Raw genomic sequence first — 72,089 nt, 5'->3', positions numbered from 1 at the left:
AGGATTCCATCTGGCAGTATTCCACCAGCTGTCCGGATTCCAGCGTCGGTCTACTGTACGCCGGGATCCCGACAGCCGGAATTTTGACTGCATCTCGTTTTGGGCATATAGGCAGACTTGCAGATTATTCGGAGATACTTCTGATTTGCACCAAGGATAAGGCTGGTGCATATGAGCACTGATAGTGATGGTGGCTACTTTCATAAGCGGATGTACAGGGGTGGTGCAGTGCATAGGTGCAGCCAACTGTGAATAAAGGTGGACATCTGCATCTGTTTCTGAGCATGTTATGTGGCCACCTTGCAGCCAAATCTGAATCAGCCCCTGCATCAGCCCCTTACTGTCTATTGCACCTCACACTTGTTTGTGCTATGTTTTGCAACATATTGTTGATTTTTCTAGATCTTTTAATTGTTAAAGAATAAAATACGAAATTACTTTGTTTTTTAATGTTCCATGTAGCATCATTATTTATAGTTACATTGTTTCCTTCCCATTTCCCCCACAATGAATGCATTCTGTACAGGAGTCATTGTATTACTAGCACAACACAGTTATAACAGTGAAGTATTGTTTGGGGTGTGTTTTTAACAATGAACTTGAAAGGGTTATAAGAAGATAGACATTTAAATTATTCCATACAATTTTTTTTAATCTGTTTATTATTTTAGACAAGGTAAAGGTGTGTACACATGGTGAGATCCTTGCTATGGCTGATTTTTACTATGCTTTTTCCCTTGAACTCTCCGGAGCCCAGCACCACCGATTTTGACTAACTTTTCTTGAGATATGGACTATGTGTGCTTAAGATTTTGGCTTATGTGAGATGTAATTGCCATGTGAGATGAACTAGATCGTACACTGATCTAGCAAGGATTGATTTGCCTGCACAGTCTATCTTTTCTTGTGATGCCGACCTGGCGGGACCGCGCATCGGCATCGAATCGGGATCGCAAGGTGACTTTCACCTTGCGATCTGCACTAACTTTTCTTGAGATTTTGACTATATAGTCAAAAGCGGAAGAAAATATCTCACCGTGTGTACACACCTTAATACAGATTACAGTAATACATAAGATAAATTGTGATATGGCTGAATCTAGAGAAACAATGCAAGAAAGGAACACTTGACATGTGAACGGTGACAGCAGATAAAAGGATGAGAACAATAAAATAGATTCACAAATGTCAATGCAGCGGAACACAGAAATAATTGTGAGCAGGTGAGTAAAACAGAGCAAAAAAAGAGATTCGGACACACCTAGAACAGCAGTTATCAGTATACTGTAATGTGAAACAATCCAAGATATACTAAGAACAGTACTGAAAAAGGGGGGGAGGGTCAGGGAGGGGGGATATGGGGAAGTGAAACTAAAGAGCACTCAATCATTCCTGTAATGTGGTGAGACCAGTCCAGTCACTCAAGGTGTGATTTGTCCTTGTCAAGGTAGCCCAGAACATTAAGTCATGCCGACTCCACTGAAGTCCACTGAATGCCCAAGCCAGAAACATCAGACCCTCATTCCTGTCACAGTTCTATATCAGTACTAGGAGGTGGGTTCGAATACTTTCAATATTTTGAACTGTGCATCAGAATCAAGCGCTTCTACGTAGGCACCCCATTTTCTATAAAAGGAGACTACTCCTTTTTCTAATGCTGACATAATAGCCTGCCAATCAGAATATTAAGTAGTAAGCAGCAATGTTTTTACTGCACCCAAGAATGGAGGAGCAGAGACAGTCCAGTTACACAATATTACTTTCTTAGCTATGGTCACAATAATGGTTAAAAGGGGGATAGTTTCCTATCAGGACCAAGCGCCCAATCTTTAAGATTCACACATAAGAGAGCCAAAGGGTTACACGTAAGACGTAAATGAAAAATGTCATTAATAAATACTACCATCTTTCCCCAAATCCTGCGTATTTTCGGGCAGGACCAAAAGTTGTGGAAAAAAGTTGCATGAGGGCATTTGCACTTATGGCAATTGCCGGACTCCCCCGACACCATATGTCTGCTAAAGGCTTCAGAGATGTAAACTCTGTTAATTGTTTTAAAATAGACTTCCTGTAACCAAGAACAGCGAAGAAATTTCAAAGTGGAGTCATAATGTGCGAGCAGATCGTCTGCATTATATATTGTTGGAATATCTACTCTCCAAGAGACTAGAGTCTGCAGTATATAATCTATTCTAGACAAAGTGACGTGAGCAGCGACAAGCACATAAATTCCCTTTCAGTGGGAGCAAAACCCTCCAAACATCCAGCAGCTGGAGGACAGAGGCCATCCGATGTATACCTAAAGAAGGGGGGTATAATGGCGAGAAGGCGGGTGTTGTCTATCCATGTAATCTGAGGACACCATATTGAAGTCTCTCCCAAACATAATGGATGAGTCCAAATTTATAGACAGCTTAGCCAGTAGCAATTGAAAAAATGCTTAGAATAAACATTCGGGGCATAGAGACAGGGCTGCCATCAGAAATTCTGGGGCCCGGGGAAATAAGCAGGGCCCCCGCCCCGCAAACCCCCCCCCCCCCCCGCAAAAAAAAATAAGAAAAATATTTCTTTAATAACTGTCTCCACTGAGGCGGTGGCCATTTTTGGAGGGACGTTTACAATAGAAGCTTGCAGGCAGCATCCTCTCCCTCTCATGTGAAAGACGGAACTCGATCATGAAAAGTGGACGGAGCATCGTGGCGGGCAGACGGCTGCATGAGTGGCAGGGCCCTCTCCTCTCTGTTAAAGAGGCAGGGCCCGGGACAGCTGTGCCTGCAGCACCCCCCTGATGACGGGCCTGCATAGAGATTACAGAAAACAAATTTGTCCCCAAAATATTCACCTCAGATATAGTATAACAACCAGAAGGGTCTGAATAATTGGAAATAACTTGGGGAAAGTTATTTACTAATCAGGGTAACGACACCTCTCTTCTTGGAAGAATAAGGAGCTGAAAACAGGACATTATAACCCTTGCAGTTGAGCTTGAGGACTTCGGGAAGTAGCAAATGTGTTTACTGTAGCATAACAATATCTACATGTAATTTAAGTATATATGGTAATATCTTTTTACGCCAGGGAAGTTAATCCCACCTACATTCTACAAGCTTATCTTTAAGGGGGCCATAGCAGAGAAGGCACGAATATATATACGTCAAGAGGTACAATCATTAATGCAATAAACAGTGAAACAGTAAAGGGCAAAAAGGTATTATGAGCAAACTTGCAGGACACATTCAACTGACAGTGATCAGGTCTCGGTGAGACATCACAATGATTGAGACGGGATGAACAAAACAGGGCAAAAAAACAAAGGGAAGACTACAAAAGGAAAAATAGGGAGTAATGGAAGGGGAGTAGCAAGATAATAGTGGTCCTGCAGGCCATCAGGCCAAAAACTAGGACTTCCAAGCAATATGAATTGTAAACTTTGTTAGAAACATAAAGCATATAACGGAGGAAAGGGCTCTAAGGAGCTGCAGCTAATAATTACAGACCAGTAGACCCTGAGTAAACAAGTAATAGAACAATAAAAAATTAGAACATGGTGGAGGGGGTGCGTATATTCGTTGACAGAATAGTCACCACCACAAGCGACGCTAACTTAATACTGTAGTAGTATGAGAGCAAAACAACAAGGCACAGAAATTAACTTCAATCTTCAACACAACTAACATATGAAAATGTAAAGTAGGCAGAAGAATACCAGGCTCATGGGGGAACTCAGAGGCAGACGTACCAACAGCAGGCGGATATAGGAAATCCTAAGTAGCACAGTCCCTCCTAAGGGTACATATGGGAAGGAGAAGAGTCTGGTAACAGATTCAGCCGCTTCCTGTAGATGCGCAGCGGCATCCTCCGGGGTGGAAAATTCCAGAAAGGAGTCTTCAGTGAACATATAGAGTCGTGCCGGGAATAATAAAGCAACAGCGCACAGCATCTATTCACCAGAGACTGAGGAACTGGGGGCATGGCCAGCAGCTCACAGAGCGCTGGCCATGCCCCCACAGTCACAAAAATGGGAGGCATGGCTTGTGGTTGCGATATTGCCACAAGGCCACAACCCTTTTGCTTAGACCATGGCCCCCTTTTTGGGAAGGCGAGGCTTCATACGCCATGAGTCTTTCCTTACAGATCCTTGATGTTGGGAGGTATGAGCACAGCATCATGAGGCCATTCCCTTCCGTGAGATCATGCCCCTTCCACGAGGCCATGCTCCTTTTTCATGTGCTCCCACAAGGGGTGGCACTAGACAAAATCTTGCCTAGGGCACCAAAATGGTAAGGGCCAGCTTTGAATCTATGCAACCAGGCAGCTACAGTATGTGCCAGTAATAAAGAATTGGATAATTAAACAAGCGACTTCAGAAACCAACATTTTTTGGAAAATAATCATTTATACAAAGATAAAAAAAAAAAATTGTACAAATAGTGTTCAAGTAATGCACTTATGCAAACTAGAATTATATACTGTAATGCTCCTGTTCTACAATACATTAGCATTGGTGTGCAAGATTGTTCCATGTTAGCCTTTTGCTTGCAAGCCGGCAAAGAACAACTGCTGTATAAAACAGGTCACTGCACGGTCAAGTGATCCCTACAGTAAATATCAAGAAAATGCAGGCCCAACATGTCTGTATGATGCTCACTTACATGTATTTAGCTTTTGGGCTGCACAGACAAGTATAAATTGCACTACGACCTATAAATCGCTGCATCTGCCTGTTACACTAAATAACATACCATGTAATGCTAATTATAATGAAAGATAATTTTAAAGACCCCTTATGCATGTTTTATGGATTATAAAACAAACCACAAAACACTGCCCCGTATAATATACATCTACCACCAATCACATGCAACCAGTGACAGCTGCTGTGCCTGGGACGACCAAAGACTACAGGAGGAGCCGGCCAGCACATATACACATACATGTCAAGTTGTATGTAACATATGTGCTGGCTTCCTTACCCGGGGATCAGCAGCTGCCACTGCATGCAACTAACACACATTAGGAATCAGAGAGGTGGGTGTCAGGGGTGGTTCCAGTTCAAATTTTTACCAAATCCCTAAGGCCTTTTACTACGTGGAGCTGTTATGAATAGTCACATCAATCACACGTCTATCATCTTTTGCTGGGGCCATACAGTATCTTGTGACTTACTTATAAATAGGGCTTACCAGACAGTCTTAAAGCTGGAACACACATGCTTCACTGTTTAATATAAGTCATTCAGACATGCATGCATTAATAAGTTGAACTAAATACATGGATGCCAAGAACTCCTCATTTCCAATGTTTCAAAGATTTGTCCATATTTTTTATTTAATATTGTGCAATTGCATAACAAAACTTATATGGAACCCCAAGGGTTCTGCAGCACCATAAATATAGTCAAAACATATAACAAACTTCATAAGTATAAAATAGTACAGACAAGAACATAACTTACAACAAATAACAATAACAGCAGCTCCATGTTTCTAGCTATTTGATGTATCCTGAGAGCTGCCCCCATGCTGCCCCCATGCCTATCTATGAATCTCCATTTGTGGGAGGCACCAGACTGAGTACCAACTTCACTGGAGTCCCTCTTACAAGAGATTACAATCTCTGGATTTGATTCAGGGCGAGCAGGCGAAGTGCCACTAATGCATAATTACATCATATTGCCTCCATCTCACCGCATACTCACAGATCTGTGTATTCAGCTAATAAAAATCTGTAAGTCTGGGACTACAGTAAGTGCGGCATATGGCTGACTCACAGCTAATTGAATTGACTGCTATGCTGGGAAGTATGTATGTAATTGTTTTTCTGCTTCCATGTGAGCCAACTAGTTTGAAAATAGCCTACTGTATGTTGTTATGACCTATAGTTCCACAAAAGCTAAAGCCACAGTTTGCCTAAGCAAGTATGTTATCAATATCCTTTAATACGTTTTTTTCTAAAAACAAAACAAAACAACAACTACTGTATATATACACAAGATAAGATTAAAATCTTAGCTAACAAGCCTATTCTGCCGTTACAAACAATATTTGGGTGACCTGAAAGACAGGGACCGGGTCACAGTTGGAATCTGTGTGTGCACAGCAGGGGCCTGTGAATGTGGGTTGGAGTGGTTGTTATTTGACTGCAAGGGGCCGAATCAGTTGCTGTTTGGGTGCCCACCAAAATTCAATTGTGCTGCTATAGGGCATGCATTCTGCCGGTGGCTGACATTACTGAGCCGGCGGGCAGAAATGTGCGGAAAGTGTCCCGTTTGGGCGCCCAAATGGCACTTTTTGTGGCCCGGCCAGAACTTTAGTCAGGATTAGCCACTTTGTGCAGCTAAACCCGATGCTTGTGGGGGCGTCAACAGTAATGGACGCTCGATCAGAGCAACAATTGAATTGCTCTGATGGGCACCTAAAAAATTTTTTTTAACCTCCCCCCAAATGTATAAGTGTCTGTTTCAAAATAAATACGCTTATGGTAAGATAATTGTTGTCTCTTACCATGAAAACCGGATACAGATTTCTTTCTTGGCAAGGAAGGCATGGGGATCGATAGACCTCTGGAACTCTAACTCTCTGGCACTAGAAGCCCCAAACAGAATTTACGGCCCTTATTCCGAGTTGATCGCACAGTAGCTGGTTTTAGCTGTCATGCAATCAGATAAGTTGCTGCCTATGGGGGAGTGTATTTTTGCATAGCAAGGCTGCGTTCGCTATGAAAAAACATTTTGTGCAGTTTAGGAGTAGGTCTGGACATAGTTACCCACTGCGATCACTTCAGCCTGTCAGGTCCCGGAATTGACGTCAGACATCCGCCCTCCAAATACCTCGACACGCCTGCGTTGGACTCACCACTCCCCGAAAACAGTCAGTTGACGCCCAGAACCGCCTTCTGCCTGTCAATCTTCTTGCGTTCGCCGCTGTGAAGTCTTTCTTCGTAGTTCCTGTTGCTGCCCAGCCGGGTAACAACGCACCTGCGCATTGTGGCCGCAGCGCATGCTGTGAAAAAGTGCAGCATGCGATTGGGTCGGAATGCCCCCCTATGTCAGCAGCATGTCTGTGGATGCTGTAGGACATGCACTACGTTCCACAGCTCTGTGCGTCATACCACCTCTCTCTCCACTTCCCTTTTCTTCAATCAGCTCTTCTCAGTCTCAGCAGTGTCGCCATGCTCAGCTCTGGGTCTCACTGACAGGACTCAATTTATATATCAGTTTGAACACACCCCACCTAAATCTAAAGCTCTTTGCACATGTTACATCTGCCCATACTTGCTTACTTTGCTGTTGTATGCTCCATGAGAGGAGATGCAGGTGGGCAGCGATGGGGGGGGGGCAGGCTATAGCATCATTAAGCCCTGCCCCCTCACGGGAAATTGTCATGATTAGCATACATTTGCATAGGCGCGGGACTAACATGATACATTTACATGTGTCACTAGACCCCGTCCCCTTTTCCGAGGTCCCCAAGATTTTTTGCATTAACCACTAAACTGACGATTTATTTAGCCAAAAACCGCCCGAAATTGACGTTTTTTAAATTTATTTTTATTTATTAGTGAATTAGGTGAAGAACATGAATTTAACCCTATCCAAAATTACTTTTTTATTTTTGACATTTTTTTCTTCATTTCTTTTCAAACATTGAAACATCTGTCAGCAACATCGCGACCATCGAAAACATCATGCCCATTGCGGCATTTTGAAAGCCGGGACAGCCTCCAGGTATACAGGGGGTGTCTGGGGGTGGCTTGGGAGGGTTCATTTACACTCCCCAGCGGCTGCCATTGTTTGCAGCTGCTGGAAAGGGGGGGGGTCCTGCCATGCTGACTGATCAGCAGTGATCGGCAGCACGGCAATCAGTAGAGGAGAGTGCAGGGAGGCAGTGGGACCTTCCGGTCCCTCTGACAGCAGCAGCAGAGGGAAGTTTCCCTTCCCTGCCGCTGCTAACACAGTTTATCTGACTGGTCGCATCCTGTGATCATGCCAGGCAAGTGGTAAATCTACCCATTCTTCCAACTTCACTAGGAAGTGGGCAGGATGCGGGAGGGCTGCCCACTCTTCCGAGGCTGCAGGTGACTACCCAAAAATTAGGTGTCTCCCACAGGATCCAGGAGAGTAGGTAAGTATGCACCTGTCCCAACTTTAGTGCAACATGTTTTTGCCCATTTGCCTTTTTTTTTGCTTTACTTACAAACATGAATCAGGCCTAATATGTCAATATAAACTAGATATATGCATGTTTACTTAATTCATTTTATGGTGTGTTGTAAATTTATGTGGAAAATACACAAAAACAATAAATACCATTACTATTTTTTAATTGAAAGGCATTTAAATACAAAATATTTGACCTAAACAAAATACTAAAGCTTGTTAAGTGCCCCTACCCTCTCCCTAGCTAAAACAATTGCCCACTACTCTAAAGGGATGAGGTCCACACCCCTAAGTGGAGGGGTTGGAGTAATGGTGGAAAAAATAGGATTTTAATACCTACCGGTAAATCCTTTTCTCTTAGTCCGTAGAGGATGCTGGGGTCACATTTAGAACTATGGGGTATAGACGGGATCCGCAGGAGACATGGGCACTTTAAGACTTTCAAAGGGTGTGAACTGGCTCCTCCCTCTATGCCCCTCCTCCAGACTTCAGTTATAGGAACTGTGCCCAGGGAGACGGACATTTCGAGGAAAGGATTTATTGTTAAACCAAGGTGAGCATCTTACCAGCTCACACCTTAAGCATGCCGCAGATCGTGGCATTCAACAGAACACAAGCCAACGGCATGAACAATTGCAGCAACATGCTGACAAGAACCGCAACAAAACATGTGTGTAACCACAATTAATGCTGCAGATACAGTACGCACCGGGACGGGCGCCCAGCATCCTCTACGGACTAAGAGAAAAGGATTTACCGGTAGGTATTAAAATCCTATTTTCTCATACGTCCTAGAGTATGCTGGGGTCACATTTAGAACCATGGGGTTATACCAAAGCTCTAGAACGGGCGGGAGAGTGCGGACGACTCTGATCCAGCACGCAATGGTCTGCTTGGAAGCAGGACACCCAAATTGTTGGAAGCATACAGAGCAACAGAGTCTCTGTTTTCCCAATCGGAGCCGTTCAGGCGACATAAAACTTCAAAGTTCTGACCACATCCAGAAACTTTGACTCAACATAGGCGTCAGTGGCCACTGGAGGCACAATGGAGGTTGGATGGGCAACACGCCTTCCATGAAAGTCTGAACTTCTGGAATGGAGGCCAATTGTTTCTGAAAGAAAACTGCTAAGGCTGAAACTGTACCTTAATTGAGCCCAATTTTAGACCCGCATCCACACCTGCTTGTAGAAAAATGGAGAAAACGTCCCAGCTGAAAACCTTCCGTAGGAGCCTTCATGGATCCACATCAAGAAACATATTTTCTCCAAATACGGTGGTAATGTTTAGACGTTACCCTTTTTCCGTCCAGAAAAAATGTGGGATTGACTTCACTGGAAATACCCTTACGGCTAGGATTAGGCGTTCAACCGCCATGCCGTCAAACGTATCCGCGGTAAGGATTGATATACGTACGGCCTCTGCTGTAACAGGTCCTCACGCAGGGGAATAGGCCAGGGAACACCTATGAGTGCTTCCTGAAGATCTGGATATAAAGCCCTCCTTGGCCAGTCTGGGACAACGAGGGTCACTCGAATCTTTGTTCTTCTTATGATCTTTAGAACTTTTGGAATGAAAGGGAATGGAGGGAATACATATACCGACCGAAACCCCATGGTGTCACCAGTGCATCTACTGCTATTGCATGAAGGTCCCTCGACCTGGAACAATATCCCCGAAACTTCTTGCTGAGACAAGATGCCATCATGTCTACTTGAGGAACTCCTCAACGACTTGTCACCTCTGTGAAGACTTCATGGTGGAGGTCCCGCTCTCCTGGATGGAGATCATGTTTGCTGAGGAAATCTGCTTCCCAGATGTCTACTCCTGAAATGAAGATCGCTGACAGAGCGCCTGTATGCTTATCCTCGCAGCAGAGAATCTGTGTGGCTTCTGCCACCGCCGCTCTGCGATTCGTTCTGTCCTGACAGTTTCTACACGCAACTGCTGTTACATCGTCTGACTGGATCAGTACGGGTAGATCTTGAAGAAGATGTTCCGTTTGTAGAAGGCCATTGTAAATGGCTCTTTACTCCAGAATGTTTATGTGGAGACAAGTTTCCTGACTTGACCATTCCTTGGAAGCTTTTTCCCCCCGTGTGTCTGCTCTCCAGCCTCGGTGGCTTGCATCCGTGGTCACCAGGGTTCAGTCCTGGATCCCGAACCTGCGCCTCACTAGGAGGGGAGAGTTGCGCAGCCACCACAGGAGTGAGATTCTGGTCTTGGAAGACAGGATTATCCTTCGGATCATCTGTAGGTGGGATCCGGACTCTAACAGGTCCCACTGGAATACTCTGGCCTGTAACCTGCCAAACTGTATGACCTCGTAGGCCACAACCATCATCCCCAGCAACCGTATGCATTGATGGATAGACACACTTGCTGGTTTCCGAATTTATTTGACTAGTCTCTGGATCTCCAGAGCCCTTTCCACTGGAAGAAAAACTCTGTAGTTCTGTGTCTAGTATCATTTCCAGATATGACAATCTTGTCGTCGGTATCAAGTATGATTTTGGGAAGTTCATGACCCAATCCTGTTGTTGAAGAACTATCAGGGATAGTGCAATGTTCTGCCTTGAAACACTCCTTTATTAGGAGATCTTCCAAGTACGGGATACTAGTGACTCCTTGCTTGCGAAGGAGAACCATCATTTTTGCCATTACCTTGGTGAGAATCCTTGGAGCCGTGGATAGACCAAACGGCAACGTCTGAAATTGGTAATGACAATCCTGAATTGTAAATCTCAGGCAATCCTGACGTGGAGGATAAATGGGAACATGTAAGTAGGCATCCATTATGTCTACTAAACCATGAAATCTCCTTCCTCCAGACTGGAGATTACTGCCCTGAGAGATTCCATCCTGAATATGAATTACTTCAGGTAGAATTTGAAATATTACTGATTTAGGATCGGTTTGACTGAGCCGTCCGGCTTTGGAGCCACAAAGAGGCTTTAATTAAAAAAAACCCTCCCTGTTGGAACAGGGGAATCAGGGTAATGACCTGATCCTGACCCAATTTTGAATGGCTGTGCTCACTACCTCCCTGTCAGGGAGAGAACTGGTAAGGCCGATTTGAAATCGGTGTGGGGAACCGCCTTGAACTAAAGTTCGCATCCGTGGGAAACTATTTATAAAACCCACGGGTCCAGGCCAGAATGAACCCAGAACTGACTGAAAAGTGTCAGGCACGCCCCCACTGGGGCGGACTCTCGCAAGGGAGTCCCAGCGTCATGTAGTAGATTTGGCAGAAGCAGGAGATGATTTCTGCTCCTGTGATTCCGAAGAGGCGGACCTCTTTATCTTCCCCTATCTCTATATGCAAAGAAAGGTAAACTTCTTTTTTTTGTTTTTTTTGTTCGTACCTCATGGGCCGAAAGGACCGAAACTTGGAGCGATGCGACTTTTTTGTCTGTGGAGGGACACACGGCAGAAAAATGACTTACCTGCCGTAGCTGCCCACCAAATCATCCAGGTCACTACCAAACAAGGTCTCCCCTTGATTACGGGAGAGACTCCATAATCTATTTTGAAAGCAGGATGCGCCTTTCAGTGGTGAATTCTCTGTCACGGCTCCACACATGGATGCCGTAGCATACTGTATATGATCTAACGTCAGGAGAATCTCATCCATAGCTAGTGTCAATACTTGATGATAAAATTATCAGACCACTCTTCAACAGCACCACTCATCCACGCACATGCAATTGAGTAATGTCTCATGGGTTGTATAATTAAATATTAACGTGCGGTCTGCCGGCTCCTTAAGGACAGATGTCCCAGATGCAGGCAGAGCTACTTCTTTGTTAACCATGAGAGGGCGCTTCTTATAATGGGGGGTGACTCCCCCTGTCAACTGCCGGGAATGGCTAGGTAACCTGAATTCCCTTGGGAATCACGAGAGGAAGGAAAAAGTTTCCTTCTTTTCTTTCTTTATATAGGTAAACCTTCTTCTGTTGGTACAGAAAGGTACTCCGTAATGTCTAAGACAACCCTTATAGCAACAACCATGTACTGAATATTCCTAGTTAATTTCGGAATCATTCTGGAAAACTAGTGTCGTCACAGGATTCAGAGTCTGTATCGGTAACAGCGTGCATTACATAGAGAATGTTAGGAGACCCCGAGGGGCCTGGTGAGGATGAAAACACAGAACTTTTGAAAAACACCTCTTCCACCGACTGTCTCCAGGGCTGTGCCTGGGACTCAGACATATGCTTATATTATCATGCAATTTTTTTAAACATTTTTTTTACCCATACACGTTTTTAGTGGTGCCGGAAGGACCACCACATCACATATATATACATATCTGTGCCCCTACTAAAATTTCCTCAGGGGAAGACCACCCTGTCAGACATGCTACATACTTGTACAAACACCCTACAGACACTCCGGAGTTTATAGGGGACAGATCCATCTGTAAAATCTGTCAAGGGACACAGAGAGGATTTTGTCAGCTCACAACCCAGCGTCAGCAGCAGAAACTGTGCAACAAGTTTGCCCACAGACCTGCAGCGCCCTTTTATTCATATATCAGTATATATATAAATATACACAGCACTAATTTAATTTCGCACCCCCTATTTTGCACCCTGATACAGTGGTAAAGGAAGGATTAGCGTCCTTGCATGGAAGGAGGGAAAAATGGCGCAGAGTAGTGTGCTGGCTGACTGAGGAAGAAGTCCCGCCCCCGCAATGGCGCGCTTCTCAGTGCGGATTACTAAATATTTATACTGGCTGGGGTTAGGACAGTGCCACCGCACTATATGCCCTTATGAGCCAATGTTAAAAGAGGATTTTATGCTGCCCAGGGCGCCCTTCGCGCCCTGCACCCTGCAGTGCCTGTTATGTGTGTGGGAGCATGGCGTGCAGCGTTCCTTTCGCTGCGCGGTACCTCAGAAAGCCGTCACTGGAGAAGAAGTCTTCTGTTCTTCTGCTACTCACCTGTCTTCTGGCTCTGTAAGGGGGTGACGGCAGGCTGCAGGAGTGAGAATCTAGGCGTACCCAGCGATCAGCACCCTCAGGAGCTAATGGTGTCCTGTCAGCTAGAAGCAGAGCCATTGAACTCACTAGAAGTTGGTCATACTTCTCTCCCCTAAGTCCCACGAAGCAGGGAGACTGTTGCCAGCAGCCTCCCTGAAAATAAAAAACCTAACATAAGTCTTTTCAGAGAAACCCAGTAGAGCTCCCCTGTAGTGCATCCAGTCTCACTGGGCACAATTCCAAAACTGGAATCTGGAGGAGGGGCATAGAGGGAGGAGCCAGTTCACACCCTTTGAAAGTCTTAAAGTGCCCATGTCTCCTGCGGATCCCATCTATACCCCATGGTTCTAAATGTGACCCCAGCATCCTCTAGGACGTATGAGAAATAAATTTAAAATGAAATAAAAAAAATTTCCATGAAAACTACAGGTCCAGGTATGTCCAGGTCACTTTTAAATAGTTGGGTATGCTGTCGTACTACAAGCTCCAGCATACTGGTGGCTGTTGGGCATACCGGCACGTGCAGAGCCACAAGTGGCAGCACGACCCGGCATACAGGGTACACTTGGACCTGTAGTGCACTCCAGTGAATTGTTTGTCTAAATTCAGTAGTCCTGGGGATGTTCTCTTCCATCCTAAGGGCGTATTAATGATTCAGGGGCAAGCACATCAATGTATAACAGTGGGATATTCACACAGTCTGAGTCAGACCATGAGGAATCCCCAATGTAGCTCTTACAGATAGGGTACAGGTAGGCACACTACACACTGGGGGTAATTATGAGTTGATCGCAGCAGGAACTTTGTTAGCAGTTGGGCAAAACCATGTGCACTGCAAGTGGGGCAGATGTAACATGTGCAGAGAGAGTAAGATTTGGGTGGGGTGCATTCAAACTGAAATCTAAAATGCAGTGTAAAAATAAAGCAGCCAGTATTTACCCTGCACAGAAACAAAATAACTCACCCAAATCTAACTCTCTCTGCATATGTTATATCTGCCTCCCCTGCAGTGCACATGGTTTTGCCCAACTGCTAACAAACTTGCTGCTGCGATCAACTCAGAATTACCTCCACTATACAAACATGAACACTGTGTACCTAGACTAATATACAAACCACAGTATATCCTCACACTGTTAGGGTAGCTGATGTAAATTGCAAACCTCACACAACTTGCATAAAGCACATAAAATATACCTCTTTTACCTAGAGATGTGCGTCGGGCACTTTTCGTGTTTGGTTCTGGTTCCATGCTCGTGTTTTGGCTCTGGATTGGTTTTGCCAAAACCACCCTTTCGTGTTTTGGTTTTGGATCTGGATGATTTTTGATAAAAACATAAAATCAGCTATAATCAAAGAATTTGGGGGTAATTTTGATCCTACGGTATTATTAACCTCAATAACATTCATTTCCACTCATTTCCAGTCTATTCTAAACACCTCACAATATTGTTTTTGGGCCAAAAGGTTGCACCGAGGTGGCTGGATGACTAAGCTAAGCGACACAAGTGGGTGGCACAAACACCTGGCCCATCTAGGAGTGGCACTGCAATGGCAGACAGGATGGCACTTAAAAAAAAATAGGCCCCAAACAGCACATGATGCAAAGAAGAAAAAGAGGTGCAATGAGGTGGCTGGATGACTAAGTTAAGCGACACAAGTGTGCGGCACAAACAACATGGGACGTGCTGGAATTTGCCCTGATGTAATACACGCACAATATTGGTGGCATAGGAGAGCGTACCCCTAAACCACACACACACACACACACACACGGCAAAGCCTGTAAAATTACTTTGGATAATACTAACCCTTTTATTTGGAGCTATTATAATAATATGCAGCAAAGGCGAGCGTTGGATAATAATATAAGTAATGTATATAAGCCTTTTATTTGGAGTAAATAATATACAGCACAAGACACCACCACTGGACTGATGCAGCACAAGACAGCACCACTGGACTGGACTTATACGGCAGTGTAATAGTACCCCTGTGTGGGAGTGGAATCGTACCTGCTTTCTCCAGACGACACTTGCGGCTTTCAGACCTCTGACGACTTCTTCCTCAGGAGCCTGTGGCAGAAGAATAGTCACCCCAAGGAGGACCCCATGGATAAAGGAAATGCAAATGGATGGCGACAGCACGTTTATTAAATCAGGGAAAAGAAAAGTCACCGTTAAGGCATTCAGGAGTCAGCTAGTAAGCAGATTCTACCTCAGAGGGCACATTGCGGAACATCACATATCATTTGCATAATCAGCATAAGTGTGCTCTCATATCAATTGCATAATGGTCATAAGTGTTACCACATATCATTTGCATATTAGGCATGTGTTGTCACAACCTTAACATGAATGTTTTACAGAACACAGAAGAAAAAACTAATACCATTTAGCAGGGTTGGTTCAAGATTGTACAAACCGTATACTAATGAGTCACTAGGTGGCGGTATGAACTCAAATAAAGAAAATATTTAACTTTACACACAACCCGGAGAAGTCTCAGTGTCAATTCAAATGAATCACAAAAGTCTCTTGGTATGAGAGAACCAGTGATAAATAACTGAAGCAACAATGGGCACAGACCACTGTATTTATGGCTTATGAAGAGGTATTAAGTCATAGGAGATATCCTCCCTCCAGGTGAGGTATTAGTTGCTGAGTGCCCTGATGATAGACAGGAAAGTCTTTGCAAGAGAGTCTAACTCATATAATAAATCCTGCACACTGTGGGGTTCGGGGAGGTAAACACAACCTTGGGGCTTCTAGAAATGAGGAAAGCCACACTGGGGAGTATAAGTGGTCTGGTGGCTTTAGAGCAGCAGAATGGTGCAATTGCTTGTACCTCTAACTTTTAGGTTGATCACAAAAGGGAGTGTCTCTCTAGCGCCTTTCACCCTTACAATAATGGCTCCGGTAGAGGGTAAAACCTATACCCCAAGTAGAGCTAGTGGGTAGAGGACATAGGGGTAAATGTCTCAGTAACTCGCCAGGGCCCTTGTGGTCCAGTCAGAGTCAGTGGTTGTGCAGTGTAGGGATAATCCTCTTACCCCAATCACAGTCAGGCCAGCGGCTCCGGGCTCCCTCCCTCAGCAGCTGACAGGCAGGGGAGTGATCAGCGGGTCCTGTCTCCTGGCACTGCGGCGGCTGGCAGCTCCCTCTTGAGTGGCTGTCAGGTGGGGAAGTGATCAGCGTGTCCCGGCTCTTACACAGCCTGCCTCTCGGGTCCAAGGGTCACGGCCGCGGCTCTCCCCCTCACAGCGCGGCTCTCTCACCGCACTCCGCTCTCCACGCGGCTCCGGTAAGGCTCGGCCGCGGCTCGGCCGCGGCTTTCATCCTGTGAGTGGCAGTGGTCAGCGGTAGTCTCGGCTCTCCCGGGTACAGCGCTGGTCAGCTTCCCACAATGCAGTATGCTGTCCTCTCCCATGCAGCGGTCACCAGCCATCATTCTCCTCTCTCTAGCGCGCCAACTCCTCTCCCTTTTTGTTATGGACCTCCTCCTGTTCTCCCGCACCACATGCAGCCAAGCACACGGGATTCCAGGGCTTCCCGCTTTCTGGCATCCGGCGGGCGGCCCTGGATCCCAGTGCCCCAGCTGTTACAGGCACCAGATAAGGGGTTTTAACCCTAAAGGTGCCTACCACGCAAACGTCTCTCAGGCAGCACTGGCTGCCATTATGGCTGCAGCGATATGCATCAAGGGTACCCAAACATGGGTATCACAGCAGTATCACTGGACTTATCGGCAGTACCCCTGTACTTGTACGGCAGTGTCAGACAGGATGGCACTTTAAAAAACTAGTCCCCAAACAGCACATGATGCAAAAAAGAAAAGCGGTGCAAGATGGAATTGTCCTTGGGCCCTCCCACCCACCCTTATGTTGTATAAACAGGACATGCACACTTTAACAAACCAATCATTTTAGCAACAGGGTCTGCCACACGACTGTGGCTGAAATTACTGGTTTGTTTGGGCCCCCACCAAAAAAGAAGCAATCAATCTCTCCTTGCACAAACTGGCTCTACAGAGGCAAGATGTCGACCTCCTCCTCATCCTCCGATTCCTCACCCCTTTCAGTGTGTACATACTCCTCCTCACAGAGTATTAATTCATCCCCACTGGATTCCACCATCACAGGTCCCTGTGTACTTTCTGGAGGCAATTGCTGGTAAAGGTCTTCCCGGAGAAATGTATAATTCATTTTGATGAACATCATCTTCTCCACATTTTGTGGAAGCAACTTCCTACGCCGATTTCTGACAAGGTTACCAGCTGTACTAAACACTCTTTCGGAGTGCACACTGGAGGGAGGGGGAGCAACTTAGGTAAAATAAAGCCAGTTTGTGCAAGGGCATCCAAATTGCCTATTTTTCCTGCCAGTATACGTACAGACTGTCTGACATGCCTACTTGGATGCTGTCACTCATATGATCGTCCTCCATTCTTTCAATGGTGACAGAATCATATGCAGTGACAGTAGACATGTCCTTAATCGTTGGCAGGTCCTTCAGTCCGGACCAGATGTCAGCACTCTCTCCTGTCTGCCCTACATCACCGCGAGCGAGTGGGCTAGGAAATCTTATCCTTTGCCTCGCAGTTCCAGTTGCGGGAGAAAATGAAGGAGGAGCTGTTGACGGGTCACGTTCCGCTTGAGTTGACAATTTTCTCACCAGCAGGTTTTTGAACCTTTGCAGACTTGTGTCTGCCGGAAAGAGAGATATAACATACGCTTTAAACCTAGGATCGAGCACGGTGGACAAAATGTAGCGCTCTGATTTCAACAGGTTGACCACACTTGAATCCTGGCAAAGCGAATGAAGGGCTCCATCCACAAGTCCCACATACTTAGCGGAATCGATCCATCTTAGCTCCTCCTTCAATTTATCCAGCTGCTTCTGCAAAAGCCTGATGAGGGGAATGACCTGCTCAAGCTGACAGTGTCTGAACTGACTTCACGTGTGGCAAGTTCGAAGGGTTGGAGAACCTTGAACAAGACGGAAATCATTCTCCACTGCACTTGAGTCAGGTGCATTCCCCCTCCTTTGCCTATATCGTAGGTGGATGTATAGGCTTGAATGGCCTTTTGCTGCTCCTCCATCCTCTGAAGCATATAGAGTGTTGAATTCCACCTCGTTACCACCTCTTGCTTCAGATGATGATAGGGCAGGTTCAGGAGTGTTTGCTGGCGCTCCAGTCTCCGGCACGCGGTGGCTGAATGTCGAAAGTGGCCCGCAATTTTTCGGGTCACCGACAGCATCTCCTGCACGCCCCTGTCATTTTTCAAAAAAATCTGCACCACCAAGTTAATTGCATGTGCAAAACATGGGATGTGCTGGAATTTGCCCAGATGTAATGCACGCACAATATTGGTGGCGTTGTCCAATATCACAAATCCCCAGGAGAGTCTTAGTGGGATAAGCCATTGTGCGATGATGTCCCTCAGTTTCCATAAAAGGTTTTCAGTGTTGTGCCTCTTACGGAAAGCGGTGATACATAGCGTAGCCTGCCTAGGAATGAGTTGTCATTTGCGAGATGCTGCTACTGGTGCCGCTGCTGTAGTTGCTGCAGGGGCAATACATCTACCAGTGGGCTGTCACAGTCATATAGTCCTTAGTCTGCCCTGTTCCACTTATCCACATGTTTGTGGTTAAGTAGACAGTGGGTACAACTGCATTTTATAGGACACTGGGGACACTTTTCTGACTTCTCTGTACATTCTTGGTATCGCCTGCCTAGTAAAGTGGAACCTAGATGGGATTTGATACCAGGGACACACTACCTCAAACAATTCTCTAAGTCCCACTGAACTAATGGCGGATACCGGACGCACGTCTAACACCAACATAGCTGTCAAGGCCTCAGTTATCCGCTTTGCAACAGGATGACTGCTGTCATATTTCATCTTCCTCACAAAGGACTGTTGGACAGTCAATTGCTTAGTTGAAATAGTACAAGTGGTCTTCCGACTTCCCCTCTGGGATGACAATCGACTCCCAGCAGCAACAACAGCAGTGGCAGCAACAGCAGCAGTAGGCGTACCACTGAAGGATCTTTCAGAGGAATCCCGGCTAGGACTCCTCAGTCTTGCCAGTGACATGGCCTGCAGGACTACTGATGTTCCTGACTGAGAAGGAAGTTGACGTTGAGGGAGTTGGTGGTGTGGCTGGCAGGAGTTTGGGTACAAGAGGAAAAAGGGATTTAGGTGTCAGTGGACTGATTACGCTCTTCCCAAAGTTTCACAGCTTGACATTGACTTCTGATGAATGCGCAGCAGGTGATGTATAAGGGAGGATGTTCCTAGGTGGTTAACATCCTTACCCCTACTTATAATGGATTGACAGAGGCAACACACGGCTTGACACCTGTTATCCGGATTTGTGGAGAAATAATTCCACACCGAAGAGGTGGCTTTTTTGGTATTTTTCCCAGGCATCACAATGGGCTTCTTCATCCCACGGACAACAGGTGTCTCCCCCAGTGCCTGATTTAAACAAACCACATCACCATCAGAATGCTCATTGTCAACTTCCTCCTCAGCGCCAGCAACACCCATATCCTCATCCTGGTGTACTTCAACAGTGACATCAGAGGGCGTGCAAATGGTGAAAGGAGCCACCTCTTCCCGTCCAGTGTTGGGAAGGTCAGTCATCGCAACCGCCAACACACTTGGACTCTCCTTGGGGATTTGTGATACCATCTTAGAACGCACAGTTCTTGCTGTGCTTTTGCCAGCTTAACTCTTATAATTTTTCTAGTGGGAGGATGAGGACTTCGATCGTCATGTGAAGCTGAACCACAAGTCATGAACATAGGCCAGGGCCTAGGCTGTTTCTTGCCACTCTGTGTCAAAAATGGCATATTGGCAAGTTTACGTTTCTCCTCAGGCCATTTAAATTTATTTTTTTGAGTCTTTTTACTGAACTTTGGCTTTTTGGATTTTACATGCCCTCTACTATCACATTGGGCATCAGCCTTGGCAGACGACGTTAATGGCATTTCATTGTCTATGTCATGACTAGTGGCAACAGTTTCAGCACTAGGAGGAAGTGGTTGTTGATCTTTCCCTATTTTATCCTCAAATTTTTGTTCTCCATTATTTTTCTGCCGTTATATAACAATGGCCCTCATTCCGAGTTGATCGGTCGCAAGGCGAATTTAGCAGAGTTACACACGCTAAGCCGCCGCCTACTGGGAGTGAATCTTAGCTTCTTAAAATTGCGACCGATGTATTCGCAATAATGCGATTACTAACTACTTAGCAGTTTCAGAGTAGCTCCAGACTTACTCTGCCTGTGCGATCATTTCAGTGCTTGTCGTTCCTGGTTGACGTCACAAACACACCCAGCATTCGCCCAGGCACTCCCACCGTTTCCCCGGCCACTCCTGCGTTTTTTCCGGAAACGGTAGCGTTTTCAGCCACACGCCCCTGAAACGCCGTGTTTCCGCCCAGTAACACCCATTTCCTGTCAATCACATTACGATCGCCGGAGCGAAGAAAAAGCAGTGAGTAAAAATACTTTCTTCATAGTAAAGTTACTTGGCGCAGTCGCAGTGCGAACATTGCGCATGCGTACTAAGCGGATTTTCACTGCGATGCGATGAAAAATACAGAGCGAACAACTCGGAATGAGGGCCAATATGCGGTACAGGAGAGCGTACCTCTACACCACACAGGGCAAACCCTGTGAAAATTATTTGGATTAAATATTAAAATCCCCTTTATTTGGAGTAAATAATATACAGCACAGGACAGCACCACTGAACTTATATGGCAGCACCACTGGACTGGACTTTTACGGCAGTACCACTGGAATTATACGGCAGTATCTCTGGACTTATACGGCAGTACCCCTGGACTTATACGGCAGTATCACTGGATTTATACGGCAGTACCACTGGACTTATACGGCAGTACCACTGGACTTATACGGCAGTACCACTGGACTTATACGGCAGTACCACTGGACTTATACGGCAGTACCACTGGACTTATACGGCAGTACCACTGGATTTATATGGCAGTACCACTGGAATTATACGGCAGTACCACTGGATTGGATTTACACGGCAGTATCACTGGATTTATATGCCAGTACCACTTGAATTATACGGCAGTATCACTGGATTTATATGGCAGTACCACTGGACATATATGGCAATATCACTGGACTGGATTTATATGCCAGTACCACTGGATTTATACGGCAGTACCACTGGATATGTACGGCAGTATCACTGGATTTATACGGCAGTACAACTGGACTGGATTTATATGCCAGTACCACTGGATTTATACGGCAGTAGCACTGGATTTATACGGCAGTACCAGTGGACATATATGGCAGTATCATTGGACATATACAGCAGTATTGCTGGATTTATATGGCAGTACAGCTGGACATATATGGCAGTATCATTGGACATATATGGCAGTATCACTGGACTGGATTTACACGCCAGCACCACTGGACATATACGGCAGTATCATGGCAGGACCACTGGACATATACAGCGGTATCACTGGACTGGATTTATACACCAGCACCACTGGAATTATACGGCAGTACCATTGGACATATACGGTAGTATCACTGGACTGGACTTATATGCCAAACCACTGGATTTATACGGAATTACCACTGGACATATATACGGCAATATCACTGGAATTATATTGCAGTACTACTGCACATATACGGCAGTATCACTGGACTGGATTTATGCACCAGTACCACTGGAATTATATGGCAATATCACTGGAAATGTACGGCAGTATCACTGGACTGGATTTTTACACCAGTACCGCAGGAATTATACGCCAGTACCACTCGAATTATACGGCAGTATCACTGGAATTATATGGCAGTACCACTGGAATTATATGGCAGTACCACTGGAATTATACAGCAGTACCTCTGGACTGGATTTATGCACTAGTACCACTGGAATTATACGCCAGTACCACTGGAATTATACAGCAGTACCACTGAACTTATACGGCAGTATCACTGGACTGTATTTATGCGCCAGTACCACTGGAATTATACGGCAGTATCATTGGAATTATACGGCAGTATCACTGGACTGGATTTATACGACAGTACCACTGGATTTATACGGCAGTACCACTGGACATATATACGGCAGTATCACTGGATTCATACAGCAGTACCACTGGACATATACGGCAGTATCACTGGACTGGATTTATACACCAGCACCACTGGAATTATACGGCAGTATCACTGGATTTATATGGCAGTACCACTGGAATTATACGGTAGTACCACTGGACATATATGGCAGTATCACTGGACTGAATTTATATGCCAGTACCACTGGAATTATACGACAGTACCACTGGAATTATACGGCAGTACCACTGGACATATACAGCAGTATTACTGGACATATATGGCAGTATTACTGGACTGGAGTTATACACCAGTACCACTGGAATTATATGGCAGTAACACTGGACATATACGGCAGTATCACTGGATTTATATGGCAGTACTGCTGGACATATATGGCAGTATAGCGAGAAAAACACAATACTGCCTAATAGCGCCTGAGTAGAATAGAAAGATGGTATTACACTTCCCCTGTCCCCCTTTTTGTATACGGCAGTATCACTGGACATATACGGCAGTATCACTGGACATATACGGCAGTACCACTGGACATATACGGCAGAACCACTGGACATATACGGCAGCACAGGGACACCACCACTGGACTGATGCAGGATAACACAGCACCACTGCAATGGACTGGATTTATACAGCAGCACTGGACATATGGCAGCAGAGGACACCACCACTGTGACCAGACTGATGCAGCACAAGACACCACCACTGGACTGATGCAGCACAACACAGCACCACTGGACTGGACTTATACAGCAGCACTGGACATATGGCAGCAGAGGACACCACCACTGTGACTGGACTGATGCAGCACAAGACACCACCACTGGATTGATGCAGCACAACACAGCACCACTGTACTGGACTTATACAGCAGCACTGGACATATGGCAGCAGAGGACACAACCACTGTGACTGGACTGATGCAGCACAAGACACTACCACTGAACTGATGCCGGACACTGAGGACGGAGACATGTCCTCTCTCTACCCTCTCCAATTCCGGAGTGAAAATGGCGACGACGCGCAGCTCCTTATATGGAATCCAAACCCCGCGAGAATCCAACAGCGGGATGATGACGTTTTAGCTCGTTCTGGTTTCCGAGTCAGGCGGGAAAACCCGAGCCTGATTCGGATCCGGCCTTGGGTAGTGAAGTTCGTGGAGGGTGTGGGGGGTTCGGTTCTCAGGGAACTGAACCCGCTCAGCTCTACTTTCACCCAATTCTGTTCTATGTAAATTGCATTTTCTTTTTATGGAATGTGTATATATTTTGGGCATTAAGTGAATTCAACTCAACATAGGCCACTGTGTGTTGTTCTGACCATAACTATATGTATACATAGCACTTTTGCCATCAGGAAAGAGGGTAAAATACTGGCATGTCCAGTAGTAAATACAGTCCAGCTAAAGTCAATGACGGCAGGAAAAACAATCAATTGGAACAATCATAATTCAGGGTAATCTGCGGTTGAGCCCTCATAAAGAATGATAACAGCTGGAGCAATGATGAGGCTGTGTAAGAGGCAGTGTGGAAAGCTCATTCTCCTGACACATCAGGCTGTAAAGTATAAGCAAGAAATCACTGTGGATGGTTTCTGGTGTTGGAGCTGTGTGAAGGTGACACAAGCAATGACCTCCCAAGTTGGTATTGCGGTTATGTAAAGCTGTAACTTGCAGCTGTTCTATACAAAATCAAACAATCTTATCAGACAAAATAGACGTCTTCAAGAAAGAGTGTTGTACCAGAATAGTACTGCTATACATAACATTTGTGTGTGCACAACCAGTGTTCTTTATACCACTGTAGTAATGTTCAATATAAGTTTATAGTGTCTCTCTCTACCTATATGGGCGTCACACTCTCCTACACCATAAGGAGCATTACTGTAGTAAATAAGTTGATATCACATTCATATCATTTAATGATAGGATACAATCATCATAAAATTAGAAGCAAACACCTGTAACATTATTGTTAAGGTAAAATCTATAACGTGTGACATGGGTTTCGAGAAGGGGGACAACTGATGTTTTTCATGTTCCTGTTTTGACATGTTAGGGTTCCAAGAGAGATGACCGACAGAGAGTTAGGGATCTATTCATGAAGCAGTGAAAAGAGTGGAGAAGTGAGCCTGTGGCAACCAATCAGCTGCTCCAATTATATAGTATGCAAATTATAAATGTTACTTCAATGCTGATTGGTTGCCATGGGCAACTTCTCCACTGGATCACTTCTCTACACTTGTCACTGCTTCATTAATAGACCCCTTAGACAGCAGTAAAATGCCAGAGATGGAGGTAGAGATCCTGAGATGGAGTGTGAGGTCACAGCAAAATGATGCTATCCTGATTACACTTTGATGCTGCACTTATGTGCAAAGGTGGGCTGTGTACACATCACAACAACCTGGATCGTGGCCGACGGGAAGACCGATGTAACGATAAATCGGTCGCCCGTACGTATAGAATGATATAGCACACAATTAATTGCATAATATATCGTTCAATGGGTGCATCCAAGAGCATGTTGTCAGCAGCCAGGTCTTCACACCTTATGTGAACATCACGTGTGATGACCCCAATGTTGGTGGGCGGGAGCACGCAATCACTGGTACACATCAGGCGATATGTACGATATGTCGCTCTGATATGCAGTTGTAGAGTCAGCATTTGAGAGCATGCTAATTTGAAGACTGTAGTGTAGAATAAATCAGGCACAGTGCAAGTGGAAGGCTCTATAGCCAAGGTTTGGCTCCTACACACTGTTATTTCAGGAAGTGGTTACAATATCGCCACACGGGATGCTGGCGATCACAATGCCGACGCTGGAATCCCGCACAGCGGTACAATGCCAGCACCGGAATACCGGTGAAGTAGGTGATTCTCCCTCTATGGGTGTCTAAGACACCCATAGGGGAAGAAAATAACCTGTGGCAAGCGATCCACCGTGACCGCAGCGAGTCAGCAAGGGGCTTACTAGCGCTCGCCCTGCTGCTGGCACACTGGTGGACGAGATGCCGCTGTCGGTATATTGACAGCCGGCATGCCGGCCATTGGTAATTCATACCGAACACGTTATTTCCATGTGTGATAAAGTGATTTTAGCTGCAAAATACATGAGCTATACAGTGCTACAATGCCAGAGACTGTAAAGAAAGTATCACACTGTTCTTCAGCCAAGATGAATTGGCACCCATTATTTTCATCATTGGTAACAGTGATCCGATATGCCTGCTGCATCTACAGCACATTACACCTGTTCTGCTATTATGGGAGACAATATTTAAAAATGATAGACAGTCCCCATTATGAGTGCACTATTAAAGCAAATTTGTGGTCAAACCTCCAAAAAAGATCTTTTCAGACGCTCCCCACATTGTTTAAGTACCAAGGCCATTTATTTACCGCAGTAGTTATAGTCCCTCTGCTATCAGTCCCCATAACTGTTTATGGGGACGGCAAAAATGGCTGATTTACCAATATTTATAAAAGATTATAGTTTTAGATCTTGGCCCTGGTGGCTAACGTCATCTTCAGATGGTGTAGCCCATTCTATCCCATGAGCTGCAGATTAGCAAATGGTTTCAGCGCGGCCCATGTCAGTCTATACTCTCACATGCACAGTCTCAAGGCTGCAATGTGCATTAGACAGGCCATGGGGGTAATTCTGAGTTGATCGCAGCAGCAAGTTTTTTAGCAATTGGGCAAAACCATGTGCACTGCAGGGGGGGCAGATAGAACATTTGCAGAGAGAGTTAGATTTGGGTGGGTTATTTTGTTTCTGCGCAGAGTAAATACTGGCTGCTTTATTTTTACACTGCAATTTAGATTTCAGTTTGAATACACCCCACCCAAATTTAACTCTCTCTGCACATGTTATATCTGGCCCTCCTGCAGTGCACATGGGTGGTCATTCCGAGTTGTTCGCTCACTGCCGATTTTTGCTATGCTGCGATATGTTGCTAAATGCGCATGCGCTTAGTTATTTAACTAAAAACTTAGCAGTTTTGCTGTTGTTTGCGCAGCGCTTTTCAGTCGCACTTCTGATCAGTGAGTGATTGACAGGAAAGGGGTGTTTCTGGGTGGTAATTGAGCGTTTTCCGGGAGTGTGCTAAAAAACGCAGGCATGCCAGGTAAAAACGCAGGAGTGGCTGGAGAAACAGGGGAGTGGCTGGCCGAACGCAGGGCGTGTTTGTGACGTCAAACCAGGAACTAAACGGACTGAGGTGATCGCAATCTAGGAGTAGGTCTGGAGCTACTCAGAAACTGCAAGGAATTATTTATTAGCAGTTCTGCTAATCTTTCGTTTCACTTTTCTGCTGTGCTAAGATACACTCCCAGAGGGCGGCGGCCTAGTGTTTGCAATGCTGCTAAAAGCAGCTAGCGAGCGAACAACTCGGAATGACCACCATGGTTTTGCCCAACTGCTAACAAATTTGCTGCTGCTATCAACTCAGAATTAGGCCCTATGTCCCTATCAGGAAGTAAGACAACCATTGACTGACAGTCAAAATACTAACAAGGTCAAAATCCCGACAGATCAAAAAGTTGACATGAGTTTTTCATGATTTTTTCATTGAAACTGACTTTTCATACTTTACCATCCCAGTGGACCTGGAGGGGGTATAGAATAGTGCCCAAAGCATGGCTTGCTGCGAGGGGACGCGGTACACTTATACAGTGTCCATGTCGACCTATGTTGACACACACACAAAAAAGCAATGAAAACTTGTGTCTACTTTTTGGCCTGTCTGCATTTTAAATGTCGTTATTTTGACTTTGTATTTTTAATGTCAGGATTTTGACCTTGTCTGTATTTTGACTGTTGGTCAATTGTTTTCAGTATTTTGACAGTCGGGATTTTGATTGTAGATATTTAATACTAAACCCCCGTCAGGAGACATTTGTCACATTATATACTAAAAATAGTTTTTATTTAACATGCAGCAATAAGAAATAATAATTACCGGGGTAATGTCAGAATATTGATAAATTGGCCTCTATGAGTAATTAATGCAATGCATAATAATGGTTTCTGGGAGCACAAATATTGCACAAATAGTGCAAGTACAGAACTGACTCCGATGGGGGGAAGTGGGTATGATAAAACAATATGGTTATACAAAAACTCAAGTCTGTTAAATGGACTTACCTACTTTTTGCTGTTCCTCCCCTGAATTAGCCTGAAGAGGAGGTGGAGCTGCTCATTTTTGGGGGGTGGGTCCAGGCTCTTACATTATTATGCCCAGTCCCTGTCATGGCAAATTTTCAGCAATTTATGGATCAGTGAGGAAGAGGAGGGACTAAAATGATGGATATTGTATGTCATTTTAGTTCCCCTGCCAATGCAGGCCCACGATTCAGGGTATTATCTTCCCATCCTGCCCAATTCACTAGGAAGTGGGCAATATACAAAAGATCTATACACACTTCCGGGGGTGCAGAAAAACCATGAGTTTCCCTCACCTTTCCGAGAGAGTGGGTACACTCCAGTAAGTATGCTGGTAAAGGCAATAATATTTGTTATTCTATCTGCCTATTTGACCAAATACTGGTTTCACACAGCAAAGAGACATCAACATACGGCTCTTCTGCATGTCTAAAGTGTTACAGCCAATGAGCGGAGGCCTGTGGGCGCCTGCTTGGAAATACAAAGACATCTGACATCTGTCACCACGGCTCTTTCTTTAGCCAGACATTGTACCTGATATCTCCGTTTAGTAAACATAATATTTTCTCACTCAGCAGAACACATCTAATGAGTTTATCACTGTGCTACTCGTTCAATTTACTCCAAAAACAGCTGCGTGGAAATGATGAATCAGAATACTTGTTTGCAATGTAATATTACATGACATCTGGCATCACGACAAAGATTTTCTTTGTGCAGAGCCATCACTGCTCAGTTAATCCTGTGTTCCTATGGGAGGTACCTAGTCTAGAGAGCATGTTTCTGTGTGAGTCACAGGTAGTTGCACGTGGACTACTTTGTATGTATTTGATAATTGCTTCTATGGAAAATTGATGGTGGCAGCACTGAAAAGATTGATTCACAGATTGACTCACTGAGGTTAGATTGCATGGTATGTTAAGTGTGATAACCTGCGTAGTACAGGATTAAGAGTAAAGTATACTGTAGTGTAAATTATAAAGATGGTAGTAGTAACCACATAGATTAGTGAAAACATGGTTTACTTCATCAAGGGGCTAATCATAAAAAAATAAATATATACAACACACATACACACAACATAAAATATTTTTATAATAAAGGATAATAAAAATTTAGAGCAGAAAATACAAAACATTTTTTACTGTTTTTTTTTGTGCCACGGACAACAGGATTTCCCTTTTTAATGTGTAACAGCAGTGGAACATGAATCCAGTCCAGATTTTATGTTAGGTCAGAGCTTAAACTGCAGCCAAGTTGACTAGTAGCACCTGTTAGCTGCCTTTAAGAAAATAGTCTGTACACAGGTATAATGCTCCTGATGCTGGACAAGTTGGCTGGGGTTTTGGAATTACGTTAGGAGCCACTGGCATCTATACCATTGTGGGTTGTCAAAACATGGAATTTTATGCTTTCGCCTGTAACCTGCTGTGAACTGCTGTTGCAAACTAACTGCTGGAGTGAGAATAAAACTGTTGTTTGAATTTTATCCAGTGTACGTGGTCCTCATCACAGTATAATATCTATCTGTCTATCTATCTAGATACAGATATATACTGTGTGTATATAAATATATATATATATATATATATATATATATATATATATATATATATACACAGTGGCGTCACAAGGGGGGTGCGGCCCGCTCCCGGGTGTCACCAAAATGCTTGCTCCTGCTCAGTGACAGGAGCCGAGTGCTGCACTGCTACATTATGTGCAGCACTTGGCTCCTGCCACTGAGCAGGAGCCGGCACTGCACATAAAGCACCCCACTAGAGGCAGCACGCACCTTCCGAACCCCCCAAGTGACGAAAAACGGGGGTCGGGAATCGAAGCCCCGCCCCCTCCGCTAAGCCACCCCCTCCCGCGAAGCCACTTCCCTTTTTATAACGGCGCCGCACCGGGTGTACAAGGCGTTGGTGATGCCTCTGATACATTATATATATATATATATATATATATATATAATGTATGTGTGTATATATGTGTATATATATATATATATATATATATGTATATATATATATATAATGTATGTGTATATATATATATATATATATATATCTCATCAATTGACACCTTCATAACTTATCTTCTGTTGAACTAATCCATAGGCATGTTAAAAAAAAAAAATGAGGGCATCTGTTCTGGGGAGACAGAGCATAGGTTATAGCTGCCTTATATTAAAGTTGCTAAACCCTTCTTATATTAACGGATATCACTGCTTTAATCTACTCCCAGCAGATGAGGCATAAACATATGGGGGCTTGCGTAATAGTCTGTGAGATGCAGGCTGTGCGGGAATTCCAGCAAGTATGCTGTATGATTAAAGCAGCAAACATTTACAAGGCAAAACCAACCTGGTTTTTCCTATGCCTTAACAATATCCTAAGCAGTGCCACACCTGCTAATTATTCTGATTGATGTTGTGAGTCACAGGGGTATATTCAATTAAAGTCGGAAACTGCCATCTTGTCGGAAAGACGGCAGTTTCCGACTGATTGAGGTCGGAAGGGGTTCCGACCTATTCAATCCGGGGCCGTTTTTCCCAACAAGTCGGGAAATCCGACTTGTTGGAAGACTGTCACAATGCAGGCGGATCGGTGGCCCACCTGCATTGTCGGAAGCACGGCCAAACCCGACAGGTTTTATCCCCGTTTCCGGCAATGTCAATCCGACTTTAAAAAAAATCGGATTGACACTGTCGGGAACGGGGCTAAAACCTGTCGGGTTTGGCCCGGCAATGAACAGAGTGCTGACAGGTCCTTTCCGTCGGAAAGGACCTGACAGCAATTGAATATACCCATTAACCTTACTCGAAAGTATCATACAGTACTCTCTTATCTGCACTCCAAGATCACTAAAAGGTGACTGAGGTCCATGCAATTTAAAGAACCTTGAATGTTGCTCTCAATAACTGGAGAGTTTAGCTAAGAGGTCATTGCAGTTTGGTGAAAATGTCTCTCACCTGAACTGCTACTGTACAGTCTGCGTGTCCCTCACCTAGGTATGATACTGTAGAGGGGGGAGACTACTGGTAGCAGTGTTGTCATTGAGGTACATGCAACCTGATTATTAGAGAGTCACTCAGGAGACAGGTCATTCCTTACTCTGCTATTGGAAAGGACGCGTGGCTGTAACCTGTAAGACCAGTGTTGTATTAATTACATTGAGCTGAATATAGTGAGACTTTGTACCTTTATTGTGCAATACACTATGTTATTTGTATCAGTGTGGTGAACTCTCCCAGCTAAATCCACATCTTTACAAATTGACCACTGTACAGGCCCAGTAACTGTAGAGAGCCATTGGGGTGTGACTGTGGGCACACCAGAAAGACAATTTGCTGGGACTTTGCAGACCCGTCCAGACCTGAGAGCATGACCCCCAATGTGGCCATGGCCCAAATACCTAATAGTACAGTCTGTACACTGCTTCCCTCAATGCTATTTCCAACATCATGCTGCTTCACTTCAGACAACAGACAGAAGGGCTACAATACAATGGCTGATCTTTCTGGTTGGTCCCTCTGAGAATAGTGTGGCATGGCTGATGGCTCCCAGGGAAAGATGGGTCTAGGAATGGGACAATACTGATTTGTACTTGAATAAATAAAGCTTGACAGAAGGTCTATTCCAGGCTCGGATCATGTCAAGGCCGTCATTCTGCTATCCCATTAGGCACTGGATGATACACCGCTGGCAAGATTGTCACAATTTGGATCCTTAGGTTTCATATACTGTACACCTGTTAATAGGCTATTACCTTTTATTACAGATGTTGTTAAATTGCCCTTTGTTATATTGAGGCTTCAGTGTAGTTTATTTATTAGTAGCACCTGAGTCTTGATAAAAATTCAGTCTGTGAGTCTCGCCATGAGGGATGCGATTCATTGCCATCGTTTACATGCCGCGACAGAGTCACCTCATACCTTATGTGTGTAATTGGATTGATCCCTGTGTGTCTATTACTCATACTACTACTTCTATTGCATATGTGCTGAATTGTCATTGACTGAAGCTTGCTTATAGTTATAGTGGGCTGGGTATTGTATCTATTACATACAGGTATCAGCAGTTACATCCATCTTGCTAGCTTTGCTTATATTTAACATACTGGCCATCTGAGGACTTCCAATCTTATCCATGAAAATATTACTGTCCTAGAGGGGGTGGCTTTAAGCCTGGTACCACATCTACCAGCAGCATTGATTACACAATGGCCCTCATTCCGAGTTGATCGGTCGCAAGGCGAATTTAGCAGAGTTACACACGCTAAGCCGCCGCCTACTGGGAGTGAATCTTAGCTTCTTAAAATTGCGACCGATGTATTCGCAATATTGCGATTACTAACTACTTAGCAGTTTCAGAGTAGCTCCAGACTTACTCTGCCTGTGCGATCAGTTCAGTGCTTGTCGTTCCTGGTTGACGTCACAAACACACCCAGCGTTCGCCCAGGCACTCCCACCGTTTCCCCGGCCACTCCTGCGTTTTTTCCGGAAACGGTAGCGTTTTCAGCCACACGCCCCTGAAACGCCGTGTTTCCGCCCAGTAACACCCATTTCCTGTCAATCACATTACGATCGCCGGAGCGAAGAAAAAGCCGTGAGTAAAAATACTATCTTCATAGTAAAGTTACTTGGCGCAGTCGCAGTGCGAACATTGCGCATGCGTACTAAGCGGATTTTCACTGCGATGCGATGAAAAATACCGAGCGAACAACTCGGAATGAGGGCCAATGTTGGATGTGGGGGTAGGTATATCCATGGCTCAGCACAGATCATTAAATCAAATTGACTGAGGTGCTAATGAAGTCATCTGTGGCCAAGCTTGGATAAACTTAAAACCTGGACCGTTGGGGTGCCTTGAGAACCTCTGTCCTAATGCATACCTCCCAACATGACCCTCTCCAGGAGGGACACAATGCTCTACTTCTGGACTTTTCTCTTCTTTTATGATTGCGGGCACCTGTTTTGAACAGGTTCATGGATGAGAAAGGTGTTTCAGCACAGGTGATGGTAATTATAAATTAAGAGGGAAGTCCAGGAGCAGAGCATTCTGTCCCTCCTGGAGAGGGTCATGTTGGGAGGTATGCTTATGTATTTTTGTAAAACATTTTCTATTCTGAGACTCACATAACAAAAACAATATGAATACTGTACATCATGGTTTATTTGAAGTGAGTGACTCAATTTCTGGCTGCGGCATTCATTAAATTATGGGCAAATTCCTATAAAAAGCTATGATTATAGGAGTAAAAGGAAATATTGCCAAATCAAAGCCTGACAGAAATTCCCTGCCCTCCCAAGACTTCATAACCCACTACATCATGAGAAAGTTTTATTATGCCCTTAAAAGCAGAAACTGTAAGTAGTGGCATTACTTGTCGGCAGGGGTGTATCTAGGGGTCCGAGCGCCCCTGGCAAAGTCAGGGGCTGCTGCCCCCCCCCCCCCACACACATATTTGAAATAAGGGGGGCGTGTCTAAAAAGGAATGTGGCCTTGTGGGGAAGAAGCGTGGCCACACAACAGTACTTCCAATTCAAATTATGCCACACAGTATCACATTACACCGCACAGTAGTGTATCTTATTCACGTTACGCCACACAGTCATACCCCTATAGAAAACACAGTCTATACAGGGAATATGGGGAATGCAAATAGAAAATGGAAATGTGGACCAGTGCTAATAAATATATTCCTAAACCACATTTGCCATTAGTATATCTGATCCTGCCCATAGGCACACACATATACACTTACATACATACAGTAGTCACTCACAAAACACATACATATGATATACAGTGCAGTCACACATGCACATATACAAATACAGTCACATACATACTGTACATAGTTACACACTTATTCACATACATAGTCACACACTAAAACACACACAAATACAGTAGATAATTATACACACACAAACATACATACATACATAGTCACACACATACATAAATTCAGTCACAGACACACATACAGACAGACTATATAGTATCCCCCCCACATTACAGACAGGGTACGCTGACTGCATGTACTTTAGTAGTTCATTGTCCTCTCTCCCTCTCCTCCATGCTGCTGGGATGCCCGGCAGTGAGTGTCGTGTAGTCCCACCCCCGTGCTTCCACTCCTTCCACAGCCCTAGCCTAATACAGGGCAGTGCAGTCCTCTGCCTTGACCCCCTCCCCCCATAATCTGGCTATGACTGTACCTGGTGACTGTCTGTCACTGCCGGCGCCAGTGTCCAGCGGCACTGCTCAGCACTAGTGATCAATCAGACTCAAAGTAAACTACAGCTCCTAGCAGGGCTGCTGGGAGCTGTAGTTTATGTTGAGTCTGATTACAAGCGAGGTGCAGTGCATTGCTGCCGGACAATGGTGCCGGCACTAACAGACAGTCACAAAGTATAACAGTACCACTTGGTTCTACCACCTGGCCATGGATGGCACAGCCGGACGGCGCCCCCTCCTTGCCTGGCGCCCCTGGCGAGTGCCATCCTGGCCAATAGGTAGATACACCCCTGCTTGTCGGTGAGGAGAGTAGTGTATGTACCAGGGAAATGGGGGCATGGCAATCGCCCCTTGGCACCATGTTCTTGCAATCATCCCGACTTAAAACTACCTGCCAGTGCTGCTTACTATCTTAATCTTTTTTTAATACTCAGTCTGCTTTGGTGGTCTCTCCGCAGGTACCTGCCACTAAGGAGCTGTGTTTTTTCTCTTACATCCGCCCTCCCCCCTCCTCAAAATCTCTGTCTTTCTTCCACTCCTCTTCCCTTTCCTTGACCTGCATTTATGATTGCTATATGGCTATGCTGAAACTAGGGGGTAGATTTACTAAATCTTCCTAAAGATAAGTGAAGGTCTATCATTATCTAGGATACAATAGAGTAGAGGTTCCCAAACTCTGCCATTACAGTCCAGGCTTTAAAGATATCCATGCTTGAGCACAGGTGAGTATTAAGTAACTCAATCAGTTTGATTTAACCACCTGGACTCAAGCATGGATATCCTTAAACAATTAGAGGGCGGGGGTAGCAAGTCTGCGCTGTATAGGACTGAGACAGCTGGCCGTGTGGAGAGTGCCAGAGCTCCCTAAGGGCTCAGTACAAAAGTGCAAAATGAAAAAGGGTGTGTGCTCTCTCTACAATGGCGCTGGTCTCTCTTACGGTCACCTATGTATGTGGATAATACCCAGGTGTGAAAGTGTATGTTGAAACACACTGGTATGGTAAATAAAATGGAATTTAATACAATACTAACATGCAATGTCTAAAAACAAGCAATGCATAAAAAAACAAGTGGACTGGGAACAGGCCATGGGGGGAATGTGATCCTACCGATGCAGGTGGAGGAGCCGCAGGTGTCAAATAAAGGCTGGGTACCCCGGGAAATACCCTGCTGGTGGCTCCTCTGATCTAATTCCCTTCCAGGCAATCAGGAAAACAGTCTGCCAAACGTCCAGGGGATGGGCAGCGCCACAAGGTATCCACAAGGAGATACCTTGTGGCGCTGCCCACCCCCTGGACGTTTGGCAGACTGTTTAACGACAAGCACTGAACTGATCGCACTGGAAGAGTAAGTCTCGAGCTACTCAGAAACTGCACAGAAAAATCTTTGCACAATATTGCGAATACTTCGTTCGCAATTCTGCTAAGCTAAGATACACTCCCAGAGGGCGGCGGCTTAGCGTGTGTACTGCTGCGAAAAGCGGCTAGCGAGCGAACAACTCAGAATGAGGGCCTATATATGCACGCCAAATTCTGTAATAATGAGCTGCCGTAACCGGCTTCCTAGCTCGTAACATGGCTGGTATAACCAATTCTGGAATGCCCTCTCTTCTTAAGAGGGTGGTCTCAACAGCCACCCCGTCAAACGCAGCTGCGCTAAATCGGGGTAAAGGAACGGACCCTGTTGTAACAGGTCCGTACGTAGTGGGAGCGGCCAAGGATCGTCTGCGAGTAGTCCTCGGAGATCCAAGAACCAAGCTCTCTGCGGCCAATGAGGCGCTACTAGTATGACTGTGACGGACTCTCTTTTGATCCGTTTTAGCAACAGAGGGAGCAGCGGAAATGGTGAAAACAGATACACGAGGCTGTACGGCCACGCAATGGTTAGAGCATCCACCGCCACTGCCTTTGGATCTCGCGTTCTGGACACATACTGGGGCGTTTGGTGATTGTGGCGAGATGCCATCAGGTCCACCTGAGGGTAACCCCCACCTTTGGACCAACATGTGAAACACTTCTGGATTAAACGCCCATTCTCCTGGATGAAAATCCAGACCGCTGAGATAATTCGCCTCCCAGTTGTCCACTCCCGGAATGAACACTGCCGACAATATCACTTGGTGACGCTCAGCCCAATTGAGGATTCGAGCCACTTCCCGCATCGCCATGCGGCTTCTCGTTCCTCCTTGTTTGTTGATGTATGCGACCGCCGTCGCATTGTCTGACTGCACCTGAACAGTCTGAGACCGAAGCATGTGCACTGCTTGACGTAGCGCATTGTAAATTGCCCGGAGTTCCAGTACATTTATAGACAGCAATCTTTCGTGATCCGTCCAGAGACCCTGGAGCTGACAATAGGCTCGCGTCCGTCGTTAGAATTATCCAATTCCAGGCGCCGAACTGTTTCCCTGCGGTTAGATTGTGTACTTTGAGCCACCAGCGTAGAGACACTCTGGCCCGTGGTGACAACCTCACCCTGTGGTGAATCTGCAGATGCGAGCCCGACCACTGTGCGAGCACATCCAGTTGAAAAGGACGTGAGTGAAATCTCCCGAACTGAAGTGCTTCGAAAGCCGCCACCATTGTGCCTAAGAGGCGAATGCACAAATGTACCGAGACTATGTGTGGCTTGAGCACTAATTGTACCAGATGACGAATGACCTGTACTTTCTGTTCTGGTATGTAAATTCTTTGATTTACCGTATCGAGAATCATACCTAGGAATTGAAGTTGTTGAGACGGAATCAGATGTGATTTCTTGAAGTTGAAAATCCAACCGTGCTGACCAGTACATTGTACGTTAGCAACGCATGTTGGAGGAGCATCTGGTGAGACGGAGCTTTGATGAGCAAATCGTCCAAGTACGGAACTATTATCACTCCCAGGGATCTGAGATGAGCTATCATCACAGACATCACCTTGGTGAATACCCGAGGCGCTGACGAGAGGCCAAACGGTAGAGCCTGAAACTGATAATGGTTCTGCCGTATTGCAAACCGCAAGAACCTCTGATGAGGTGGCCAAATCGGAATGTGTAAGTACGCATCCTTGAGATCCAGCGCAATCATGAATTCCTGTGGCTCTAAACCTGCAATTACTGACCGCAGAGATTCCATCTTGAATCTGTAGTAAGTGACGTACTGATTGAGACCCTTTAAGTTCAATATTGGCCTGACCGAGCCATCCGGCTTTGGTACCACAAACAGACTGGAATAATAACCCTGACCTTGTTGGTGTACAGGGACCGGAATCAAAACTGCTGCATCCAGTAGAGACTGAATGGCAATCTGCAGAACCACCCTTTTGTCGTCCGATACAGGCAGTCCTGTCTTGAAAAACCGCAGTGGCGGGAGACATTTGAACTCTATTTTGTAACCTTTTAACACTAAATTGCGGATCCACCCATCTGTGGACATCTGGAGCCACGCCAACTGGAACGTCTGAAGGCGTGCTCCCACAATTGGAGATCCGAGATGGGCTGGGAGCCCGTCATGCCACTGGCTTGTCAGTGACCTTAGCGTCCTGACGACTGGTGTTGGTCTGTTGGAAACCATGTCCTCGACCTCGTCTACCAGGCGTGGCTGTTCCTCTGCCACACCCGCGAAAGGACTGAGGTCTAAAGGATTTGAACGCAGGTCCAGAGTATCTCTGTCTAGGTACTGTTGGAGGCAATGGTAAGAAAACAGACTTTCCTCCCGTGGCCTCAGAAATCCATTTGTCCAATTCAGGACCAAACAACTTCTCAACACCGTAAGGTAACGCCTCTATACCTTTTTTGACCTCCGCCTCCGCTTGCCAAGACCGCAGCCAGAGTGCTCGTCGTGCTGTAACTAGCGAGGATGAAAGGCGAGAAGTGAGCTGACAGACGTCAGTAGAAGCTGTACATAGATAATCAGCAGCTTCCCAGATTTGATCAGCGAGAAGTATAAGGTGATCGTCACGTAGTGCAGACTTGAGTTCTGTTATCCATACCATTAACGCCTTAGTTACCCAAATGCCAACCAACCCAGGTCTAAGCAACACTCCTGCTGCTGTATACATGGACTTTAGCATAGCTTCTATTTTACGGTCCGACGGGTCTTTAAGCGTAGTAGCAGTTGGTACTGGTATGGTTAATTTCTTTGTAAGTTTAGACACAGACGAATCCACCAATGGCGGTTTCTCCCATGTAGCTGTCACAGACTCTGGAAACGGGTAACTAGACTTAAATCTGCGAGGTATAGAAAACCGTTTATCCGGATTCTTTCGTGTTTCTAGTAACCTCTTATTAAGAGATTCCGAAACAGGAAAACACATTGGAGTTCTCTGTCGTTTAGTAAAGACGACCTCATCATTTGTCAGCGGCTCCTCAGTTTCTGTAAACTTCAGAGACTGACGCACCGCTCTGATGAGATTATCAATGCCCAGGCTGTCAAAATCGTCACTATCTGACTGCTGGTCTACTTTGCCCTCCTCACAGTCATCTTGCTCAAAGAGGTCTGGCATAGAATCGTCAGAATGCAACATAGCAGAAACTGGTAAATCATAAGACAAATGAAATTTATCCCTTCTACCCAAAGTGGACTTGGACTTTTGGCAAGGCTGAGACCCCTCCGGTAGTTCTAGCGGTCTCACCCTAGACTCAGATCTTGCCGCTTCCCGCTCTTTTCATTGCAATCCAGCCATAACCTGTGTTAGCATAGCCCATGGAGAGTCCGGGGATGAAACCGGCTTTTTAACCGTAGCCGAACTTGTATTCGTAGCTGAATCCACAAAACATACTGTACATGTGGTAGATCCATCCGGTAACACATTCTTACAGACATGGCAATGAAACTGCTTTTTTGTTTTCGCTGGTGCCTTACTCATTATGCAGACAGACAACACAAAATACAAAGACAGACAACTTGCACGACTCAGTAAAATTGTACTAAGGGGTCTCTATATATATATATATATATATATATATATATAGCATATATGGGCGGCACTCGTGAGGCTTTCAATCGGCGAATAAAGAGACGAACAGCGTCTGCGTGTCAACATTTCAGTCTATTTGACTTTTTTCAAGAGGCTCTTGAAAAAAGTCAAATAGACTGAAACGTTGACACGCAGACGCTGTTCGTCTCTTTATTCGCCGATTGAAAGCCTCACGAGTGCCGCCCATATATGCTACATACGAGGGTCCAAGTGTCTCAGGGAGGGCACCGGAGCAGCAGTGTTTGACAGCATGCGAGTGCCGACTCAATTTTGCTATATATATATATATATATATATATATATCTGGCCAAGTGCAGTGCACGCCAGTCTATATGAAATCTGATCCCAAATTCCCACTAACACCCCTGCGCCTTCTGTGGAGTAGAGATGTAGTACAGGACATCTGGAATCACAACAGGAAGAAACAGCATGATTAAAATGGCCCCCTCATGCTACAGTATAAAACAAAGTGCAGATTATAATTTCCAATCAGATATAATCAGTGCTTATCCTGTTAAAAAAGGCTTAATAGCCTCTCTATCTAATAACCCATGCAGCGTTCTGCTGCTGCTATGGGCACACTCTCCCCTCCTAGTGTGTGTGCTTCCCCCCCCCCCCGTTCTCCGTGTACTCTATTACACGGAGCCGGGGATTACCTGCGGGGAGCTGCTGGAGGGAGCCGGGGAGCGGAAGCGGGAGCCGGGGAGCGCGCTGCATAGAGCCGTGGAGCGTCGGCTATGCATAGTGAATGCGGCCGGCGCGGCTCTGAGCAGCGGGAGGCCGCACAGCGGCGGTGATCAGGTAGCGGCGGCGGGCCATCACTTAGCGGCGGTGTTCCTGGAAGCGGCGGCGGGCGGCTCGGCACTTCAACACAGTGTCCCCACACAGCGGGGCGGCAGCGTGAGCTGACCGCCCCATCCCCCAACATACCTGGACGCCTTGTAGTGAGGGCTATGATGGGGCTTCTTCTGCAAGCTCCGTCCAGCTTCTCCTGCAGGTAGTCCTGCACGTGGCTGTGAGGGAGCTCTTTTTAGAGAGGCCCGACACGCCAGTAAGTGCTTGTAAGCAGCTTCCACTATCCCGGACCCACGCCTATTGGAAGGGGGGAAGGGATGTGGAAAATGTGTAAAAGAAAATCAAAAAATAAAAATAAAAATATTCAAAAGTAGTGTGGATAACTCCACAAGCCTTGTTGCTACTATGAGCACAGAAAAAACACTGAGGTTCTCTGGGATATGGAGGGGAGGAGAGTTCTAAATTTAATTATTCAGTGCCTTGTTCCTGCGGAAGTTGTCCATATCCCAAGAGTACTCCAGTGACCCCTAGTGGATGAAAAATAAATCTTATTTTCTCTTACGTCCTAGAGGATGCTGGGAACTCCGTAAGAACCAAGGGGATTATACCAAAGCTCCAAAACGGGCGGGAGAGTGCGGATGACTCTGCAGCACCGAATGAGCAAACATTAGCTAGAAAAGGTTCAAAGGCGGGCGACCAAACTAATTAAGGGTATGGAGATGCTGGAATACGAGGAAAGGCTTGCAAGACTAGGCATGTTTACACTGGAAGAGAGGAGATTAAGAGGGGACATGATCAACATTTACAAATATATAAGGGGACAATATACAGATCTTGACACAGAGAACTCGTGGACACTCGCTCAGGTTAGAGGAGAGGAGATTCCACACAATACGGCGTAAAGGCTTTTTTACGGTAAGGACGATACGTGTTTGGAATTCCCTGCCTGAGGGAGTTGTAATGGCCAACTCAGTCAACACCTTTAAGAATGGGTTAGTTAAATTCCTAATGGATAAGGATATCCAGGGTTACGGGGCATAGTCACGCACTATGGTTATTATAAAAAAGAGGGGTTAATCGAAACGGCAGTCAGCAACTTCAGTCAAAATTTTATACAAAATAATCGTGCATAGGAGACCACAAATAGGTTGAACCCGATGGACAATTGTCTTTTTTCAACCTTAGATACTATGTTACTATGTTACTATGTTATTAGGTCCTCATCAGCCAGGGTATCAAACTTGTAGAATTTTGCAAAAGTGTTTGAACCCGACCAAGTCACCACTTGGCAAAGTTGTAAAGCCGAGACGCCTAGTACCGAATTCGGTAACGGCAATCCAGCCGTAGAATGAGCCTGCTGAATCGTGTTACAGATCCAGCGAGCAATAGTCTGCTTAGACGCAGGAGCGGCAACTTTGTTGGCTGCATACAGGATGAACAGGGCCTCTGTTTTCCTAACCTGAGCCGTTCTGGCCACATAAATTTTCAATGCCCTGACCACATCCAGGGTCTCGGAATCCTCCACGTCCCTAGTAGCCACCGGCACCACAATAGGTTGGTTCATATGAAAAGAAGAAACCACCTTAGGCAGAAACTGAGGACGAGTCCGCAACTCAGCTCTTTCCACATGAAAAATCAGATAAGGGCTTTTGTGAGACAAAGCCGCCATCTCCGACACTCGCCGCGCCGAAGCCAAAGCCAATAACATGACCACTTTCCAAGTGAGATACTTCAATTCAACAGTTTGAAGAGGTTCAAACCAGTGAGACTTAAGAAACCGTAACACCACGTTAAGGTCCCATGGTGCCACCGGAGGCACAAAAGGAGGCTGGATATGCAGCACCCCTTTCACGAAAGTCTGGACTTCTGGAAGAGAAGCCAATTCCTTTTGAAAGAAAATGGATAGGGCCGAAATCTGAACCTTAATGGAGCCTAACTTTAGGCCCAAATTCACTCCAGTTTGCAGGAAGTGGAGAAAACGGCCCAGATGGAATTCTTCTGGAGGAGCAGTCCTGGCTTCGCACCAAGATACATACTTCCTCCAGATACGGTGATAATGTTTCGATGTCACCTCCTTCCTAGCCTTTATCAGAGTAGGAATGACCTAATCCGGAATGCCCTTTTTCGCTAGGATCCTGCGTTCAACCGCCATGCCGTCAAACGCAGTCGCGGTAAGTCCTGGAACAGACAGGGCCCTTGTTGTAACAGGTCTTCCCTGAGAGGAAGAGGCCACGGATCTTCTGTGAGCATTTCCTGCAGATCCGGATACTAGGCCCTTCGAGGCCAATCTGGAACAATGAGAATTGTCTGAGTCCCTCTTCGTCTTATGATTATCAGTATCTTTGAGATGAGAGGAAGAGGAGGAAACACATATACCGACTGGAACACCCACGGTGTCACCAGGGCGTTCACTGCTACCGCCTGAGGGTCCCTAGACCTGGCACAATATCTCGGAAGTTTCTTGTTGAGGCGTGAAGCCATCATGTCTATTTGAGGCAGTCCCCACTGACTTGCAATCTCTGCGAAGACTTCCTGAAGAAGTCCCCACTCTCCTGGATGCAGATCGTGTCTGCTTAGGAAGTCTGCCTCCCAGTTGTCCACTCCCGGAATGAAGACTGCTGACAGAGCGCTTACATGACTCTCCGCCCATCGAAGAATCTTTGAGGCTTCTGCCATTGCCACTCTGCTCCTTGTGCCGCCTTGGCGGTTTACATGAGCCACTGCTGTGATGTTGTCTGACTGAATCAGAACCGGTAGACCTCGAAGTAAGGTCTCCGCTTGACGAAGGCCGTTGTATATGGCCCTTAATTCCAGTACGTTGATGTGTAGACAAGTCTCCTGGCTTGACCACAGACCTTGGAAGTTTCTTCCCTGTGTGACTGCTCCCCATCCTCGGAGGCTTGCGTCCGTGGTCACCAGAACCCAGTCCTGAATGCCGAACCTGCGACCCTCTAGAAGGTGAGCACTCTGCAGCCACCACAAGAGAGATTCCCTGGCCCTGGGGGACAGGCGGATCATCTGATGAATCTGTAGATGTGACCCGGACCACTTGTCCAGAAGGTCCCACTGAAAAGTCCTGGCCTGGAACCTGCCGAATGGAATGGCCTCGTAAGACACCACCATCTTTCCCAGAACTTGATTGCAAGTCTGGCTTTAACAGATCCCTGACCAAGCTCTGAAGTTCCTGGGCCTTTTCCATTGGGAGAAAGACCCTCTTTTGTTCCGTGTCCAGAATCATGCCTAAGAAAGGCAATTGGGTCGTTGGAACTAACTGTGACATCGGTAGATTGAGAATCCTACCATGTTGTTGCAACACCCTCAGGGAGAGAGATACGCTGTCCAGCAACTGTTCTCTCGATCTCGCTCTTATCAGGAGATCGTCCAAGTATGGGATAATTGTGACACCCTGCTTGCACAGGAGCACCATCATCTCTGCCATTAATTTGGTAAAAATCCTCGGGGCCGTGGAAAGCCCAAACGGCAACGTCTGAAATTGGTAATGACAATCCTGCACCACAAATCTCCGGAACGCCTGATGAGGTTGATATATGGGGACATGAAGGTATGCATCCTTTATGTCTAGGGACACCATATAATCTCCCCCTTCCAGACTTGCGATGACCGCTCTGAGCGATTCCATCTTGAACTTGAACCTCTTTAAGTATAGGTTTAAGGATTTTAAATTCAGAATGGGTCTGACCGAACCGTCCGGTTTCGGGACCACAAACAGGGTTGAGTAATAGCCCATCCCCTGCTGCAGCAGGGGAACTTTGACCACCACTTGTTGAAGGCACAACTTTTGAATTGCTGCCAAAACTACCTCCCTCTCTGGGGAAGAAGTCGGCAGTGCCGATTTGAAAAACCGGCGAGGAGGCACCTCTTCGAATTCCAGCTTGTACCCCTGGGAAACAATGTCTATTGCCCAGGGATCCACCTGAGAGTGAACCCAGACTTGGCTGAAAAGACGAAGACGTGCCCCCACAGGAGCGGACTCCCCCCGCGGAGCCCCAGCGTCATGCGGTGGATTTAGTAGAAGCCGGGGAGGACTTTTGTTCTTGGGAACAGGCTGTAGCTGGCAGCTTTTTCCCTTTGCCCTTACCTCTGGCAAGAAAGGAAGATCCCCGAGCTCTCTTGGATTTATGCGACCGAAAGGACTGCATCTGATAATGTGGCGCTTTCTTAGGCTGTGAGGAAACATAAGGTAAAAAGGTAGTTTCCTGCTTGCGATCAGCAGGATCCCTGAGGGCAGCGGTATCCTGAGACGGCAGCGCCACCTTTTTGGAAAGGCGCGTCAACGCTTTGTCCACCCTTGGGGAGGATTCCCACTGTATCCTGTCCTTGATCGGGAAAGGATACGCCATAAGAATCCTTTTGGGAAACTGCAGTTTCTTGTCTGGAGTTTCCCAAGAACCTTCAAATAACTCATTTAATTCGAAAGAAGGTGGAAAAGTAACCTCAGGCTTCTTTTCTTTGAACATGTGGATCTTTGGATTAGGTACAGCGGGGTCATCTATAATATGCAGCACATCCTTTATAGCAATAATCATATAATGAATACTCTTTGCCAATTTTGGCTGCAACCTCGCATCATCATAATCGACACTGGATTCAGAATCCGTGTCGGTATCTGTGTCGACTACCGGAGAAAGTGGGCATTTTTGAGACCCAGAAGGCCCCTGTGACATAGGGAAAGGCAGGGCATGACCCCCTGTACCGTCCCTGGACTCTGCTTTGTCCAAACGTTTGTGCAATAAATTCACATTTAAAATATTCCACATATCCATCCAGTCATGTGTCGGCGTTGCCGACGGAGATACCACACTCATGCGCTCCACCTCATCCCTAGGAGAGCCTTCCGCTTCAGACATGCCGACACGCATGTACCGACACACCACACACTCAGGGAAAGCTCTAATCTGGAGACAGTTCCCCCACAAGGCCCTTTGGAGAGACAGAGAGAGAGTATGCCAGCACACACCCAGCGCCAGTAACCCTGGAAAAAATTACCTAGATACAGCGCTTCTTTATATATGTACTGCGCCAAATTATGTGCCCCCCCCCTTCTTTAAAACCCTCTGTCACCGGTGATCAGCAGGGGAGAGTCCGGGGAGCCATCTTCTCAGCGTGTGCTGTGGAGAAAAAGGCGCTGGTGAGTGCTGAGGGAGAAGCCCCGCCCCCTCAGTGGCGGGCTTCGGTCCCGCTCTTTTAAAACAACTGGCGGGGATTCACTGTAAATACCACAAAACAGTGTATACATATATATATATATATATATACATATGTATAGCCACTGCCAGTCTTAGAGGTATACATTGCTGCCCAGGGCGCCCCCCCCCGCGCCCTGCACCCAACAGTGTGCGCTGTGTGTGTTCTGTGAGGGAGCAATGGCACGCAGCGTTACCGCCGCACGTTACCTCAGTGAAGCTCTGAAGTCTTCTGCCGCCTTTGAAGTCTTCTGTCTTCCTATACTCACCCGGCTTCTATCTTCCGGCTCTGCGAGGAGGACGGCGGCGCGGCACCGGGACGAACCGCTAGGAGAGACCTGCATTCTGACTCCCTCTGGAGCTAATGGTGTCCAGTAGCCTAAGAAGCAGAGCCTATCACTTAAGTAGGTCTGCTTCTCTCTCCTCAGTCCCACTGTGCAGGGAGCCTGTTGCCAGCAGGTCTCCCTGAAAATAAAAAACAACAAAATACTTTCTTTCAGGAAGCTCAGGAGAGCTCCCTGTAGTGCACCCAGTCTTCTCTGGGCACAGTCTTAAACTGAGGTCTGGAGGAGGGGCATAGAGGGAGGAGCCAGTGCACATCCATACCTAAAGTTATTTTTTAGTGCCCATGTCTCATGCGTCTATTCCCCATGGTCCTTACGGAGTCCCCAGCATCCTCTAGGACGTAAGAGAAATCCTGAAAACATGACCTGTTGGGCAGGGGCGTTTTAACAGTGGAGGGGGCCTTTGTGCAAGCTCCGGGCAGGCCCCCTCCTCTTCACGGCGTGCCAGAGTCTACTTTGCATGCGCAGGTCTCTGGGAATATGGTGCCTGCTGTGTTCTGGAGATTAAGGGGTCTGTTTACTAAGCTTTGGATGGAGATAAAGTGGACGGAGATAAAGTACCGGCCAATCAGTGTCTAACTGTCATGTCACAGGCTGGGTTTGAAAAATGACAGTTAGAAGCTCATTGGCTGACACTTTATCTCCGTCCACTTTATCTCCATCCACGGCTTAGTAAATAGACCCCTAAATTCCTACTACGTATGCGAGATGGCCATTTTGCCTACGATTTTTCACTGCGGCTGCAGCTCTGACGCGGGACTCCGGAAAAACAAGATTTATGGTAAGAACTTACCATTGTTAAATCTCTTTCTGCAAAGTACACTGGGCTCCACAGGGAATGACATTGGGGTGTAGAGTAGGATCTTGATCCGAGGCACCAATAGGCTAAAAGCTTTGACTGTTCCCAGAATGCATAGCGCCGCCTCCTCTATAACCCCAGTTCCATGCACAGGAGCTCAGTTTTCGTTAACCAATCCTATGCAGTAGCAGGTAAAAAAGACGACAACTGTTAGTAGCGAATTACACCACATTCTCACGACAGGAGAAAGTGTCAGCAGCTAATGCCATACCAACCCAAAGAAGCTAAGTGCATCAGGGTGGGCGCCCTGTGGAGCCCAGTGTACCTCGCAGAAAGAGATTTAACAACGGTAAGTTCTTCCCATAAATCTCGTTTTCTGCTGTGGGGTACACTGGGCTCCACAGGGAATGACATTGGGGATGTCCTAAAGCAGTTCCTGTAGTGGGCACAAGAACCCGGCGTCATAGGAAGCATCCTGGGAGGCAGAAGTATCGAAGGCATAGAACCTTATGAATGTGTTCACTGATGACCACGTAGCAGCCTTGCACAATTGTTCTAGGGTCGCACCACGGCGGGACGCCCAAGAAGGTCCAACGACCGAGTAGAATGGGCCTTGATGGGAGCAGGAGCTGAAAGGCCAGCCTGTACATAAGCATGTGCAATTACCATTCTAATCCATCTGGCCAGGGTCTGCTTGTGAGCAGGCCAGCCACGTTTGTAAAAACCAAACACTACAAAAAGAGAATCAGACTTCCGAAGGGATGCAGTTCTCTTCACATAGATACGGAGAGCCCGTACCACATCCAAAGACCGCTCTTTGAAAGACAAGTCAGGAGAGGCAAAGGCCGGAACCACGATCTCCTGATTAAGGTGGAAAGAAGACACCACTTTAGGTAAGTACCCGGGACGTGTTCTAAGAACCGCCCGGTCACGGGGAAAAATCAGATATGGGGACCTACAAGACAAGGTACCCAGATCCGACACCCATCTAGCAGAGGCAATAGCCAGCAGAAACAATACCTTAAGAGAAAGCCACTTAAGGTCTGCAGATTCAAGAGGCTCAAAAGGAGACCCTTCCAACGCCTCCAGAACCACCGACAAGTCCCAAGGAGCCAAGTGAACGTATGAACAACAGGTAAGATCGCAATTTTTCTCTGGAACCAAACCGACAAGGCAGAAATATGAACCTTGATGGAGGCCAGACGAAAGCCCCTGTTGTAGAAAGGCCAAAAGTTTTGCCGTACTAAACTTGTAAGCGTCATGATTGTTAGTGGCCGCACCAAGCAAAGTAAGAATTCCAGACCCTATGATAAATCTGAGCAGAAGCTGGTTTCCGGGCCCTCAACATGGTTTGAATGACCGCCTCAGAAAATCCTTAGGCCCTCAAGACGTAAGCTTCAAGAGCCACGCCGTCAAAGCCAACCGGGCTAAATCCTGATATACACAGGGGCCCTGAATGAGGAGATCTGGGCGCTCCGGAAGTAGAAGGAGACGCTCTATCAAGAGACCCTTAAGGTCTGAGAACCAATGCCGTCTGGGCCACGTGGGAGCGATCAGAAGTAGGATTCCTCCTTCTTGCTTGAACTTCCTTATTACTCTGGGCAGGAGTGACACCGGAGGGAACACGTATTGCAGCCAAAAGTTCCATCGAATTGCCAGTGCATCCACGAACGCTGCTTGAGGATCCCTTGTCCTTGCTCCGAAGATCAGAACCTTGTGATTGTGACGAGACGCCATCAGGTCCACTGGAAGGCCCCACTTGTCCACGAGGAGTTGAAACACTCCTGGATGGAGGCTTCACTCTCCGGCGTGTACGTCCTGACGACTGAGAAAGTCCGCTTCCCAGTTTAGGACTCCCGGAATGAATACCACCTATATCACTGGCAGATGGCATACCACCCACTGAAGAATCCTTGATACTTCCCTCATTGCCATGCGGCTTCGAGTGCCGCCTTGATGATTGATGTATGCCACTGTTGTAGCGTTGTCCGACTGTACTTGAACAGGTCTGTTCTGTATTAAATGCCGGGCCAAGTTCAGCAAGATGAACACCGCCCGCAGTTCCAGAATATTTATTGGGAGGAGAGACTCCTCCCTGGTCCACCGACCCTGAAGGGAGTGTTGCTCCAACACCGCGCCCCAACCTCTCAGACTGGCATCCATCGTCAAAAGGACCCAGTTGGAGATCCAGAAGGGATGACACCTGCTCAATCGATGGTCCTGCAGCCACCTTCTTAGTGACAGACGGACCTCCGGAGACAAGATCATTTGCAACCTGATCCGGTCCCACCTGGCAAGAATAAGTTTCTGCAGAGGGTGGGAATGGAATTAAGCGTACTCCACCATGTCAAAAGCCATGAGACCTAGCACTTGCATTGCCGAATGTGTCGACACTTGCGGACGAGATAGGAAGCATTGAATCCTGTCCTGAAGCTTCAGGACTTTCTCCTGAGACAAGAACAACTGCTGGCTGTGAGTGTCCAACAACGCCCCCAGGTGCACCATGCTCTGAGCAGGGACCAGGGAAGATTTTTTCCAGTTGATGAGCCATCCGTGGGCATGCAGAAACCGGATAGTCAGATCCAGATGGCGTAGGAGAATTTCTGGAGAATTTGCCAGGATCAACAAGTCATCCAGATACGGCAGGATCCTGACCCCTTGACGGCTGAGTACAGCCGTCATTACTGCCATGACCTTGGTGAAGACTTGCGGAGCCGTGGTCAAATCAAAAGGTAATGCCCGAAATTGGTAATGGAGGTTGCCAACCGCAAACCTCAGGTACTGCTGATGCGACATTGCAATGGGAATATGCAGGTAAGCATCCTGTATATCCAGGGAGACCATATAATCCCCAGGTTCCAAGGCCAGAACAATAGAGCAAAGAGTTTCTATACGAAACTTGGAGACCGTCACAAATTTGTTCAAGGACTTGAGGTTGAGAATGGGCCTAGAGGACCCATTCGGTTTCGGGACTAGGAACAGCGGTGAATAGTACCCCTTGCCTCTCTGAGCCAGAGGCACCTGTACTACCACTCCTGTGTCCAGGAGGGACTGTACCACCGAATGAAGAGTTTTTGCCTTCACCTGATCTGAAGGGACGTCTGTCAGGCAAAATCGATGAGGGGGACGATTCTTGAAGGATACGGCGTAACCTCGAGTGATGACTTCCCGTACCCAGGCATCTGAAGTGGTCTTCAACCATTCCTGGGTAAACCCTAGAAGTCGGCCCCCCACCCTGGGATCTTCCAGAGGGAGGCCCACCCCGTCATCCAGCAGGCTTGTCAGTTTTGGAAGCAGGCTGACGGGCAGCTCAGGCCCATTTAGGTTTGGGCTTATTGGGTTTGGAAGTGCGAGCCTGTTTCGGGTACTGTGGGCCATAATAAAACGGTTATATATATATATATTGTAACACTGTAGGGGTGCAAGGTGCCTTTTCCTGGGGAATATGGCAGCACGCAGCAGCTGAGGAACAACACAAGTCCAGTTTCTGGTACAACTGACCCCGGCCAGTTTTATTGAAACAGAAAATAAAACAAACCCCAAAATAAAAATACCTTGCCTGTCCGGCACTAACTAAACATAAGATGTTCCTAACTGTCACTAAACAAAACACAGAGTTCTTCAGTACACACTGTATAGCTTACTTGCATCAGAAAGCGTGTCTCTCACACACAGATCCTGCAGCCTTCCCAGGCAGTCTGCCCATACTAATCAGGTTAGAAGCACTATATCACTCTTACACAGCTGAAACCCTGATTAGCCCTCTGTGAGGCCAAAGACCCGAACTGGGCCCAATGTCTAGAACTCGCCTTATCTCTCTCTCAGAGCCTTTACCCAGCTTTTACAGCAAACTGAAAAGGTTCAGACAAAACAAAAAGCATTTTTCCTAGAAGTTAACATTTTCTAAAACATGTAAGACAAGAACCTGGGACAAATATACCTGCCCTCAAACACTATCCCAGTGTTCTTGTCACATATCCCCCTCCCCTGTTTCGACCTAGGGGCCGGAACACTTGTAGCCCCCAAACAGAAGATGCGAGACAATGCATCTGCGTTGGCCAATTGTGTTCCCGGTCTATGTTCGACAGTAAACTTAAAGTCCTGCAACGCTAGAAACCATCTAGTTACACGAGCATTCTTGCCTCTATTTACATACATCCATTTTAAAGGGGCATGGTCTGTCACTAGTCTGAATTGTCTACCCAAGAGGTAATATCTCAAGGTATCTAGTGCCCACTTAATGGCCAAAGCCTCCTTTTCCACAATGGCATACCTTTTTTCATGCTCATTGAGTTTCCTACTCAAATAAATGATAGGGTGTTCGTCCCCATCTCTGGTTTGGGACAGCACAGCACCTATCCCTACCTCTGAGGCATCTGTCTGTACCACAAATTCTTTTGAAAAATCTGGTGTTATCAACACCGGTTGTGAACACAAAGCCACTTTTAACGCTTGGAACGCCTTTTCTGCATCAGGGTTCCATTTCACCACATTTGACTGCTTCCCTTTGGTAAGGTCTGACAACGGCACCGCTGTGGTCGCAAAATTAGGAATAAACCGTCTATAGTACCCAGTAATTCCCAAAAAAGCCCTTACCTGTTTTTTATTCACTGGACGAGGCCAGTTTTGAATAGCATCAACTTTATTCAATTGGGGCCTAATCAGACCTCTGCCTATGGTGAAGCCCAAGTATTTGACCTCCTCCATTGCGAGGCAGCACTTCTTTGGGTTAGCAGTTAACCCTGCCTCTCTGATTGAGTCCAGTACTGCTTGTACTTTAACCAAATGTGACCCCCAGTCTGTACTGTGAATTACCACATCATCCAAATAGGCAGCTGCATATTTTCTATGGGGCCTCAAAATTTTATCCATCGCCCGTTGAAAGGTTGCTGGAGCCCCATGCAACCCAAAGGGTAACATCTTATACTGGTACAGCCCCTCCGGAACCGAAAAGGCTGTTTTTTCTTTGGTGCTATCAGATAAAGGTATTTGCCAGTAACCTTTGGTCAGGTCCAATGTGGTGAGAAACCTGGCTGTTCCCAGCCTTTCTACAAGCTCATCCACACGGGGCATGGGGTATGCGTCAAACTTGGACACCTCATTTAACTTACGAAAGTCATTACAGAAGCGTATGCTACCGTCGGGCTTCGGGATGAGCACTATGGGACTGGACCACTCACTGTTAGACTCCTCTATGACTCCAAGTTCTAACATGGTTTTAACTTCCTTAGAAATAGCTTCTCGCTGAGCTTCAGGAATCCTATATGGCTTTAAATGAACCCTGACCCCTGGTTCTGTGACAATGTCATGTTTTATTATGGTCGTTCGGCCAGGCAGCTCTGAAAATACCTCCCTATTTTGGATGAGAAATTCTTTAACCTGATTGTTCTGATCAGCTGATAATGTCTTTGACACCTTCACTGCGGGAAGCAACCGGGGTGAAGACACCGAAGGGCAAGGCTCCGCTGACAGAGACAACCTATCTTTCCAGGGTTTGATTAAGTTAACATGGTAGATCTGTTCGGGTTTTCTCTTTCCCGGCTGGTATACTTTGTAATTAACCTCATTCACTTTTTCCCTAATCTCAAATGGACCCTGCCATTTAGCTAGGAATTTGCTTTCCACAGTGGGTACCAAAACAAGAACTCTATCTCCAGGAGCAAATTCCCGTATCTTGGCACTCCGGTTATAGACCCTCTGTTGAGCACTTTGGGCCTGTTCCATGTGCTCTCTGACAACAGGTACCACGGCTGCAATCCTATCCTGCATTTGTGTTACATGCTCAATAACGCTTCTATAAGGAGTGGGCTGTCCTTCCCACGTCTCTTTGGCAACATCCAACAGCCCTCTGGGGTGTCTACCATACAACAAATCAAATGGAGAAAACCCCGTAGAGGACTGAGGAACTTCTCTGATGGCCATTAACAAGTAGGGCAACAAACAATCCCAGTTTTTCCCATCTCTCTCAACAACCTTTTTTAACATACTTTTTAATGTTTTATTAAACCTTTCCACCAACCCGTCAGTTTGGGGATGGTAGATGGACGTCCTGAGGTGAGTGACCTTAAATAACTTGCATAATTCTTTCATGATCCTTGACATAAATGGAGTACCTTGGTCAGTCAAAATTTCTTTTGGTATTCCCACTCTACTAAATACCTGCACCAGCTCCCTAGCTATCGCCTTGGTTGTGATAGTGCGTAAAGGGACAGCCTCAGGATATCGAGTGGCATAGTCCATAATTACCAGGATATACTGATGGCCCCGAGCAGACTTTAACAAGGGCCCCACGAGATCCATGGCTATTCTGTCAAACGGGACCTCTATAATAGGCATGGGAACTAGTGGGCTCCTGAAATGGGGTCTAGGGGCATGATACTGGCATTCAGGACAGGAAGAACAATATTCAGACACTTCTTTATAAACCCCTGGCCAAAAGAACCTTTGTAAAACTCTTTCAGTGGTTTTTTCTGCCCCTAAATGTCCTGCGGTAACGTGACTATGAGCTAAATCTAGTACCGTTCTCCGATAAGGCTGGGGAACTACCAGCTGTTCCACCACATCCTCACCCCTTTTGACAATGTGGTACAAGAGCTCATTACAGATGGCCATGTGGGGATACGTAACCCTGTCACCTGGTACCACAGGTTCCCCATTAACAATCTTAACATTCTCTCTAGCCTTTATTAAGGTAGGATCCTTTAACTGTTCAGACGCAAACAGATCCTTCTTTACCTCCAGGTCAGGCACGCTTTCAGTTCTAACTACTATGTCTCTGTTCCCGGCAAGAGGGTCCTCACTGGACTCCCCATCTGTCACTTCCCCAGCCAAACTAGCAAAAGGCAAAGGGCCAGAAAGTTCCGAAGACCCACGTACATCCAAAAAATCACCGGTATTATCAACTGGCTTTTTACTTCTCACATCTGTTAATAACCGTGATTTCCACAGTTTCCAAAAATGAGGAAAATCCCTCCCTATTATGGCCTCATGCACCAAGGTAGGGACCAGTCCCACTTTAACCATTGCTGACCCACAACAAGTTTCTATATTCACCTCAGCAGTGGCATAATATTGGGTATCCCCATGTATGCAAGTTACCCCAATAGGTATTTGCTGGACCTTTAAGGGGTTCACTAACCCAGCTTTCACGAGGGTAACTAAACTTCCTGAATCTAGCAAGGCCTCTACCCGGTTACCTTCTAAGAACACATCACACATTTGTTTTTCCAGCTCAGGTGAAGGTACCACAGTACAGGCTAACCTAGCAAAGAAAGACATTCTGCGATATTCAAAGGCAGCATCACATTGCATGGGTTCTTGCGTGACTGGGCAATTGGCAATAACATGACCTGGCATACCACACCTAAAACATTTAACCACACGATTATCAACCCATTTGGGCAGCATAGACCGTTCTAGCCCCATTGGCCTGTTTCCAGGGCCAGTGTTTACAGTCTCTCCAGCCTTGCGTTCTCTTAACCGCCCAGCAACGTTTTCCCACGGAACAGTCTTACCAGTCTTTACTGAAGGGCGCTGTCGAGGATCTATGGGTGGCTGGGTGGTCATCAGTAGTTCCTCTGCTGCCAAATACCTCTCTACCATGTCCACTAATTGGTCAGCAGTACCCGGGTTTCCATGGCTCACCCACTTGCGCAGGACCATGGGCAAAGATCTCAAGTAGCGGTCCATGACGACTCTTTCCACCATCTGGGGACCAGTTAATGTCTCTGGCTGCAGCCATTTTTTTGTTAGCTGAATAAGGTCGTGCATCTGGGAGCGCGGAGGCTTCTCCATGGCGTACAGCCAACGGTGCACCCGTTGTGCTCGTACTGACAGCGTGACTCCCAGGCGGGTCAGGATCTCAGTCTTTAGTTTATCATAGTCCCGAGCCTCAGCAGGGCTTAAATCAAAGTAAGCTTTTTGGGGCTCACCTGACAGGAAAGGTGCCAGCAGACTGGCCCACTGTGCTTTCGGCCAGTTCTCACGCTCGGCAGTCCTTTCAAACGTGGTCAGATAGGCCTCCACATCATCAGCCTCTGTCATTTTCTGCAGGAAGTGACTGGCTCGTATAGAACTAGAGCTGGTTGGAGCACTGACGGCCACATCTCCAACCCGAGCTGCAAGTCTCTGCACCACTTCTGCTAAGGCCTCTCTATCCTGACGCTGTAGTCTCCAATTTTCCTCCATTGCCACCTGCTGCTGTCGGTTGGCCTCCTGCTGAGCCGCTGTAGCTTGCAGCAAGGCTTTAAGCAGATCCTCCATGTCAACAGATTTTTCAGGCGGCTTTGCAGCTGCTTTCACCCAGGACATATATCAAACCCTCAGGGGTGAGTCTCAGTAACTTCACACTGGGCTGTATCTGCATAACCCACCGTTTTCTGCAGGCCTCACAAAGCTGCTGCTTTCACTTATGCGCAGAACGGCCTGCTCGCATTCTCCACCAAGTTGTAACACTGTAGGGGTGCAAGGTGCCTTTTCCTGGGGAATATGGCAGCACGCAGCAGCTGAGGAACAACACAAGTCCAGTTTCTGGTACAACTGACCCCGGCCAGTTTTATTGAAACCGAAAATAAAACAAACCCCAAAATAAAAATACCTTGCCTGTCCGGCACTAACTAAACATAAGATGTTCCTAACTGTCACTAAACAAAACACAGAGTTCTTCAGTACACACTGTATAGCTTACTTGCATCAGAAAGCGTGTCTCTCACACACAGATCCTGCAGCCTTCCCAGGCAGTCTGCCCATACTAATCAGGTTAGAAGCACTATATCACTCTTACACAGCTGAAACCCTGATTAGCCCTCTGTGAGGCCAAAGACCCGAACTGGGCCCAATGTCTAGAACTCGCCTTATCTCTCTCTCAGAGCCTTTACCCAGCTTTTACAGCAAACTGAAAAGGTTCAGACAAAACAAAAAGCATTTTTCCTAGAAGTTAACATTTTCTAAAACATGTAAGACAAGAACCTGGGACAAATATACCTGCCCTCAAACACTATCCCAGTGTTCTTGTCACAATATATATATAACCGACCTGTGCCCCTGCCCTTGTGGTCTAGTGGGGTTCCTGTACCAACACAGTGTCCACGCTATCGCACGCGGCCCGCCTCCTAATGGCCGCGCCGGATCGCGATTTTCGTTGGGCCCCGCCTGGGGGACCCTCTTACCTCCTCCCTTGATGCGGCCACGCGATCCTGGACAGCTGCGGCAAGTGTGTGTGCCCTAGGTGAAGAACCGGAGCCTCCGCTGTAAGTACCCGGCAACCAGGGACGCGGGAGTATACAGCGCCGCCAGGGGAGGTGATGGAGCTGCAGCAGGAGAGGTCAGAATGACATCTAGCACTAAGAGTGCCTCTGCTGCAGCCTTTGAAGTCTTCTATCTTCTTTTATAAAAGCTCTTTTCAGGGCCCGTTAGTGTCCTGCCTGCAGAGCACCAACTTACAAACTGAGCTCCTGTGCACGGAGGTGGGGTTATAGAGGAGGCGGCGCTGAGCATCTTGGGAACAGTCAAAGCTTTTAGCATGTTGGTGCCTCGAATAAAGATCCTACTCTACACCCCCTGATGTTATTCCCTGTGGAACCCCGGTGTACCCCACTGCAGAAAATAAATTGCTATGTACAGACACAACCCTTACATCACTGGTGGCCAAAGTGTTGAACGCGATCTACCGGTAGCTCGCGGAGCTCCCGCAGGTAGATCACAACCATTTGCCGACTTGGAGCATTCCCAGTGATGCATTGCGTGGGTGTGCAGCTGACGTTATGACGTCAGCCGCAACCCACGATGTGAGGAGCCTGTGCGCCTGTTGGATCCAGTTGGGTCCATTCAGCAGCTGCAGGAAGCGGGACTGAGGCGCAGGCACAGCGTGACAGTGGTGGAATCAGCTAGCTAGCGGAGAGCCTGAGTCTGAAGCAAGTCAGCCAGCTAGGCAGCCTCTGAAGCCGACCAGCGTGAATTCTTCTCAGGGGTCTGTTATGCACTGGGAGGGGAGGGGAGTCTGCACAGGGGTGGCAGCTGCACGTGGGGGATAAGTTGCACAGTGGGTTGTTCTGCAATGGGAGTGAGGAGGGGGGTATACTGCACATGGGTGTATCTGCAAAAGGGGGTATGTTGCACAGCAAGCTGTTCTGCACACGTAGAGGGAGGGAGTATTCTGTACAGGGGGAGGGTAATTGCACAGGGGGCTGTTCTGCACACAATCATGACAAGATTATGTTTATTAATGTTAATGTATTTTTTTGTAATGTGGACACTACTATTGGTGCTGTTATTTAATTTTGTCATTACTAATGCCGTTTTTAAATCTGTGCATTATTATTGGTGGTGTTATTTGATGGCATCATTATTAATGCTATTTTTAAATGTGTGCATCACTATTGGTGTTATTTGATGCCGGTAGATCACCGGTAAGTAAGTGAACAAAAAGTAGATCCTAGGTCCTAAAAGTCCGGCCACCCCTGCCTTACGGTATTATTGTATGTATAGCTTGTATGCCGCACTGTACAGGATAAACATAGAAAAGAGTGCCAGGGTGACACAGAATAAGTACCACACACAATGGCAGACTACAGAATAAGTATGTACATTAATATCACACTATAGACTGGGTAGGACAGATGACATGGGCAACTCACTAAAACTAACAGGAGCAAACAGTCGCAAGTAGTGTGTAGGTATTCAGTCAGTACTCAGTGATCAAGATTATCATATATGAGGACATAACTGAAGTGCACCACCTCCTGGCATGACCACATACACAACAGGTGAAGTCTAGCAGGGTCACTGGGAGGTCTGTAAAATAGTGCCAAGGCGCAGGTCTCATAGTGGAGTAGGCGGCGGTAATGAGGTTTAGACTTGTCACCAGAGATGGTGGAGATAGTGGAGTAGTATAAGAGAACCCAGCACCCTAGACATGGAGGTCTCCAGGGGGACTAGAGTCTGCAAAATATTCTGGTTTTCCGTGGCTGGTAGGTGACATCATACCCAGGGACATGAGAAGAAGAGTCTGTGGCCTTCTGTGTCTAGGCAAGATGGCTGCTCAGGAAAGAAGGAGCCCTTGACCAGATTTCTAGAGAAGCCCTGTGATAAGCGTGAAGTACACGTAGGAGGATAGCATTATGTGAATAAATGTGCTGCAGAGAACAGCCTCTTTATATTGAGACTCAGAGGTGTACACTATGCCGATGGTTGTGTAGTTGCCTGTTTTTTGTTTTTTCCTTACGTTATGGCATAGTATTCAAATAAATCTCCAGGCACTGTGCACATAATGGTGATTACTAGACATTTCTAAGTGATGATATACAATCCTTAAAACATGTATATCATACAGTAGCTTTTCCAATTCTTATCCCCAAACCAAACAAGCACAGAATTAATTCATGGAGGACAATTAAGTTCCTTAAATAGGATTTTAAATGACTATCCGGAATAATAGCTGCCAGACTAGTAGACATTATGCAAAGCATTCTAAGTCCTAATCAGTTAGGCTTTACTCACCGCTGTGACTAAGAGGCATGTGAGCAGTGAGTGCAGGTGTCATTGTATCTTCCAGCAATAAACAAACAAGCAACATTATATTAAATTAAGACATGGAAATATGATGGACACTCTCCTCATTGGTTAACTCGGTAATCCTTAGTGATGTGAGGGTAGCTCCCATCCTAAGGACAAGGAATATGTGGGGAGGTAATTTAGCCCAGCGTCTTACTCTTAATGAAGCTGGCTCCAGACCCCCATATCCATAAACTACAATATTGTAGTTTATTTTGTGGGATTTAAACTAGTGATGCAACAGTCAGATTGACAGAATTTGTAGATGATCTGCTCCTTTTATATACTGAACCGTGAGCAGAGCATAATACCATCAACCAGAAAAAATCAACTGTTTGGTGTAATATCAGGATTTAGGAGATATATATATATATATATATAGAAAGCCATCACCCTGACCGAGGGCTAGACATATAATCACCTACTTATTAATGCAAGTTTCCAAAAAGGTACATCATTATTATAAATGTACCTGTAGATCGGCCCCACCTGCAGTGCAGCATGGTTTTGCCCATTGGTATGCTTTTTTGGTTTGCTAACAACTCTGAATAACCCCCATGTGGCTTATTAGATCTACACTACAAAGGTCTACAGTCAGTAGGTCTACTACTAATGGTAGACATGTATTAGGTCGATAGGGACAAAAGGTCGACATAGAATAGGTAGACAGTAGGAAAGGTTGACAAGGTTGACATGTAAATGTCGACACAAAAAAGGTAGACAATTTATATTTTGTTTTTTGGGGGTTTTGTCACTTTTCTGCCACAAACAAGACCCATTAGTGTACCACATCCCCTCGCATGGCTCGATTTGCTCGTCGTGCTTCAGGCAAGGTGCCTCACTCTGCTACCGCTGAGCTCGGCACAGGTTACTATTCCCAATCATAGTCCACGTGGATGGTAAAGTATGAAAAAGTTTCCAAAAGAAAAGAAAAACTTGTGTCTACCTTATGTGTGTCGACCACTGTCATGTCGACCTTTTGACCTATCTTCCATTTACATGTCGACCTTTTGACCCTGTCAACCTAATGCATGTCTACCATTACTGGTAGACCTTTTGACTGTAGACCCTGTTAGTGTAGATCTATAGTCCGGATACCAATATAACATGACATATTATGTTCTCTTGGGATACTAGTATTATGATTGGTTGTATTAGACTAAGGGCCTAATCCAGACCCACATGTGCCCAATGTTTTACTTATGTGCATATGAAGGCACATGGTTGATCCTCATGCAGCAAGCTATCACAGTATCACAGACAATATGCAGCAGGAACTCTATGGATTGCTAATGATCTGGCTTTGTTCCTGCTAAAAAAGCTGAGTGAATTTACTTTTACTGTTACTATAAAAATTTCATGGAATAGGCCATTTTTCTTGAGACTGCAATCCCACTTTCCTTTGCCATACTGTAGGAATAAGGTGGGGTGATGGTCTATTCCATTGTGTGCTTGGTGTAGGCCACAAAATACTTGCCTAAATTCTGCTGGTGAAACCTACAACTTTTAGCTTCCATAGGGGGAATGAGGTGAATATAATTTAACTCGTTTGTAGACAATAATCTAAAATGAGCAGAATTGGTGGATGATATGTGGGCACCATAGGCAATGGGCCCCCTGCCAATTATTACCTGCTGCTCAGCCCAGAGCTACTTGGATGTAGCTCTGGGTTGTGACATCAAAGCACCGGCCAGATTCCCACTCCATCATAGATATGCAAGAGCAGCAGCTGGTCGCTTCACAAATTAGAAGGTGTTGACTGCTATTTCTCAGTAGGAGGATGCCATTGGGCATTGCAAATACTAAGGGGGTCAATCCTATTCCTTACAAAGGGTGCAAAGTGCCATTGCCATTGTGTGTAAAAGCCAGAAATGGCACCCGATCTTGCGCCCTCGCTGCCCCTTTCAGGGACAGACTTGGAGTCAGCGGTATCATAAGTGCAGCATAGCGCCGCACTTACTGGCACCTGCAATGTCTTCATGGATAATAGGATAGACCAACTCATTCAGTGTTTTAAAAGCCTCCTGCACTTTGGGTTTGCCTAGTAGTTCCTAAAGATAAAAGGTAAAGTATTACATCAAACACATTTTTTCTGGTACTCCCTGGATTTTTTCTGTAATACTCCGGTTCTTCAGGACAAAAAAATACAATTTTCAACTAGTTTTGTAGAAAAAAAGTTTAGCGTGCAAATGACAAAGATTAAGAAAAGTATAGCCTTTATATTGTGGCTGAAAGCCAGGCCATAGACAGAATCTCTAAAAATCAAGTTCTCTGTCTATTATTTTGCTTTCCTATTATTTCCTGCAGAAAAAAACAAACAAAAAAAACCAGAACAGTGAAAAATCAATAAAGTTCACAAAGGACATTACATTAATTTTCTCTCACAATATTACCCAACTAGGCAGGTGGAGCAAAGCAACAGGAGATGATAGCATGGAAGTTTAATGAAGCTAGGGAGCATTTTCCGAAACGACACAAAACTTGTGCGGCATAGCACAGCCGTCGGCATAAAGATAGCGAGATCATTTGCATAATTAAATGTGATACTACAACCCAATAACCTCTAGCAAATCTGTCAGCTAGGAAGGAAAACTCAATTAAGAAAAACATGTTTCAATTAATAAGGACTGAGCTATTTTATAAAGATTCTATAAAAACAAAGTGAGCAAGTGTCAAAAGTAGCACTCGTCTTACAAATTACAGCAAGCCATGCGGCTGCCATCATTTATTGTACATTTTTATTTTCAGTATGTCTAACATAAGTGACAAACACAGTGTGACGGTTACCGCAGAGAACTGAATTATTTTACTATTTTAAAACATTTCCATTTAAAATACTATCATTTAAATTTATTAACATGACATTAGTGCTTATTGGCTTTTAAAGGAAAATCATTTTAAACACACCCAGTAGGAAATTATGGGGCAGTCTGGACGGCTTTTCCTTCAATCCAGGCCCAGAGCCGGATTAACAATGGGGCGGGTGGAGCTGCAGCTCCAGGCCCTCCACTTAAAATAGGCCCACAGCAGGACCATCAACAGTAAAACTGGCCAGGCAGAGAACAGAGTAAAATCTGTCAGAGCTGTGTTGCCTACTGTGCGGGTGTTGTCACTGATCTTGCGCCGATGTGGACATGCTTTACCTCAAATAACATGCACCGCCGGCCATCCATGAGAGCGGACAGGCAGAAGGCACAGGGTGGGCGGAGCCTGAAGATAGAGGTCTAGTGAGCGGCTTAGCACTGTCTTGATGCTGCTAGCAAGTATGTACAGCAGCCAGGGCTGGCGATGCAGGGCTAATCTACTGCTGCTGCACGGGACAGTGGAGACTGAGAAATGGAGATTCTCAGCTCCATCATCCAGGTCCAGGTGCATGAAGAGACGTGAGACAGGCAGCTGATGCAGGGTGCACACTGGGATGTCATCTGTAGAGCTCCTCCTTCTGTTACTACGTGGGACGGAGTGACTAGTTTACTACTCTGCCTCTGGAAGCACTGAGCCGTTATGTAAGTAAAATAAGGAGCTGCTTGTTGTAACAACTTGATTGTTCCAGTAGCTGTTTCCAATGCACATGGGGGGGAGGACCAGGCAAGCACTGTCACCAGCAGGAATATCCCCTGCTCACATTTTACCAGACAGAGGCAGAAGGTATGCAGTCACCACCTGAAAAACAGAATTAGGTTCCTGGAGCCTTCTCTTTGCATTTTCAGCCCCAGTCAATTGGATACAGTTTAAAGTGTCCCTGATGCAGACATGCGGTTTCTCACTCATCTCCCTAGCCCCCTCCCTGACCAGCTGCATGACATCACTGGGGGAGAGGAAGCTGTACATTCAGACAGCTACTGACCACTGTACTCATCACCTCTGATACATGTTCCTTGCATGATGATGCAGCTAAAGGTACAGACATGTCACTGTGTGCAGAGCTCCCCCATACCCACCAATACTTTTCTGCACCACCTTCCATACTCCTCCATACTCACCACTACCTTAATGCTCACCCTGACTCACTACTACCATGCTGACCTACCTCCATGACCACCACTACCTCTCTGCACTAACCCCTGACTCCTCCATGCCCACCACTATCTCCCTGCACTACCCCCTTATCCCTCAATACTCAGCACTGCTTCTCTGCATTATCCCTCCTGACCTATCACTACAACTTGACACTACCCCTCTGCCCCCTCCATGCCCATCGCTACCACTCTGCACTACCCCTTGGCCCCTCCATGGTGACCCCTACCTCTATGGACTACTCCTCTGTCCTTTCCATGTCCACCACCTCTCTGCACTACCCCCTGGCCCCTTCATTCCAACCACTGCCACTCTGCACTAGTTCCATGTCTCCTCTATGCCCACCACTACCTCTCTGCACTACCACCTAACCCACCACTACGGCCCTGGACAACACCTACCCCTCCATGCCCACCACCTCTCTTCCCTGCCCTTGACCCATCCATTCCCACCACTACCTCTCTGCACTACCATTGATCTATCACTACCACTCTGCACTATCCCCAACCCCTTCAGGCCCACTATTACCTCTCTGCACTACCCGATCCATCACTACCACTCTGCACTACCCCCCTTCCCATCCATGCCCATCACTATCATTCTGCACTAGCCCGTCTCCTTCATGCCCACCACTACCACTTTGCACTACCCCCTGACCCCTCTTTGTTTACCACTGCTTTTCTGCACTGCCCCCCTGACCCATCACTACCACTCTGCACTACCCCCCTGTATCTTCCATGCCCTCCGCTACTTCTCTGACCCAACCATACTGTATATAAAACTATTTTTTTTTGCATTCACATAATGGACTTGTGCTTAACCAGCACTACTTACCCATAGTGCAGTGATGTAGTATAGGGAGGAAGAGTAGTGATGTAGGGGCAAATGTACCAAGTCTTGGAGAGTGATAAAGTGGAGAGAGCTTAAATACCAACCAACCAACCAACCAACCAGCTCCTTACTGCCATTTTTCAAATCCATTCTCTAACATGTCACTAAGGAGCTGATTAGTTGGTAGTTTATCTTTCTCCACTCTATCACTCTCCAAGATCTAGTACATCTCCATGCCAGCCCAGGAGAACTTCTCTGAGGTGCTACTCACACTCCGAGTCGGCACACAATAGGCCCTTGATAAATGTCAGCTCCAGGCCCGTGTGACCCTTAATCTGGCACTGTCCAGGCCTGAGAACAAGTCCAGTTTGAAGCCTACTGAAGTCTACAGCAGGGAACAATTTCTATTTAAATTTATTATAAATTTTGTTACGGCATGGGGACTTCTTATACATTGCATACTGGATAGCATGAGAGGACCTGTAGGTAGGCTCATAATAAAAATCACAACACGTTATCTTACACGTAAGAGGTATTATTGAGAAATGCACACAGCTAAAATAAGTGTAACAGCTCCGGGCAACTGATTAATATTAAGAGACAGTAGCTGTGAGTCAAGAACAATTCACAGTTATGATATTGTAAGATCAAAGCTGAAACTACAGTATGTTTAGCAGAATAATGCAGCATTATTATTACTGTACTTAATGTTACTAATACTGTATGTAATAGACCTGCAGCCATTCCGTAGGCAAATCCGGGGAAATGACAAACAATTAAATATATAGCCTGAAGAGAACATGAAACCCATCCAGTGTGATGTGCACCCCAGCACCGCTAACTGGAACATGGCAGCACTATATATATATATATATATATATATATATATATACACACACACACACACACACGAGTTTTATGGTAAGAACTTACCTTTGTTAAAACTCTTTCTGCGAGGTACACTGGGCTCCACAAGGAATGGACAATCGGGTGTAGAGTAGGATCTTGATCCGAGGCACCAACAGGCTCAAAGCTTTGACTGTTCCCAGAATGCATAGCGCCGCCTCCTATATCACCCCGCCTCCCTGCACAGGAGTTCAGTTTTTAGTTAACCAGCCCAATGCAATAGCAGGAAAAGAGACGACAACGGTTAGTAGCCACAACACCGCATTCTCACGACAGGAGACGTGTCAGCGGCTAATGCCATACCAACCCAAAGAAGCTAAGTGCGTCAGGGTGGGCGCCTTGTGGAGCCCAGTGTACCTCGCAGAAAGAGTTTTAACAAAGGTAAGTTCTTACCATAAAACTCGTTTTTTGCTGCGGGGGACACTGGGCTCCACAAGGAATGGACAATGGGGATGTCCTAAAGCAGTTCCGTATGGGAGGGGACGCACTGTAGCGGGCACAACAACCCGGCGTCCATAGGAAGCATCCTGGGAAGCGGCAGTATCGAAGGCATAGAACCTTAGGAAGTGGAACGTGTTCACAGAGGACCACGTAGCCGCCTTGCACAGTTGTTCAAGGGTCGCACCACGTTGGGCCGCCCAAGAAGGTCCAACAGACCGAGTAGAATGGGCCTTAATGTGATCAGGAGCAGAGAGACTAGCCTTTACATAAACATGTGCAATCACCATTCTAATCCATCTGGCCAGAGTTTGCTTGTGAGCAGGCCAGCCCCGTTTGTGAAACCCAAACACAACAAAAAGTGAATCAGATTTCCTAATAGGAGCAGTTCTGTTCACATAGATACGGAGAGCCCGTACCACATCCACCGCTCTTTGGGAGACAGATCAGGAGAAACAAGTGCCGGAACTACAATCTCCTGATTTAAGGTGGAACGAAGAAACCACCTTAGGTAGATAGCCGGGACGAGTCCTAAGAACCGCCCGGTCACGGTGAAATATCAGATATGGGGAACTACAGGACAAGGCTCCCAAATCCGACACTCTTCTAGCTGAAGCAATAGCCAGCAGAAACAGCACCTTAAGGGAAAGCCACTTAAGGTCAGCTGAACCAAGAGGTTCAAACGGAGACTCTTGTAACGCCTCCAAAACCACCGACAAGTCCCAAGGAGCCACAGGTGGGACATAGGAAGGATGGATACGCAACACGCCCTGAGTAAAGGTATGCACATCAGGTAAGGTCGCAATTTTTCTCTGAAACCACACCGACAAGGCAGATATTTGATCCATGAGGGAGGCCAGACGCAGGCTTAAGTCCAGGCCCTGCTGAAGAAAAGCCAACAACTTGGCTATACTAAACTTGGAAGCGTCATAATCGTTAGATGCGCACCAAACAAAGTAAGAATGCCAGACCCTATAGTAAATCCGAGCCGAAGCCGGTTTCCGGGCCCGCAACATAGTTTGAATGACCGCCTCAGAAAACCCTTTAGCCTTTAAGACGGAAGTTTCAAGAGCTACGCCGTCAAAGACAGCCGGGCTAGGTCCTGGTAGACACAGGGGCCCTGAACGAGGAGGTCTGGTCGTTGCGGAAGTAGAATTGGACGCTCTGATGATAGGCCTTGCAGGTCTGAGAACCAGTACCGTCTGGGCCACGCTGGAGCTATGAGAAGCAGAATTCCTTTTTCTTGCTTGAACTTCCGAATTACCCTGGGCAGGAGTGACACCGGAGGGAACACGTACGGCAGCCGAAACCTCCACGGTACCGCCGGCGCATCCACGAATGCTGCTTGAGGATCCCTTGTCATTGCTCCGAAGACCGGAACCTTGTGATTGTGTCGAGACGCCATCAGATCTACGTCTGGAAGGCCCCACCTTTCCACTAGGAGTTGAAACACTTCTGGATGGAGGCCCCACTCGCCGGCATGCACGTCCTGACGACTGAGAAAGTACGCTTCCCAATTCAGGACTCCTAGAATGAATATTGCCGATATGGCCGGTAGATGGCGTTCTGCCCACTGTAGAATCCGTGAGACTTCCTTCATTGCTAGGCGGCTTGGAGTGCCGCCTTGATGATCTATGTAAGCAACTGTGGTGGCGTTGTCCGACTGTACTTGAACAGGACGGTTCTGAATTAAATGCTGGGCTAGGTTCAAGGCATTGAAGACCGCCCGCAACTCCAGAATATTGATCGAGAGGAGGGACTCCTCCTTGGTCCACCACCCCTGAAGGGAGTGTTGCTCCAGCACCGCGCCCCAATCTCTTAGACTGGCATCTGTCATCAACAGGACCCAGTCGGATATCCAGAACGGACGGCCCCTGCACAGTTGTTAGTCCCGAAGCCACCAGAGCAGCAACCGACGGACCTCCGGAGTCAATGAGATCATTTGAGACCTGATCTGGTGAGGCAGGCCGTCCCATTTGGCTAGAATCAGCCTCTGGAGAGGGCGAGAGTGAAATTGAGCATACTCCACTATGTCGAATGCTGACACAATGAGGCCCAGCACCTGCATCGCCGAATGTATCGACACTTGCGGACGAGATAGGAAGCAACGAATCCTGTCCTGAAGTTTCAGGACTTTCTCCTGAGACAGGAACAACCGCTGGTTGTGAGTGTCCAATAGTACTCCCAGATGCACCATGCTCTGAGCAGGGATCAGGGATGACTTCTTCCAATTGATGAGCCACCCGTGGGCTTACAGAAACCGGACCGTCACATCTAGATGACACAGGAGAAGTTCTGGGGAATTTGCCAGGATTAACAAGTCATCCAAATACGGCAGTATCCTGACCCCTTGACGGCGGAGTACCACCATCATCACCGCCATGACTTTTGTAAAGACTCGCGGAGCCGTTGTTAAACCAAAAGGTAACGCCCGAAACTGGTAATGGCAGTTGCCAATCGCAAATCTCAGGTATTGCTGATGAGATACTGCTATAGGAATATGCAGGTAAGCATCCTGTATATCCAGGGAGACCATGAAGTCCCCAGGTTCCAAGGCCAGAACTATAGAGCAAAGGGTTTCCTTCCGGAACCTGGAAACCTTCACAAACCTGTTCAATGCCTTGAGGTTGAGAATGGGCCGGGAGGACCCATTTGGTTTCGGGACTAGAAACAGCGGAGAATAGTACCCCCGGCCCCTCTGCGCAAGAGGCACCTGTACTAAGACTCCTCTATCCAGGAGGGTCTGTACCACCGAATGTCCAACGGGACATCTGTCTGGCAAAATCGATGAGGGGGTCGGTTTTTGAAGGCTATGGCGTAACCTCACGTGACGACTTCCCGTACCCAGGCATCTGAAGTGGTCTTCAACCATTACTGGTTATACCCTAGAAACCGGCCCCCCACCCTGGGATCCCCCAGAGGGAGGCCCGCCCCATCATGCAGCAGGCTTATCTGTCTTGGAAGCTGGCTGACGCCGCCCAGGCTCTTTTGGGCTTAGGCTTACCAGGTTTGGAAGTGCGGGCCTGCTTGTTGTACGCCTGACCTTTTGCTTTACCTGAAGGACGAAAGGGGCGAAAGGAAGTACCTTTAGCCTTCGACACAGAAGGAGCAGTACTTGGCAGACAGGCAGTTTTGGCAGTAGCCAAGTCAGCCACAATCTTATTTAAATCCTCCCCAAACAGAATATCTCCCTTAAAAGGGAGTACCTCCAGGGTTTTTCTAGAGTCCAGATCCACAGACCAGGATCTCAGCCACAATATCCGGCGAGCCAGGACTGACGTTGTAGAGGCCTTGGCTGCCAGGATACCAGCATCAGAAGCCGCCTCTTTAATATAACGAGAAGCTGTGACAATATAAGACTAGCATTGTCTAGCATGGTCAGAGGAGATTTCAGCATCTAACTCCAAGGCCCACGCTTCAATGGCCTCTGCAGCCCAAGTAGCTGCAATAGTGGGCCTTTGTGCAGCACCCGTGAGGGTGTAAATCGCTTTCAGACAACCCTCCACACGTTTATCCGTAGGCTCTTTTAGAGACGTGACGGTGGTGACCGGTAGAGCTGAGGAAACCACCATCCTAGCCACATGTGAGTCCACTGGAGGATGCATTTCCCAATTCTTAGACAGCTCCGGCGCAGGAGGATAGCGAGCCAGCATCTTCTTTTGAGGCACAAACTTCGTACCCGGGTTTTCCCAGGGTTCCTGACGTATATCAATTAGGTGGTCAGAGTGAGGTAAAACTTGTTTAATCACCTTCTGACGCTTGAACCTATCTGGTTTCTTGGAGGAATGGATGGCTCGGGATCATCTGTAATCTGTAAAATTAACTTAATAGCCTCCAAAAGATCAGGAACATCCACATGTGAACCACCCTCCCCATTAGCCGTATCTGAGCCAGAACCTGTGGGGTCAGTGTAAGTGCCGTCTTCATCCGACGAGTTGTCAGTGACAGCAGTGGATTGTGAGGAGACACTGGACGTAGGCGAGCGACGGTCAGACTTTTTAGTAGTCAGGGACTGGTTCAACTTCTTTATTTGAGCAGATAAATCGTCCGCCTACGGCGGATTAGCTGCAGGGACCACAAACGGTTGCACCGGCATTGGGGGTCCCATAGGGGGTGTTAGTTTATGAACTAGCGTATGCAGAAGCGTGGAAAAAGCGGCCCACATCGGGTCATTATTTGCCCCTGTTGCCACCGTCCCACTGGGGGGCAAGGAGCCCCCAGAACCAGAGCCCAAAGCTGCTATATTCTCCCCTTATAGGTATCTGTGGCTTCAGCAACACCGGCAGTGTGTTCAGCCCTAGAACCGTTACCCTCAGAAGCAGACATATAACTTGCAGTATGAGGTAACACAGTACAATTTGTCAACAGCACAATACCTCTAGCCCAAACCCCTGCGCAGTGTAGTCAGCACCAGCAGAGATAAAGGAGAGATATGGTGACTAAATCACAGAGAAAAATACGTAATACAGTATATCTTTGTGCAAATCCTATATTAGATAAAACCTGACGCACCAAGCCCTCTCAGGTTATAGAATATAGGGATAGCAGGTTGAGTGAAAACACGAAATGGACACCACTCAGCTATCAAATGCACACACAAATAGTCACAGACTGTACAATGCAGAGGTTATTACTATCAATAATACTGCACTGGACTAGCTTACACAGCTATATAACAATAGATATAACAGTACACAGTAAGAACTGGATGTATATCACAGGGTAATTGTACTAGGAAACCCTGACTAAGTGCACTCTTTCTTAACTAACACTGACTAAAAAAGGCAGGTAGAATACTTAAGTGTCTTGTAAAGTCACAGCACTGACAACCAGGCGGCTTTACATAGGAGGATTTGCCCAAGCATTCCCTGGAGCAGTGAGCTGAGGGATACTGGCGCCGCAGACACTGCCAGGGAGTGAGGGAGAGACAGATATGCAGCTCCAGGGCGGGAACATTTGCAGAAAATGGCGCCCTGGGGCTGGGGGAGGGGCTTCAGGTCCAAGCTCTATCCCCCTGCTGGCAAAACCACTGGGTACTGCGGGCTCTAATAAAACAGTTTATAGAGAAAACCTGACCTGTCCCATGTCCTGGTGATCTAGTGGGATCGCCTGTACTGCCACAGTGTCCACCGCCAGCGTGCGTGGCCCGCCTCCCACTGACCGCGCCGGATCGCGATATAGACCGGGTCCCGCAAGCGGGACCCACTTACCACCTACCGAAGCGCGGCCACGCGATCCCGGAGAGCCCCCGTCGTGTGTGCCTGACAAGAAGAAAACCGGAGCCTCCTGCTGTAGTTACCCGGCAACCAGGGCTCGGGAGGGTACAGCGCCACTGGGGACAGCCGGAGCTGCAGCCGTGAATGTTCACTGACATGTAACACTGCTGCTGCCCTTGAAGTCTTCACTTTTTTCCTCAGAAAAAAAGCTCTTCTTAGGGCTTCCTGGAGCAGCCCCTCTGTTAAGTGCCTGCTACTGCTGCACCAACTACAAAACTGAGCTCCTGTTCACGTAGGCGGTGATATAGGAGGCAGCGCTATGCATTCTGGGAACCGTCAAAGCTTTGAGCCTGTTGGTGCCTCGGATCAAGATCCTACTCTACACCCGATTGTCCATTCCTTGTGGAGCCCAGTGTACCCTGCAGCAGAAATATAAAATCTCACTGGCAATAGATTGGGGCGGCACTCCAAAACTCAGTATAAAAGCATGTGCTGCTTTATTGTGCTCAGTGTTTCAGGGCATGTGACCCCGCCATCCTGATGACGGGGTCACATGCCCTGAAACGTTGAGCACAATAAAGCAGCGAATGCTTTTATACTGAGTTTTGGAGTGCCGCCCCAATCTATTGTCAGTGCTATTATTGGGGTGATCCCCATGGGAGGGCACACAAGCAAGTATTAGTTATTAATTACCTCATGTGACTGCTGGATACATGTGAGTGCTGGATTGCTTTAATATACTGTATATACTTTGATATACTGTCTATCTATCTATCTATCTATCTATCTATCTATCTATCTATCTATCTATCTATCTATCTACACATAATCCCCAACATACAATGGGTCCAGCCCTCCAGCACTCCTGATGCTAATGCAGGTATGTCAGTGATGTGCTCGTGCCCTCCTCCGATCACTGCATTGACAGTACTGATACAACTATATGATGACACACAGATCTTGAACATGGATGAACATGACATGTCCTGAGAAGTGCCATCCTTATTCATATCCAAATGCTGCCTGTCACCTGCAGTATAACATCTGTGAATAAAGTGGATGCAGAAACTGTTTGATAGTTGTTGGACAGCTAGATGCCAAAGGTTATACAGTATTATACAAGGATTTTTGTGCGTTTTCACTTTTGTATTTTACATATACCAACATCTCCCTATAACAAGGTTGAAAAGAGGGGAAACAGACTATACGCCAAGGGAAGTAATATTAATGTATTTGGGGAACTAAGGTTTGAACACAGGCTGCTTGGGATGGGCACCAGGAGGACACCACCCATTTTTGTATATTGTCTGACGACACCCTAGTTTACCTCTCTTCCCCTTATCTCTCTTCTGTCCTCTCCCATGTCATTGGCCATCTGTAACTCATGTGCTTATCACTTCTCATCCAGATTAGTGTAACACACTCCTGCCCAGCCTACAGAGCGCATGTCTTCACCCTCTATCTTTAACTCCATGTGCTCCTCATTTTCCTCCTTCATGGCTTTGCCTTTGCTGCCCCCACTGCTAATCACTCCATAGACTTCCTGTGCCAGATATAATTAAGGCTAAAACCAATCAGTGACTCAACCACTCTTCTCCCCTGGAATGTAGTTATGTGGCCGGCGGTCACAATACTGACGGATACATCCCGCCCCCCTCTAAATCCCGACAAACAGGGACCCATAGAGTGGGACTAGAACCTGTGGCGAGTGGCCACCAAGCCCGCAAGGGACATCGCTGTGCTCCCCCCCCCCTTGTTGGCATCTAAATGCCAGGATCCCACTGTCGGTATGGTGACCACCGGTCACACGATACCATCCCTCTCCTCCCTACATCTCCAGCCTCATGTTCACACCTGCACTCACCATCTCATTCACTGCAGGCAGTTAATGACTTTTGCCTTACCTCTTCCCACTTCCATATTCAGGATTTCTTCTGCACTGCTCCCAACCTAATAGATTAACAATCAGTCAGTGTCTGTGAAACATTAATAAAAATAGAATGATGGGTAATTAACATAGCAAAAGTAGGTAATATTTATATAGGGATTTTTCATTATGATTATTAACTGAAACCTCTGTGTTGGAATTAGAAATTGCAGTATACTGAGAAGTTAGCACTGAAAGCTACACATTTTCTCTATTTATAGTACACGTGTAGTGTTTTTGGTCGCTGCAATAATCTGCCTTGTTTCTGATCCTGGCCCAGATTTATCAAGCCGTGGAGAGTGATAAATTGCATGGTGATAAAGTACGAACCAATCAGCTCCTAACTGTCATTGTTACATAGCATGTAACATGGAAATCTAGGAGCTGATTGGCTAGTACTTGTACTAAAATGTGTAAGCGATTCTTTGGCAGAGTGGAAGAACTTGAAAGGAGAGGTTGGAAAAATTAAAAAGTGCAATATTAAAGTCAACAGACCTTTGTATCAAAAGTGTTAGGAAAAACACAAGTAAAAGGAAGCCAGTGTGGTTTGCAAAAGAAGTACAGTAGCAAGTAAAGCGAAAAAGATGGCTTTTAGGAAATATAAACAGACACAATAATGAAGACAAAGATATATCTTGTTAGAAAGAAAGAGACTAAGACGGTAATCAGATGTGCAAAGGCACAAGCTGATGAGAAAATGGCCCAGTCAGTGGACAAAGGAGGCAAACCTTTTTTAAGGTACAGTATACTGTATAAGCGAAAGGACAAAAACAATAGGCGGAATAATAAAACTAAAGACAGAGACTGGGAGTCTAGTTGAGGGAGACAATGTAATAGATCATCTTAATAATTATTTTTGCTCAGTATTTACTACTGAAAGAGAGGGGAAGGGACCACAGTTAAGTTGCAGGGATATTCAGAAAAATGAAATACATTTACAGAGAAGGTCCTAACAGAACTCTCAAAGCTAAAAGTGGATAAATCAATGGGGCCAAGTGGAATACATCCAAGGATACTAAAAGAGCTTAAAGTGGGGCTGGTAGTACCATTAACATAATTATTCAACCAGTCACTAGCTACTGGAGTGATTCCAGAGGACTGGAAAAGTGAGAACGTAGTCCAACTGCACAAAAGTGGAAGTAAGGAAGAGGCAAACAACTACCGACCAGTGAGCCTTACATCAGTAGTAGGGAAATTGATGGAAACACTCTTAGTAGGCAGAGTTGTAGATTATCTCAAATCAAGCAATTTACAGGATCCCAAACAGCATGGATTCACTGGGGGAGATCATGTCAAGCAAACCTTATTGACTTTTTTGACTACTGTATGTGACTAAAGTAATAGATAAAGGTGGAGCTGTAGATATAGCTTATACAGGTTGAGTATCCCATATCC

This window comes from Pseudophryne corroboree, chromosome 6, assembly GCF_028390025.1.
Source record: "Pseudophryne corroboree isolate aPseCor3 chromosome 6, aPseCor3.hap2, whole genome shotgun sequence".
In the NCBI taxonomy this organism is placed as follows: Eukaryota; Metazoa; Chordata; class Amphibia; order Anura; family Myobatrachidae; genus Pseudophryne; species Pseudophryne corroboree.
Note: the sequence above shows the minus strand (reverse complement) of the source record.